This window comes from Schistocerca nitens, chromosome 1 (genome assembly GCF_023898315.1).
Source record: "Schistocerca nitens isolate TAMUIC-IGC-003100 chromosome 1, iqSchNite1.1, whole genome shotgun sequence".
NCBI lineage: Eukaryota > Metazoa > Arthropoda > Insecta > Orthoptera > Acrididae > Schistocerca > Schistocerca nitens.
In genome coordinates, this window is record NC_064614.1 from 184,315,789 (window position 1) to 184,387,877 (window position 72,089).

A 72,089-nucleotide genomic window follows, 5' to 3' on the forward strand; every position below is an offset into this window, starting at 1 on the left:
TTTCTGCTACTTCTCATTACTTTTGTCTTCCTTCCATTTATTCTCAGTCTATATTCTGCAATCATTAGACAGTTCATTCCATTCAACACACCATGTAGTTCCTCCTCACATTCACTCAGGACAGCAATGTTATCAGCAAATCTTATCATTAATATCTCTTCAGCCTGAATTTTACTCTCACTCTCGAACTTTCCTTTTATTTTCTTCTTCGATGTACAGATTGAATAGTAGGAACGAAAGTCTAAATTCCTGTGTTACACCATTTCTTATCCGAGTACTAAGCTCCTGGTCTTCATCTCTTATTGCCCTTTCTTGTTTCTTGTGCATATTGTATATACCCGTTTTCCTCAGAATTTCGAACTTCATGTACCATTTGACATTGTCGAACGCTTTTTCCACATCGACAAATCCTATGAACGTGTCTTGATTTTTCTTTATTCTTGCTTCCATTATCAACTGCAACATCAGAACTGCCTCTCTGGTGACTTTACGTTCCCTAAAGCCCAACTAATTGTCATCTAACAGATCCTATAATTTCTTTTCCATCCTCCCGTAGATTATTTTCGTTAGCAGTTTGGATGTATGAGCTGTTGAGCTGATTGTGCGGTATTACTCGCACTTGTCGTCTCTTGCTATCTTCGGAACTGTGAGGATGATATTTTTCTGCAAGTGTCATGGTATATCGCCAGTTTCATATATTATACATACCAACACACCAACGTGACAAGTCGTTTTCTTGCCAATTTCCCCAATGATTTCAGAAATTGCGGTTGAATGCATCCATCCCATCTGCCTTACTTGATCTTAAGTCCTCCAAAGCTCTTTTAAATTTTGATTCTTATAGTGGATCCCCTATCTCTTCTTGTCGAACTTACCGGTAACAAATCTTGCATCTCACATCTGAATTATTTCAATGTCTCTTCAGTTCGACCTAGTGGGGATCTCAAACACTCGAGCATTACTCAAGAATTGAACTCACTAGTGTTCTACACCCTTTCTGGTTTAAAGAGGAGCTACGCATTCCTAAAATTCTCCCAATGAACTCATGTCGACCATTGGCCTTCGCTACTACCATCCTTAAGTTTTTGTTCCATCCCACATCGGTTGCTAACGATACGCGTGGCCATTTAATCGACGTGGCTGTGTCAAGCAGCACACCACTAATACTTCGCGTGAAAATTTCTGGATCGTTTTCCCATTCATCTGTACTAACTTGCATTATCCTACACACATCAAAAAAGTTTTGCATCTCTCTGGTTCCCAGAACTCCTGAAGATAGACGTTGACTGTGGATATTGTATCACAGACACAGTCCCTTTGACTGTTCAGAGATGTCACAAAATCCGCCCAAAGATGTAAACAACCATGCATGAGCAGCGCCTATTGGTCGGAAGGTGTCCGACAGCCGATCAGTTCCATTCATTCCACCAGGACGGAGGTATACGGCTCGTGTTGTCTGTAGTTCAACCGCGCCTAGACGGTCGTGTGCACATTGTTACTTTGTGCCAGGAAGGGCTCTCAACAAGGGAAGTATCCAGGTGTCATGTTGTTCGGACATGGAGGAGATACAGAGAGGCAGGAACCTTCGATGACATGCCTCGCTCAGGCCGCCCATGGGCTAGTACTGCAGTGGATGACCGCTTCCTACGGATTATGGCTCGGAGGAACCCTCACAGCAACGCCACCATGTTAAATAATGCTTTTCGTTCAGACACAGGACATCGTGTTACGACTCAAACTGTGCGCAATAGGCTGCGTGATGGACAACTTCACTCCCGACTTCCATGACGAGGTCCATCTTTGCAACCACGACACCATGCAGCGCGGTACAGATGGGCACAACAACATGCCGCATGGACCACTCAGGATTGGCATCACGTACTCTTGTTGCACATGCCATCAACCAGACAATCGTGTTTGGGGCAACCCAGTCAGGCTGAACGCCTTAGACACACTGTCCAGCGAGTGCAGCAAGGTGGAGGCTCCCTGCTGTTTTGGGGTGGCATTACGTGAGGCCGACGTAAACCGCCGGTGGTCATGGAAGGTGCCGTAACGGCTGTACGATACGTGAATGCCATCCGCCGACCGATACTGCAACAATATCGGCAGCATATTGGTAAGGCATTCCTCTTCATGAACGACAATTCGCGTCCCCATCGTGCACGTCTCGTGAATGACTTCCTTCAGGATAACGACATCGTTCGACTTGATGGCCAGCATGTTCTCCAGACATGAACCCTACCGAAAATGCCTGGGATAGATTGAAAAGGGCTGTTTATCAACGACGTGACCCACCAACCACTCTGAGGGATCTACGTCGAATCGCCTTTGAGGAGTGGGACAATCTGGACCAACGTGCCTTGATGAACTTGTGGTCAGTATGCCACGACGAATACAGTCATGCCGAGAGGACGTGCTACTGGGTATTAGAGGTACTGGTATGTACAGCAATCTGGACCGCCACCTCTGAAGGTCTCACTGTTTGGTGGTACAACATGCAATGTGTGGTTTTCGTGAGAATAGAACGGGCGGAAATGATGTTTATGTTAATCTCTATTGCAATTTTCTGTACAGGTTCCGTAACTCTCGGAAGCGAGGTGATGAAAAAATTTTTGATGTGTGTACATATGGAGAAAGCTGCCATTCATCACACACCAAACAGAAATTCTGTGTAAGTCGTCCTCCATCCTTCTACGGTCTCTCAACGATTATACTTTCCGCATACTGCAGAATCATCAGAAACAGTCACAGATTCTTGCTCATCCTATCCGAGACATAATTTATGGATAAAGACAGCAAGGGCAGTCTTATCACACTACCCTGGTGCACTCCTGACGATACCTTTGTCTCTGACCAACAATCGCCGTCGAGGACAACGTATTGGTTTTTATTACTTTAGAAGTCTTCGAGCCACTCACATATCTGGGAACCTATTCCGTATGCTTGAACTTTCGTTTACAGTCTGCTGGGACACCGTGTGAAACGCTTCCTAGAAATCTAGGAATATCGACTCTGTCATTTGCTGTTCACCCAAAGGTCGCAGGATATCATGGTAGAAAAAGGGCTAGCTGAATTTCGCAAGATGTAATCTACATCCGTGCTATTTTTTGGGTAGGCGCTTTCCGTCTCAGGGAATTCATCGTTTTCTAATTTAGTATAAATTCAAGAATTGTGCAGCAAATCGATGTTAAAGACATTGGTCTGTAATTTTGCGACTCCAGTCTTTTAACCTTGTTTCGTACAGGAGTCTCCTTTTCTTTTTGCCAGTCGCTTGGGACTTAGCGCTGGGCAAGAGGTTCCCGATAAATGTAAGCTTAGTAAGGGGCCTATACCCTATAGTAGTTAATGTAAAACAGAACTGGGGCTCCAACATGGCGACTTACTTGTTTTCCACTCTTCAAGTTGCTTCTCTATGCCGCGGGCGCTGTTACTATGTCCACCAAACTGGATATGTGGGACAGTCAGACAACGGTATGTCTGTATCATCCTGCTGCTTGAATGATTTCTTAAACGCGTAGTTTTAAGATTCATCTTTCCTTTTGCTTTCCTCTTTTGCCACACCAGGTAAGCCAATGAGTGACAGGACCCGCATAGTGATTTGACGTCGGACCAGAATTTTATCGGATTGTAAGCAAGATCTATCGCAGAGGTATGTCAGTGGAAATTTTACGTCGCGCTCGTCGATCTTTTTATAAGTGCAAGAATTTCTACTAACTTTTGTCTGTCGACATTTCTGTGCTCTGTTTTGTACCGAGAGTGGACCAATCTCTACTTTCTCAGCATTTTCCGATTCTTGTTGTTAAACCACGGAGTGTCTTTTCTGTCCTTCATACATTTTCCAGAGTGCTATTTACAGTCAGCTTGAAGTTTTCCCATAGTTCATCTAAATCCATCATAACAGAGCTAAGGGATGTACATTCATTGTCTAAATAGGATGCTAACAGCTACTTATATGCTCATACTAGCAAAAATACACTCCAAGACTCTTAATGGATTTATTAATTTTAGTAACAATCGGTGACTGCGGTGTTATCATGATCAATAATCCCCATCTCTAGACGGATGCTGTTAGGTCATGAACGTTTGCAACTACAGGGTCTAAAATATTTCCGTTGCATTAAGACTGTGCAAATAGCTGCTGGAGACAGTTTTCGGAAGATGTGTTCAGATCTACTTGACAAAATTGTCTCTCCGCACCACTTGTAATGAATCCATAGATGTCCCAGGCTGTGCGCGGAGGTTAAACTCGCCTCCAGCTAATGACGCGTGATCGGGTGCTTCCACTCTATTGAGCACAGAGCTTCTTTGACTATTTCTACAAGTGTTACTGAGAAATCGAATGGCCGGTAAGTGACTAACTTGAATTCACGTAGACCGGTTACTAGCATCGTGACTCAACTTAGACCGCTACAGACACAATATTTGTGTTGGCTGCAGTGAAAAAACCTCTCCTGCGGCGCCCAAATACGTCTTTTTCATTACGGGTGTAACATGCCTATAACCTTCGGTATACAAACGATTGACCGTGATTCAAATGTACCCCAATTTTAGATAAGGTATCGATTCCGACCAGAAAAATACCTACGTAACTATGTTAATTTTGATTAGCTGGGTTTTCGTTATTAATTATGAAACTGAAATTTACTGAAACTGTATTATTAAATGGAGTATTATGGTCCCCAGTCAGTTTAAAAACAATAGTTATGGAAGTGATTCCGTTGGACTGAAATCAATTTACGTAACAATTACTGAAACGCATTTAGGCGACAGCAGTGATTACATGCATGAGAGCTCAGTTGAATTTGCAAATTATTATAAGATTTCAATAGTTAATTACCATTACACTGAAAGTTTTAGAATCATTTAAAACAATACTATGAAGCACGTGACACGCAAATGGTTGACGAATGTGCCCTCACTGTAATGTGTTCTGTCACTATAATTTTACTAACCATTTCATCCAAACGATCAACACTCATTTCCAGAAAACATAACTGACGACTTCTAATGACATCACAATTAGCATAAAATTAAATAAGGTAATGTCGAAAGACACGATAAACACAAAAAATTAATAAATACATATAACCGAATAAGACTTATTAATTGTACTCGGAACTTCTATTGTTATTTGCCGGAGTAAAAGATTCAGTCACTTAATAAAAGACAATTGAAACTTCTCACATAGACAATGAATACAGCTAAATTACAATATTGACGTAATAGTGTCAATTAGACGGTAAGATTGATCATTTCATTGGAAAGGTAAAATTTAACTTTCTGGTCCAGTCAACATTTTAAAATCAAAGTTTCTTTTCTGTGTGACACTCGGTTGTTAGAGTGACTGGGAAATGATTCTACTATTGATAATAATGAGTCACGAAACTCTTTAATACAGGGTAAGGGTTAAGTTCTACACAAGCACTATACTATTCAGTAAACTGATCCTACGTCACTGCTAAGTACTCTAACCTAAGCAGTGGTGTAGTCTACTTTGATCTGTAGCGGTACTGGCGATACACAATGTTTTGGCGGTAACTATTATTTAGGTAACTGATTTTCTTCCAACTATGGGCAAATTTCAGTTTCACTGGACACGCACTATGTATCTTCCAATTATTCTCTTGAATCTTCTTTTTCAATAAACACTGCACTGTAGCCCTTACAGCTGCCTGTCCCTCACATCCGCAGTGCCATGTCATACATTTTGTCGGCACGCTTATTTGTGAACGTTCTCGCACTCACTATGCGTCCGACATTTTTCACCGTTAACTTCCGACTCCTAACTCACCCTCTCGAGTATTATATATATTGGTATCTTTCATATCACGTCTTCGAAGCCCCTGACATTGGCAGAGTGTCCACTTATAACATTTAGAAAACGGTTATCAATAGATTGCGAGAACATTATTTCAGAAGGATTGACAAGATAACTTTGAAACTGTGTACAGAACGATTGTAATTAACGTTACAGTTTCAAAACGCTGTTAAAAAGAACCGCTGCGAACAATGACGTCTAATTTGAACGGAATATAATCAAAGAAGGGGAAAATGTTGTGGAAAGCCACCAGATGGCGCTGTAAATATCATGACGTGAACAGGTTCGGCTAAAAATGACAGATGAATCGCAACAATACGACTATGGTGGGAGCTGCATATTAAACTAGCTGCAATGTGCGATTTGCATGATCCTGTAAGTTTGGCTTCAACCGTTGTGGCACTGTTAGTTAAATAAACCCATCCACAGGGCAAGGTCATAGCACATTGGATGGGAAAAATGGTATTTAAGTGTCCGAAGGCAAGAATAAAAAAAGCAATAATGTAATCGACTTTTACCTCCCATGGGGTCAAACATCACATTAAAAGCAACAATTAAGTCGTTTTATCTAAATCTGCAGGCTTTCGTGGCCGTTGTCTCTAAAGTTAAAATCTTCTGGGTTGTTAAGCCGGGTCGTATTTCCTTCTAAAATAATCGACGTTTCAACCTCTCTGCTGCGATCTTCTTCAGGAGTGTTACTTTGTCCACTATTGCTAGAACGTCGATTATTTCAGAAGGAAATATGACGTGGCCTAACAACCCAGAATATTTTAACGTTATTAACAATGAAATCAGTTTTTAAATCTCATGAGACCGGCACAACACATGTTCAGTGCGCTGTCCATTGCCACCGTTTTCTGCCTCAAATGAACTCGAGAAACGTGTTTCATAACAAATGCAACACAATGCATGCATGTTTGCTTGATTGAATTCAACGTTTTGGCCTTTAAACCATTTATTAGTATACCAGCGTTTCACATTTTCAGTGGCTTATTTCGCGCTTATATTAACCTGTGATCTTGCAATGTTAATGAAATAAAAATATGTTATCTAGACAGATATATTCCAGAAATTTCATTACTCTACATTAATTACTTTTTGGCGTTGAGATTTCTTTTTTGTCATTGTATTTTACAGCTATGTACTTCAGGTTGCGAGGTGCCGGGGCTAGCAGTGTATTTAACACTAAATTCTTCTAGAATCTTCATATGGAAATGATGCTCTAGCCCCCACCCCCTTTTCTAACTCCGACCCTGCAAGTGGAGTGCCGGCCAAAGTGGCCGTGCGGTTAAAGGCGCTGCAGTCTGGAACTGCAAGACCGCTACGGTCGCCGGTTCGAATCCTGCCTCGGGCGTGGATGTTTGTGATGTCCTTAGGTTGGTTAGGTTTCACTAGTTCTAAGTTCTAGGGGACTAATGACCTCAGCAGTGAGTCCCATAATGCTCAGAGCCATTTGAATCATTTTGCAAGTGGAGTAGAAAAGAGTTTGGCACCTGCAATAATTTAATTTGATAGAAATTAATTAGATAAAGGAAAGTTTCATTAACGTAGTGAGAAACGAAAGGGTTGCTATGCCGATTAACAGAATGAAATTTCTGCCCAAAATAACAATTTGATTTATTATGACTAAACTCAAAATAATAAACAAAACACATGAAACATTTACAATACATCAAATTGGATACTCAAATAAATGCTGTGATGGTGAAGTTCACCGTAAACTAGATTGTGACATTTATGATGAAGTGGTATGTGGAGCCAATTCCTTGCAACTCAAATCTTAAGAGAAACACCCAGCCGACCCAACATAAATTGCTGCTACAGTAGTGAGAACTCAGACAATGAACACGCAAACAGAACAAAGTTAGACAAGACGAACAGGCGCGCTCTGCTGAGCTCTGATTATCACCTAGCAAAATTCCCTAATCTGCCGGTGCTGCGGACATACATTATCAAGCTGTCTTCTTAACTGAAAGGACACGATATGGCGTACCGCAGGCGATGGCTGGTTGCTTTGACGTCCCATCGTGGTGATGATAATGTCGCGAGTATAGCCCGAAAAAAATTATCCTGGTCTGGTTGTTCCAGACTAAAGACTTGCTAGTAATATAAATGCACCTCTGAGGGAGACGAAGAAGGCCCGCCACGTAATCACTGACGCTGCAGTGATTAATTTTAACAAGCTAAGTCACACAGTAACTCCGATACAGTCAACTTTAGCCAAAACTGCTCAAGACAGACAACATAGGCCGCTTGTACGCAGAACGCTCAATTGTCAACTGTACTCGGAAAGTTACGGTTAAGTCGAAACTTCAGCAACTTCGTCCAACATTTACAATTAAATAAAAGTATATTAGACAGCCAACGGAAGGCAGGCTGTCCAGAGCAGCGACAGCTCAGTCTTGTAACCTACTCCGACCGAAAGGCGAGAGCCCACACTCGCAAGAGCATCCGTACAAGCCGAACACAGAACATTACCGCCTCCACGAAAGTGGTCGTGGTTAAACGTTCCAATCAGCGTCTCGAAAACCGGCGGAAAATTCCACTCTATTGCCGACGGACTACTATTCCACCAATGGAGATACTTGGCGCCAATTTCTGCGCCGATTTTGCTGCACCACGGAGCTATCCCCTGAGCAAGCCAATCACAGTTATGATTTTGTAGAAAACGCGGGAATTTGCCCGCCAAGACTGCCTGCGAACACAAGTCATTCCCACGCCTCGCTGGTAGCCTGCTAGGAAGTGTTTTCACTAAGTTTCTGCGAAGTAACGGAATCTCTAGCCCAGCCGCTCCGTCAGGCCCCTTTGGACGTGTCGGCCCCGCTCTTATGACAATGTCGGCGTCTGGAAAGCATCCAATCAACTCCCTCATACCCGTCGGCTTAACCCTTCCGAGATCAGCAGAACTCGCCTGTCACCGGACCACCCGGGTGATGAGAGACGCTGCGTGGGAAGTCCGCGTGTGAAGGAATAGCAACTTTTCACTGCATGCTATTAGAGACGAAAATCGAATTACTCAGAGTAAGATAGAAATATGAGAGGGGCTCATGCCACCTCTTAAGGTTTTATCTAGCTTTGGGTTAGCTCGAAAACTTTCCTGGACGGCAACAAATTCAGCAAAATTCTGACAGTCGAAGTGTATTTGCATTGTACGCCATCTCATTTCACCCTCTGAATATCGACTGGTGAGCGTTCATCAGAAGATCTCAAACCATTGCCTAGCCTAAGAAAACGATAGAAAAAAGATATACACTGCACAAATGCTGTGCTACACGAATAGTGGGTCCATAAATCTGCAGTCGAGACTGTCACAGAATCGACAGAGACTCTGGTTGAGACACTCCGCTTGAATCCCAACCGATTGATACTGGGAGCTCTCCTTCCATCCCTCAATGATACCAGGAGCCTTCCCCATTTCTACTAGGAACACACACGAACTTAGGATGGAATCGTCATTGGTGCCGACATGAGCCACAAATTGAGGGCGAGGGCGTCCTGAACCTTAGATAGTAGCAGGTGAGGGCTCCTCCACACCTCCGATGACCTCCCCCTCCCTCCTCCGCCAGACATACCGAGTGGAAACCTGACATCTTTCCAGCTCTGGACACTACTTCCCTAAGGAACTCCATAACGCTACTAACATTTGTGTCCCCTAGTGCCCGCTCGGGCCTTGCTGACCATTCACCGGGTGAATAGATGAGACCAGGCGGCTAGCTCCCACAATGACCGCCTCGAGCGACGCAACCACGTAGGAACCCATCACTAACCTTGCGTGGATCCCCAATGTCGGGTGTGCTGAAAGGTGCCCAGGTAGCAGAGTCCGTGGGACAAACAAGTGACACTTGAGGTGTCTCATGCGGCTCGCCAGATTTTCTGCAGCCACTGCACCGCGATGCAGCAACCTGTAGACGTCTGACAGCGGCCAAAAGCATCTTCATCTGCTCCAGATCTGGAGCCAGCTCTTGCAACCGCACTCAGTATGCGCACACCCTATCCATCTTGCCCCTAATAACTTAAGACTTGAACTGTAGAAACATTCAGAGAAAGCTTAAATATGTAGCTTAGTGCTCTCCTCGTGTGTCACAACAGGGGACCAGCGCCTGACTGGTGATTTCTCAAAACAAATGGTTCAAATGGCTCTGAGCACTATGGGACTTAACTGCTGTGGTCATCAGTCCCCTAGAAGTTAGAACTACTTAAACCTAACTAACCTAAAGATATCACATACATCCATGCCCGAGGCAGGATTCGAACCTGCGACCGGAGCGGTTGCGCGGTTCCAGACTGTAGGTCCTAGAACCGCTCGGTCACTCAGACCGGCTTTCTCAAAACAAATAACTGTGTCACATACTACGTAAATCTACTAAAACGCGAGACTACACCTCTTAAATATAGAATCACGCAAGGAATTGGAAATTAAGATAGAAATGCACACTCAAAAAGCTACATATGTAACTTGCTACTTTGCTCGAATGCCAGAAATGAAGGCTACCACCTGTTTCGTTTCAGTCGGAGTGTACCTGAAAAACGATATGTAAAACAAACTTACACTCTAAAGTGAAAACATTCATGGGATAGCGATATGCACGTATGTAGATCGAGGTAGTATAGCGTACAAAAACTACTGAAGGGCAGTGCATTGCCTCAGCTGTCAGTCGTATTCAGGTAATTCGTATGAAATGGTTTTCTATATGACTGGAATTAACAGACTTTGAACGCTTAATGGTAGCAGCAGCTAGACTAATGGGACATTTCATTTCGAAAATCATTACGGAATTAGATATTCTGAGATCCACATTGTGAAGACTGTGCCGAGAACAGCTAATGTTGGGCATTACCCCTTACCACGTGCAAGGCAGTGGTCGACGGCCTTCACTTTCGACTGAGAGAAGCAGCGTCTACGTAGAGTTTTCAGCACTAACAGACTAACAATGCTGTGTGAAAAATAACGCAGAAATCAATGTCCGTTATACTGTGAACGTGAGGACAGTGCGGCAAAATTTAGCGTCAATGGGCCACGGCAGCAGACGACCTACGCGAGTAACTTTGCTAACAACACACTGTCGTCTGCAGAGCCTCTCATGGGCTGCTGTCCTCTGTTGGGCCATAGTCGGCTGGAAAACGATGGCCTGGTCAGATGGGTAGCGATTTCAGTTGCTAAGAGCTGGTGGTAGTGTTCGAATGTGGCACAGGGCCCACGAAGCCATGGAAGCAAGATGTCAGCAAGGCATTGCGCAAGCTGGTTGAGGCTCCATAATGGTGTGGACTGTGTGTACATGGAATGGACTGGGCTCACTGATCCAACTGAACCGAACAGTGACCGGAAATGTTTGTGTTCGGGTACATGGAGACTATCTGCAGCGCCGGCCGGAGTGGCCGAGCTGTTGTGGGCGCTGCAGTCTGGAACCGCGCGACCACTACGGTCGCAGGTTCGAATCCTGCCTCGGGCATGGATGTGTGTGATGTCCTTAGGTTAGTTATGTTTAAGTAGTTATAGGTTCTAGGGGACTGATGAGCTCAGAAGTTAATCCCATAGTGCTCAGAGCCATTTGAACCACTATTTGCAGCAATTCATGGACTTCATATTTCCACACAACGATGGAATTATTATGGATGATAGTGCGCCTTGTCACCAGATCACAACTGTTTGAGATTGGTTTGAAGAACATTCTGGACAATTCGAGTGAATGACCTGACCACCCAGATCGCTCAACATGAATTCCATCGATCATTTACAGAAGTCCATCGATCATTTATTGGACACAATCTAGAGGTCAGTACGTGAACAAAATCCTGTACTGGCAACTCTTTCTCAATTATGGACGGCTGTAGAGACAGCATGGCTCAATATATCTGCAGGGGACTTCCAACGACCAGTTGAGACCCTGCTACGCCGAGTTGCTGAATTACGCCAAGTGAGATTCGACAAGATTATAGGAGGAGTTCCATGACTTTTGTCACCTCAATATAGGCCTCAACATTACTCTGTCATAGAAATACAGATCAAGCTGTATAACAGCATGTTGCATCTTAAACCTTCAGAAAACAATAATGTTGTTATTGACATTAGATAACTACATCATATATAGCTCACAGAGATACCCAGAGCGTGTTAGAATCGCGTATGTTGGTTTCAAGCAATTTATTGGAAATCAGCACCTCAATATATACCAGAAAAACCCCTTATTTTTAAGAGGAAGTTCATTGACAATGTTATTACTCAATCTGCTGCGCAAGATGGCCACCGAAACAAACGAAAACTTCTCACTTAATTACTCTTATTGATTGATACCGTGTAGTAGAATTCTGCTTCCACTGTAACTGCTAAATGACCGCGGTATAGCGCAGGAAGGAAGGCACTTGTTTCATTACGTAACTCGTTCCAATGACGCCTGGGGCGACGGTGTGATTCAATGTCCGCCACTGCACAAGCCTCTGCCGAGCCGTTACAAAGGAAAAGGGTCGTTCCACGGCAGATCCGCTCCTGGCGGTGGATTTTTTATACCAGCCAGGTCCCTTTTTAGTTGGGTATAAAAGACGAAATGCCAGACGCCCTTTGCCGGGGCGGCCATAAAATTAACATCTGCAGCAGCAGCCGGTAGCTGTTGCAGAGACGGCAGTGGCCGGACGACCAGACCTCTTGCTCTTCTGGCCTGCGGCAGAAAGATCACGCAGTCGGGAAGTTGAAGAAGTTTCTTTTAATTACAATAAACACAGTAAACTACATGCATTGGGCAAATTAATTCGAACACTCCAGAAGCTACTCTTTACATTCTTAACAGGGAAACCACGACCTCAGCTGTGGCTACTTATATACATAGGGTATCCCAAAAAGGTACCAACATCGGTTAGAATATTATGCGGGAAGTCAAACTGATCGAGAAGGAACCCATACACGGAAACACATGGCTTGGGCATTGAAGTATGAGAACGAGCGCACGGCCGACTAGAGATACCGGCTGGGGCACTGGAAGCCCTTGCTTGTGACGCAGGCAGAGTAGATCTGTTCTTCGTGAGCCTTGTACCTCGTGAAGTGTTGCTCAGCATGCTGAACATCGTACTGACGTATGGATTAAGTACTAGCAGCTGCAATCTTCTGTTAATAAAGAAAATTTTGTGAATTTGCAGTTCTTTGAACAGTAAGTACTTGATAAATGCTAATACACACATCAAAAAAAAGTTTTGCATCTCCTCGGTACCCAGAACTCCTGTAGAGAGACGTTCACTGTGGATATTGCATCACAGAGACAGTCCCTTTGACTGTTCAGAGATCTCACTAAATCCGCGAATGATGCATGAGCAGAGCCTATTGGACGGAGGGGGTCCGACAGCCGATCAGTTCCAGTCATTTAACCAGGAAGGAGGTACACGGCTCATGTTGTCTGTAGTTCAGTAACGAATAGACGGCTAGTAGCGCGGTTCGATCACGTCCGCATTGTTACTTTGTGCAAGGAAGGGCTCTCAACAAGGAAAGTATCCATGTGTCATGTTGTTCGGACATCGAGCAGATACAGAGAGACAAGCACTGTCGATGACATGCCTCGCATACCACAAGGGATACTAATGCAGTGGATGACCGATATCTACGGATTATGGCTCGGAGGAACCCTGACAGCAATGCCATCATGTTGAATAATGCTTTTCGTGCAGCCACAAGACGTCGTTTTAAGACTCAAACTGTGCGCAATCGGCTACATGATGCGTAATCACTCACGACGTCCATGGCGAGGTCCATCTTAGCAACCACGACACCATACAGCGCGGTACAGATGAGCCCAACAACATGCCGAATGGACCATTCGAGATTGGCAACACGTTCTCTTCGTCGATGACAGCCGCGTATGCATTCAACCAGACAATCGCCGGAGTCGTGTTTGGAGGCAACCCGGTCAGGCTGAACGCCTTAGACACACTGTCCAGCGAGTGAAGCAAGGTGACCGTTCCCTGCTGTTTTGGGGTGGCATTATGTGCGGCCGACATACGCCACTGGTGGTCATGGAAACGCGCCGTAACGGCTGTACGATACGTGAATGCCACCCTCCGACCGACAGTACAACCAGAGCGGCAGCATATTGGCGAGGCATCCTTCAGGGACGACAATTCGTGCCCCCATCGTCCACATCATGACTTCCTTCAGTATAACGACATCGTTCGACTAGAGTGGCCAGCATGTTCTCCAGACATGAACCCTATCGGACATGCCTGGGATAGATTGAAAAGGGCTGTTTATGGACGACGAGACCCACCAACCACTCAGAGGGATCTACACTGAATCGCCGTTGAGGAGTGGGATAATCTGGTGCAATAGTGCCTTGATAAACATGTAGATAGTATGCCACGACGAATACAGGCATTCATCACTGCAAGAGGACGTGGTACATTTTATTATAGGTACCGGTGTGTACAGCAATCTGGACCACCACCTCTGAAAAACTCGCTGTATGGTGGTACAACATGCAATGTATTGTTTTTATCACCATTAAAAAAGGGCTAAAATGATGTTTATGTTGATCTCTATTCCAATTTTCTGAACAGGTTCCGGAACTCTCGGAACCGAGGTTATGCAAAACTTTTTTGATGTGTGTATAAACACTCTTTGGACTACTTTGAAAGCAGTGAACACTTGTGATTGATTGAGTGGTTAAGCAGATAGCTGCACTCTAAATTAACTAAATGTGTACAAATACATTTTGAAATATGTATATCTACATTGTAGAGGTACGCTGAATTTCTGTTTTCAGGTACCGGTACTAGAAATACCAAGGTGCTTTACTGTGGCTGGCTGTAAAAGTAATTATAGATCCTCGAAACGAAGCTGATAGCACATTTTCTATACCAAGCGATGGGGAACTAAAGAAAAAGGAAAGTTCCCACCGACTTCTCAAAGCTAAAGAAATCAGTAATACGCACAAAACATTTTACTGAAGCGTGCATAATCAAGACAGAAAAGTTTGTAGTTGATGGTGAGATATAGACACTTTAAAGAAGTTATCCCGAAGTGAAACCAAACGCAGTGCCTTCATTTTTTCCAAATTTACCAGAATACTGGACAACAGCGGGACACTCATGAGACTCATGTAGGTGCTTACGTGACACAGAACGTGTCAATCTTGAGAAACCTGTGGCAAGAAGTTTGGAAGATTACAGGCAATATGAAGGACAAATCACTATTAAAAATTTGCGAGACATATGCACTTACTTTCGAAGTGCAACCCATATGAGCAAGAAACACTGGCGATGTATCGAGTGTGAAGAGAAAATAGTGCGGTGTTTTATTGACGTCAGTAATGCATGACCGACTATTTTAGTTTCTCTAACTGTCACTACTGGTTTTAGTTTCCTACTTTCTGTCAAGAGATACAAAATTCCACAGAATATCGTGCCCACTGAATATAATTCAGTAAAAACCAAGCATGTATTTGATAGAGTATTGAAATTCGTTGAGTAACAGTGTCTGAAGGAGACAATTCAAACAAGTTTTTGGCAGTTGACAATACAGTGAAAGTGCTAGAAAATAAATTTTCCGGCGATAAATGTTCATAGCTGCAGCTCATAATTGAGCAAATTCAGTTCCTAACAAAAAGTTACAAAAGTTGTAGAAATTGTGGGAATACATCATTACTGGCAACTTCTCTTTACGTTCGTTCACTGTCAGCAAACACAGCTGAGTACAACAGTGGTTACCTATATTTGCCACATCCAATCACTGTCACAAAGCCAACAGGTAAGTTCAGTGTAAATAGTATTTATGTAGACGGCAGTGTAGAGTGCTCGAAAATTAAGAAAACATTTTTTGAAGATCATGCACTTGTGGCAAATATGCTCCTCGAAGAAATTTACATCGAGTCTCGTTTGATCTTTAAATCAGGTGAAATTTATGGTGCCAGTAGACGAACACTAATGATGATTTTCAAAAATTAAAGATGTTGTGACTATCACATCAATTAATAATTTAACTGCTTAACAGCTAAGAAATATGTTATTATAAATAATTACTGACGTAGAAAATGTTGGTTTACCGTGTTAGCTTCAGTTTCAGATAATAATGCAGTAAATCGAGAAGCTTATGAGTTACTTACCTCTAGTGGTATTTTGCAGCATTGTATTCAACATCCTGATAACAGTACTAGAGAGTTGATCCCATTTTTTGACACAGTACATGTATTGAATTGTTTCCCTAATAACTGGATTACTAAACCTGACAGAATCTTGAAGATTTCGGTTTTTGAAAATTGTGAAGTTTTAGTTACTGCAGACTTTCAGTATTTAGAATTGATTTACAAGAAGGAAAAAAGTTTCGTTGACATACAGTCATATATTGTCAGGTAAGGCCTTACTTTCTTCGAGTATTCGGAAACAAGATGTTAACCTTGGACTCAAGATTTTTGATGATAGAAATATTGCTGCTTTAAAAGCCTTAGTTTCGCGAGAGACACATTTCGCAGGCTCTGAACATATTTCATCTTGATTAAAATTCTTCTGGGTATTATGCTGCGTTATTGCTAAAAACTAACAATAATAATAAACTAAAACCGACGTTTCGGGCGAATTACAACGGCCTTCCTCAAGGCACGACTGGTTTTGCATGGGCATAGGTACTTCTATTTATTACAGACTATCGATAACGTCGGTTTTAGATTATCATTGTTGTTAGTTCTTAGCAATGACGCGGCATAATACCCAGAAGAATTTTAATTACTATGACACCGGCGGCGGAAGTCTACGTTCTTATACTTCATCTTTCATACAAATAATTTGTAGTTGATGGCACACTTTTAATGTGAAAGTGCATATGAAGGTGAAAGGTTTAATGATCAATATAGGCAGCCTATTAGGGTAAACAGATTTTTGCAGTTAGGATCGATACAGTAAGAAAATGTATAAAGACATAGTCATGGCTCACAGGAAGTGCGAACAACCTGTACATTAGCAACAAAGAAGGACAACCACCTACATATACACAACCTGTACATTAGCAACAAAGAGGACAACCACCTACATATATAGGACATGCTGGTGGCAGCAGCAATATAGACATAATTATTGTTAATCTTGTAACTTTAAATACAGAAATAGATTTGCGTGTGTATCTGAATGTAAAACAAGTGATCATAACGCATTCATAATTGACACAAATAGTAGTGCACATCGTATACACCATCATCAAACAAACGTATGTAAGCAGGGCAAATTCAGAGGAGATTCAAAACTATATAAGTGGTAAACTACTGAGAAACGTAGATGAAAGTGTAGGCCTAAGGATATATAGACGTCAGAAAATATTACAAACTGCCCAACGAAACTACATACCGACTTTCACTAAACAGTGTAAGACAGGACATGAGACGCAGGAGAATACGCTACCAGAAGGCAATTACCACTCGGGACAGACAGATTCGACTACAAGAATTCAGTGACACAAAAACTACCTTCTGAACCGTACTAATCACGACTATACAAGAACATTGGGAACACTGCGTCACAACACATCTACAACAGAAGCGTGGGGAATACCATACAAACTTATAAATGAGAAAATTAAGTCCACTCTTGTCCTGGCTACGCTAAGAAAGGATGACGGAACTATGACACTGGGGTGGAGACAAACAGTTCAATATCCGCTCGTCTAACTCCTTCCTGATGACAATCCACGAACAGATACATAAGCACAAACACACCCTAGAGAGACAACGTATAGGGATCACACTAAAAAAACCGTCACCTTCCCGTCATCACGAGATGAGGTCGCACTAGCAATTGCTAGCTTGAAAAGCAAGGAAGCGCTAGGACCAGACCATATCCACCAGGATAGGTGCTAGGTCTCAGCGCAGATTACCCCGTATTTAAGAAATCTAATACATGACGCCCTGTGGCTGGGATAGGTGCCTCTACTTTGGAAAACAGCCAACACACTAATTGTTTAAAAAGCTGCAGATAGGTATCCATCAGAACCAAAATCGTGCCGACCAATTTGTTTGCTAAATTCGATGGCTAAGGTCCAATCTCACAGGAAACTCAACGACATTAGTCAGCACCAGTTTGGCTTTAGACCGGGGTAATCTATTGACGACGCCATTAATCGGGTTTCCCAAATTTTAGAATAGACATTACAGAAGTAGGAAGTTGCGATTCTTATTGACATTGTTGCCGCCTTTGATAACCTTTGGTGGCCAACAATTTTTGCAAGATTTCGAGAACTATAATTATCAGGATTCTTCTACAATAGTCTTCGATACAACTGCAGGAACAGACTGGCTGAGTGGCAAGTGGGTAACCACAAGGCTGTAAAACTGTTTACGAAAGGACTTCCACAAGGCTCTACCTGTGGACCCATATTTTGAGATCTAACAATTGAACCGCTCTTGAATTTAATCGAGGGATCGTTACCTGTGCTGACGACCTGTTAATTGTGATATCAGCCAAGAGCAATGTTCGAAAATAAGGCCAGTGGTATGCTACACACACAATAAGCCGCGGCGGGCGCCAGTACTATCTCTGACATGAGTACGATCGATTTCCTAGTACAGAGATTTGTTTTGGGGCTTGGGCCGACTTGGGATATAAACGAGTGCCGACCGCGACTAAGAGAGAGGACACAACGCTTTGAGAACGGAAGGCGGCGGTGCGCGAATCGGCGATTGGCTGGCGGGCAGAAGCGAAGACGGCGTGCCTGAGGCCGGGCGGTGGTTATCACGTGGTTATACTGGAGGCGGCGGGAGTTGGCCGGTGCTGTGGACTCTCCGGCAACCTTGTGAGCTGTGGATGTGCCCGCTTCCTTGGAGGGACACGCTGTTAAGGTCGTGAGAAGTGATGGTCTGACATTTTCGCAAAATCGCCCCAGCACCAAGACACCCAGTTACGTATCAAATTACTAAGAGCGCTTAGTAACTGTGATTGTGATCGCTCTTGGTACAGTAAGAGGTTGCCGAACGCGTGATGTTGTGTGTGTTCGAATTCATTTGATGCCTCTTACTAAGCTTGTGCTCTGTTTCCCCATAATATTGATGTATTTGCAGAATGTTAGTTCAATAGCTATTATTAGCAAGTGTTTAATTTGCTTACAATATCGGTTAATCAATGTCAATATGTCCTCTGCGGGCAATCTGTGTTTTTATTTCTAAAAGTTACCGTCTTTAGCTTTGCAGGCCCACTTAACGTCGCCAGTATGTATGTCATTAAAATCTAATGAGTGTCGGTTCTCGTGAGCCAGTTCATTTCCCACTCCTAGCGTTTGTTTATCGGGTACTGTTTCACTTAAAGAAAGGACTTGCGAGTGAGATTAGTTGTTGCTGAGCCTTGATTTTATAGTTTTCATTTCCTGGTCAGTCTCTAATGTTAAAGTTAAGAAAAATTGTTTTGCATCCTGTTGTCGGGTTTGGTCTGTGTTTCAGTGAGCTGAGGCAGCGGGCGACCGAAATGCAGAGCTTCCCTTTAGATTACAAGTTTTGCTTACGGGCGGTGGACTTCGCCGGAGCTCGTGTGTTCCTCTTCGGTAGCGTTTTCTGGGTTCACATTTCGGTGGCCTACTTGACGTGGGGTTGCAAACGGAGCCAAGCCTTGGTTCGAGGTTAAATATTACTTCCCTCAGTCGGTTCCACCGTTCGTGGTTAAACTTCGCCCATACAAGCTTGGGCCTTACTTCTGTTGTTACACATGTATGATTGTTCAAAGTTGTAACTTTCTATGCCCTAAAAGCCCAACTTACAAGCCAATGGGCATTTGAATAATTTCGTGGTTCGCTCTGTAAGGTTCTCTAGACTAGTAATTTGCAAAATTTTCCAAGTTACCTTTTTATATTTGTGGACGCTGGACTTGTAGTCGGCCAACAATTCCATACGATCATTTCCATTTCACTAAGTCCCCTTCCCCAGGTAGTGTAGATGAAACGATATGTATATCTACTCTTTCCTGTGTCCTCTTATTCTCTTATTACATTGTAACATAAATTTATAATTTTCTACTTCCAAATTCCTGTATTTTTCTTTGAAAAAAAGCCAACCGCGGTGACCACGCGGTTCTAGGCGCTGCAGTCCGGAACCGCGCGCTGCTACGGTCGCAGTTTCGAATCCTGCCTCGGGCATGGATGTGTGTGATGTCCTTAGGTTAGTTAGGTTTAAGTAGTTGTAAGTTCTAGGGGACTAATGGCCTCGGATGTTAAGTCCCATACTGCTCAGAGCCATTTGAACCATTTTTTCTTTAAAAAATAAGTGTATTTGCTGTAAGTAAATAAAATATAACACCGTAGTGCAGACGAACTCCAAGCAGCCCCACCTCTACGTGGTGCTCCATGGGCAACAGTGCCTGTGGTCTCAACTACAAAGCAGCAATTTTGCTGCTCAGTGGTGGCCATGGGTACTGTCTAAGAGGTCGGTATGGAGCACTATGGTCTGCATAAGGTAATAAGAAGGTAGGCCCAAGCAGTCATAATGCAGCTTCAAAGAAAAAATGCAGTTAGGTTATTCTTAAGAAAAATATCTTTATGGTTAAAAAAATTGAAGTCAGAGTGTTCATAACTCCTATACTTTGAACTCTCAAACTTTTCAGGCACTAATCAATATTCTTGATGAGTTTTTACAACTGATGCCATATATATTTGAACATTATTAGTCAGATTATATATTACTGAGCAAGTTTCAGAACGACGGTTAGGAAGGTAGATTTAGTAGTTACCGTCAAATGACTAGGGAACATATTATGTAAGTTACATTCAGATACTTGAGAGTGAAAAGAAATTAATATTCTTTGAACAAAAATATACCTCTGCGTACCTTACTGCCTTGCTCTGGAATATTCAACAAATTTCTGAATGACGGCAAATGTTTTGCAATGTTACAGGAGAATTTTGAAGTCTCACAGATAGCAGAAAATTTCCTGCAACTGCTGATGTACATTTCTCGTTATGTTGTAAGATAAGGACTTAATCTTTAAAAAAGTTGTGAGATTTGTACCTCTTGGGTGCTATCTGACAAGGAAGTTGAAATATCCATCCCAAATTACTTCATAACAAAATAAAACCGTGAAAAGGTGACAATTCGCACCGAAACTACTGTTACACTGACTAGCTGTAGTTGGTTCATGCAGGAAACAATATTTGATTTGTTTTCAGGTAGTTCCATTGGTGATTCACGTCAACTTTGTGTCTTCCACAAAATATGTTGCTTAGAGCTAAAGAGCTGCGATCTTACTGATGCTGACTTAGATGATGTTTGCAAATTTCAAAGAACTTTGAAGGACCTACTGCAAAATATTTACTTCAGATCCTGTAAAGTATTGACAAACAATCTCCCAAAAATATCAGTGATTCTGTAAACATTAAATAAATGTGGCAGGCAGACAAAGAAACTGAGGACAACATAGAATATTTTTTATACATTTTTTTAAATTTGTTAACTCACTGTATCAGAAGAGAAGTGTCTACTGTTAACTACAATGTGGCAAACTAAATACAATTTTCCAACATAGTCAGTATACTTTCCATCACAACACATTGACACGAATTCCATATAAAAGAATGGAAGACCTGGTAGATACTGACCTCTGGGAAGATTAGATTCCGGAGAAATATAGGAACACGCGAGGCAGTACTTACCCTGCTACTTACATTAGAAGATAAACATACGCTTATAGCCTTTGTAGACTTGGAGAGAACATTTGACCAGTGTTCACTGGAATACTCTCTTTGCGATTCTGAGGGTAGCAGGGGTAAAATAAAGGGTGCGAAAGGCTTTTTGAAACCTGTACAGAAACCATACGGCAGTTACAAGAATCGAGGGGTGTGTGGAAGGGAAGCAGTAGTTAAGAAGGGCGTAAGACAGAGTTGTAGCAAATCCCCGATATTATTCAAACTTTACAATGTGCAAGCAGTAGAGGAAACAAAATAAAAATTTGGAGTAGGAATTAAAATTGTGTGTGAGACAGCAAAGGACTTATAAGAGTAGTTGATATGATGGATAGTGTCTAGAAAGGTGGATACAAGATGAACATAGAGAAAAGCAAAACGATGATAATGTAATGTTGTCGAATTAAGTCAGATGATGCTGAGGGATTTAAACTAGGAAACGAGACACTTAAATTAGTAGATGTATTTTACTATTTGGGCATAAAAATAACTGATGATGTCCGAAGTGGAGAGGATGTGAAACGTAGACTGACAATAACAGGAAAAGCCTAAATAAAGAAAAGTGTGAGGTCGACTGCATGATTGCTAAAAGGAATCCGTTAAACGTCGGTTTCATGAGAATTGAATCAAATCTAAATGCCGTAAATTCAAGTAAACAACTAGTAACTACAGTTCGACCAACGTAAACTGGAAAGACCACATGGAAAATATTGTGGGGAAGATCAACCAATGACTGCGTTTTACTGGTAGAACTTTTAGGAGATGCAGCATATCCACTAAAGAGACTGCCTACACTACGCTTGTTCGTCCCTTTGTGCAGTACTGCTGCGCGGTGTGGGATCTTTACCAGAGATAGTTCAAAGAAGGGTTGCATGTTTTGTATTACCGAGAAATAGGGGAGGCAGTGTCACGCACATAATACAGGATTTGGAACGGACATTATTACAACAAAGACAGTTCTCGCTGCGACGAAATCTTTTAACGAAATTTCAATCACTAACTTTCTCCTTGGAATGCGAAAATATTTTGCTGACGTTGACCTACATTGGGCGAAACAATCATCATAATAAAATGTGGGAAAGCAGAGTTCGCACGGAAAGATACAGGTTTTCGATTTTTCCGCGCTCTGTTGAAGAGTGGTATAATAGACAGTTATTGCAAAGGTGGTTCGATGAGCCCTCTGCCAGCCCTTAAGTGTGATTTGCAGAGTATCCATTTAGATGTAGACGTAAATGAGAAATTAGTTAACATCTAGTTTAGATTTAAGTGTCAGAAGTCTATCTGAAAGTATTTGTATGGAGTGTAGCCAGTGACACATGGACGATAGACAGTTTAGATAAGAAGAGAATATAAGCTTTTTAAATCAAGTACTAAAGAAGACAACTGAAGATTAGATGGGTACATCATGTAGCTAACTGAAAGGTACTGAACAAAACTGGGGAGCGAGGAAATCTGTGGTGCAGTCTAACTACTAGAGAGAATCGATTGGTAGGACACATTCTGAGACACCAAGGGACTACCAGTTTTGTGCTGGATGGAGAGTGTGGGTAAGAATCGTAGAGGGAGACCAAGAAATAAATTACAGTAAGCAGATTTAGAAAGATATAGGTGGCATTAGTTACTCAGAGATGAAAAAGTGGGCACAGGATGGAGTAGCATGTAGAGCTGCATCAAACAATTCTTCGAAGTAAACAGTACCACAAAACACACACACACACACACACACACACACACACACACACACACACACACAGAGACAAACAAATAAAACCATTTATATCATTCCGGAATGCATGCTGTCGCTGTCTGTTGGTTAAGTGGCATATAACACTTCCTTTGATTAGGAGTAATACTTAAAAACCGACCAATAAGCTAAAACCCCATAAATATATTTACAAGTACTGGAATATCAACAGTTTATGAATTATTTAGTTATATTAATTACACCTGTGGCATATGGTTATTAAAATATTTTAAATCTGTGTAATTTGCTGCATCCATATTTCCATCACCCCCTTCCAGCCTCTTTTTCCTGTTATATGTAGGTCAGCTACATACTGGTCCCCCTTCCCTTTCAAATCGTTAATTCATTTTTAATTTTATTCGTAATCAAAAGACATTGTATATTCCTTCCTACTACAAGTTGCTAACGTAAACAATGTTTTCCCTTCAGATTGTATATATTTGAATAATTTTATGTATTTGCATATATTTTATCCAACTTTCCACTCCTCTCACTTCCTCCTTAACCCCCCTCCCCATCCCAGTAACATGCTCTGAAGGTAATCCCATACTTGTAAAAATATTCACGAGTTTTCAGGTTATTGGTAAATTTTTAAATATTATTCCTAATCAAAAGACGTGTTATGTCAAATAACCAATGCATAATTTTCATGTCATATTGATAAAAAGTGGTTATGTACTTGGAAATGGGCTATGTACCAAAATATGCTTATGATATTTTTACGTATTAGTCCTTGAATGTCATGTAGATAAAAAGATGAATTTATTCTGTTATCTATGATTTTTAATGTATCCTAAGCCTGACGGTGTAATTTGCAATACTAGCCCCTTATTTTATGAATTACTCAACGATATTAATTACAACTGCGGTTTATGGTTGTTATGACATTTTAAATTTTTTGTATAACTTGTAACATCACCCTTTTCCCCATCCTCTTCCTGTCCTCACGTTCCCATTACGGTTAGGTCAGCCCCCAACTACCCACCATCCCTTGCTTAATTTCCTACTCACCTGTCTCTCACCCCTGTCTCCTGACCATATTGCACTGCCGCCTCATCTAGCCCATTCCGGCCTTAGTGTGCCCTCGCCACCTTCCCCTACGTTTGTGTATCGCCAGTCCATCCTAATATGATTAGAATTTTGTTATGATGATGTTTTGCTTGTTGTGACATGGTCCATGTATGGCCTTAATGGGTTGACAGTTACTTGCTTTGTTTGAATAACAATTTAAAAAGTTATATTGTGGTCCTTTATAATGATGGCCTTTACAATACTGTCTCTATATGGAATATTTGGACATTGAGACTATTGTGCTGTACGTTCTTTGTATATGTCCCATGATAGGTTTTATTCATGACTTATTCTATGTTGTTACATTTTTTAATGACAGTATAAGACTTGTAAAAAGTAAGTGTAGTGTGGTGAGGAATATTTATGATATTTTGTATATTGTATACGCTATGTCCATACCAGGTCAGGATTCGATCTTCGAGATGAACGCCATCTGGAATGAAGTTCAAGTAGAATGACTTTCGAGTCTGCTGCCTCTAGTCTGCCATGCGAAATCTCAGAATAGCCTCTTTTGGAAATCAGTTGACTGCAACTGTACACGAGAGCGGGCATCTTTCTTGTGCTGCTGACAGTATGATCTTTGCTAAGCATATTGTAAGTATTTATGCTATGTGTACTTTCATTTCTGATGTTACATTGGCCCTGTAGGATTTATGTTTATGCTTTTCTAATTTTCTCTTTGTGTTAATTATGGCTGTAATTACATGATGGTGTTTACTCTAAATGCGTCTTTAATAAAGTATTTAGCGATCAAAACGTTTCCAGGGAATTATTAAATCCGAAGTCCGAATGGTTGTATACTTAAAAAACGGATGAATTCGTCAGCTCTATGCTTCACTCTCAAAGTGACGGTGTTTCCTAAATATACAGATGCTATTACAAGACACATATTGTTTTCTTTGAATCTGGAAAATTAGCTGCTTCCTTTACTTTTATAATAATTGAACTGAATGTTATTGTGTTGACAATGAAACTTCAGATTCACTAGCACTTACCAGGATGAATAATTATCACTGTAACAGCTGTACGATTTGCTTGTTTGGTCATTTGTTTGTTGAGTTCGTGAGCGTGAGCTTGCACGAACTACTGCTGAATCCTGGCCGACTCACACATCGCACAACACGAAAGGACAAGACTTCACTATTTCAGTGTTATATTTTGCCAATATAAGTAATCATTAAAGCTGAAAACCAACACCTTTTCAAAAAGCTCCATGTAAAATGTGTTGAAATTGCATACACCTTAGCATTCAAATTATCATAATGTTGAATGCATACAATATAAGAAGTACAGTTCTGCTTTTCAGAATACGTCTTCTCAACAACAATCAGTGTTGGGCAAACGATTTACGCAACACCTCGTCTGTCATTCTTAACATGTTACATCAAAATTTCATCGTAAAATGGGAGATGTTCTTAAGGAAGACAATGTCTGAGTTTTTTCAATTCCTTCGTTGTGTTGGACTTAATTGAAATCTTTCCTGATGGATAATCTACTTTGTATGACATAGTCAATGCGTGACATTGGAGTCCCAGATGACAGGCGGGTTATTTGTTTTCTGATCCTCGTAGAATGTATTGCTAGCACTCAGACAGTTTTGGTTACAAATGCACTGCTGCCTTGGGATTTTATACACCTGCGAGACGTAGCCCTCAGATGCTTTACGGGCTATTGCGGAATGTAAACATGCTAAAACTGGCTTTTCTGGCCAAGATAAGTCTGATAGTATCATGCATAGGCTTCAATTTGAGGAAGAAATTTCTGAGAATATATATTTGGAACACAGCTTTGTATGGTAGTGGAACTTGTGTAAGTAGGCTGTTTAGGTTTTTTTATTGGTAACGCCACCTCTGTATGAAAATCACTGGCTGTGCTGTGTGCAGTCTGTGGCTGCTTTGCATTGTTGTAATACTCGCCATTGTAGTGTTAGGCAGCTGGCTGTGAACAGCGCGTAGCGTTGCGCAGTTGGAGGTGAGCCGCCAGCAGTGGTGGATGTGGGGAGAGAGATGGCGGAGTTTTGAAATTTGTCATGAACTGCTATATTTATATATGATGATATCAAGGTAAATACATTGTTTGTTCTCTATTAATATCTTTCATTTGCTAACTATCCCTATCAGTAGTTAGTGCCTTCCATAGTTTGAATCTTTTATTTAGCTGGCAGTAGTGGCGCTTGCTGTATTGCAGTAGTGGGAGAAACGAAGATTATTGTGAGGTAAGTGATTTAGTGATTTGTGAAAGGTATAGTTTAATGTTAGTCAGGGCTATTCTTTTGTAGAGATTTTTGAAAGTCAGATTGCGTTGCGCTAAAAAAAAATATTGTGTTTCAGTTTAAGGACAGTCGTGTATAATTCTTCTAAGGGGACGTTTCATATGTCGACCCTTAGCCGAGGATACCTCACTGGAATCTTCTGATTTTTTCTTGTAGTCTGTGTAATTAGTGTAGCTTTTGTTTATTGCTAGCGCGTAATTGTAGAGAAAATCTCCTTTGTAGTTGCAGTCTTTCATTGTTGTACAGTAAAACAGTTGTGGCATGCATGTAGATTTGCGCCAAGTATTTCGCACCTGCAATTAACTAGATATTATTTTCAGTGTTATGTTAATGTGTTCTCTTATTTTTGCTCTTCAAATTGTGTTTTTCTGTGTTGTCGTGTGAAATACTGTGACAATAATGGCGTGTGAAAAACGTAATACTAGGCTCCAAAGTAAACTGAGAAATGACAGTAAAGACGAAAGCAGTGTGTTAGCGCCACCGAGTAATGAATTAACTAATGTTCAAAGTAGTAATTTGGTAATTGTGCATAGGGAAATGAAGCGGGCGACAGACAATGGTGTAGACAGTGAAACAATTAGAGAACAGGGAAGCATTATCGATCGATCGGTCGGCGACAGCTCGCCTCAGGAATCCGAAATGACAGGAAACAATCTCGCAAATGCTGTGGATTCAGGATTTGGGTCCTCACCGTTTTCTCAAATAAGTCAAGACACATTTTCTGCTTGTCAAAATGTGAATGTTGCCGGTGCAACTTCACTGCCGAAAAGCACTGAGGACGTGTTTCAGACACCAGTGCATTGTTATTACAGTTAATGCAACAAATGGGACAAAGGCTACAAAAGTTAGACACAACGCTTGAACAAAATCAGAAACAAATGGAACAAAATCAGAGTCAAACACAGCAAAAGCTACAAAAGTTAGACACAATGGAACAACACCAGAGACAAACACAGCAACAGTTAGACACAATGGAACAAAACCTTCAAAAGTTAGACACAGTGGAACAAAATCTTAAAAAGTTAGACCCATTGGAACAAACTCTTGAACAAACACGTGAAGATTTAACTATTGAGTTACATAACATTGAATCGAAATGTCAAAAAGTCTGTAATGACGTAAAAACTCAAATTTGTGAGCATTTTCAACCTATTTTTTCGCGGCATGAAAATGCATTACAGAATCACGAAGCAGCCATAAAAGAACTGCAAACTATTGTTCATGAAAATCACGACACCTTGCAAGCTAAAATTGACTCAGTTGCATCTACCGATACGGTTATGCAACTTGCAAAAACTCAGGAAAACTTAAAGGACACAGTAGATACGATTTCAACACAAATGGACACTCTGAAACTTGGTTCAGAAAAACATACAGAGGAAATAATTTCACTATCGGATAAAGTAGCCGAACTTTCAGATCAGTTCACTAACTTATCTACAAAGGTAGATGATGATCTGAATGACACAACACCTGTAGCCTTCACTGACACTGAAGAGTATGAACAAATTAGAAAATTCAAACAAAATCAGAATCAAATTAATACGCAACACAAAAGAGAAATCCGGGAAGTACAAGATCAGCTGACTCAGGTAATACAAGAATTACGTATTTCAGAGGCCACTCGCGCTCCAATACGGGAAGAGGGACTTAGAAATACGGAACAACCACAAAATAATAACACAGGACATTTCGGAAATTATGAAAGAAATTGGCAAGGCGCATTGGATTTTGAGATGGAACCGCCGACACGACGTAACAATGACCGATATGCTACTCGCCGACACGATGATTTTGACTATAAGCTGTTCATTACTACACGTAAATTCAAAACGTTTAAGAATTCTGCCAACGACATTCATCCACAAGCGTGGCTCCATCAATTCTCTCATTGTTTTCCTCCCAACTGGTCGTTAGAACACAGAATTTATGTGTGGCTATTTAGAGAATGAACCAGCTGTAAGAATGCGATCGGTCATTCACGATTGTCACAGGGAAGGAGAATTTTACCATGCCTTCCTCTCAGCATATTGGTCTCAAGCTACACAAGACCGAGTAAAACATAGCATCACGATGGTGAAACACTTCGAACAATCTGAATTTTCCAGTCTTGTCAAATATTTTGAAGACATGTTGCATAAGAATCAGTATCTTTCAAGCCCATACAGCCCCTCAGAACTCATCCGCATTTGCTTACTCAAATTACCTGAACATTTACGACATATTATTTTAGCAGGACGTTGCAAAGACGACACTGAAGTTTTTCAGGGACTGTTACAAGAACTGGAAATTGACACTGACAATCGCGGAACGCAGGAGCACAACAATTACAGATCACATCCGTCGCAATTCCGCGATGAAAGAAATAATAACTGGACGCGACAAGGCTATTCTTACAACGCAAATCGTGACCAAAACAGACACCACCCATATGACAACCACTGGTAGAGTAATAACAGTTACAGAGAAAGCTCGCATTTCCGTAGTAATGAATATGACAGAGATTACCATAGAAACAGACAATATGGGTACCAAAACAATTATTATCAAGGGAGACAGAATAACTTCAGACGCAACAGTTCGGCGCACAGCTACGATTCAGGGAGAAATTCTCCACCACGTGACGGACAAGGAAGAAACTACGGAACCTACCGACATGACGACAGACGATATATTCGTAACGACAGACCTGAATTGCATCAGAACTGACGGGATTTAAACAGGGCAGGGCCCTCTCGGCAAGGCGAATTTGTAGAAGTTAGGTCTCCAAATCCCAGTAACGACGCGCGCCAACAAAGAGACAATGACTCGCACAGCAGGCAGCCGCGTGCGCCCGCTGGCTCAGGGAAAAATAACATAGACGCTAACCTTGAGAAAAATTCCAGTATTCTTTACCGACGTATACCACTTGTTAATTGCGTTAAAGTTGAAACTCTGCGTACTAGGAAGAGCAAAGGTTTACACCACATTTCACACATAAAACCGTTTATTGAGAGATAATGTGTTTTTTTAACTTGAGATTTTAATGCAACATTTTGGTTTACTTGAAAATACATTCTGGTTTTAAAGTACTTTCTGTGAGATACCAGACGACACAGTGGTTAGTTTATGTGACATCTACACAATTATATCACGACGCTACTAATGAGTGACAATTTACAATGTTGCTTTTGCGGTGTATCTGTTTTATATCTGCACAGTTTTCTGAATTCTTCTGGAAAGAAAAACATGTTTTAGTAGTAACTTTTGTGGTATAGCTACAATGAGACAGCCTTTTCTGTAGCACAACAATACGTTACAGCACAGTACTTTCTTCATCACAGCAATAAGTGTAATAACTAAGATATCTATTCGCAAAGCATTTCATTTTTGATTATCGTGAGGTAAGTACATTGACTTCTGCAGAACTTAGCTTTCAGAGGACGATAACTACGACACTTCCACAGAGATTATCTTACAACAAGACGCACAGTTTAGCGCTACAGTACACGCATTTGAGTGATTAATTTTGTACTTAAAACATTTATTTTTAAAGATATTTGAAGTACAATGATACAAAGGTATTTCGTGATACATTTCATTCCATTGCTGTAATCTGTAACACTTGAGGGTATTATTCATTAATCCTCAGGGGGGTACACGCTTACTTTGTGTACCATGTGTTTGGCAAGCACAAGGAGCCCTAGCTAATATGGTATTTGCTTATACAACTTTACACATCGGTACCATATTTCTCTAACACATAAATTACACAGCTACCTGATCATTTAACAGAGAAAGAAACATCTTTTTTACTACGTCAGTGACATGTTTACGTAATTACACAGTTGGATAACTTCACACTTATGAAATTGTATTTTGTCTGTACTTTGTGAAATGCTCATATTTTTCTGGAACCATTGTGATACTATGAGAGCTTTGAATGATGTATTTGGTAAGGGAGAATGATTTTAAAGTACATTTGAGGTAGATGACACTCTTGAAATGAGCAGAGAATTTTTTTTTAGGTTTTGACATTATTGCAAAAAGCTACGACGTTTTTGAGATTTGACTGAGGTGTTATGATGTTATTTTTACGACGAAGATGTGTATTATGCTGTTGAGGTATGTTTATGATAAATAAGCTGATGCTATATAAGGAATGTGATTATGTGTTTATATGTATATGAATAATGAATAGAAGTTAGGGACTCTGGTTTGTGAAAAAGGATGTTGGAAACCAAGAATCGTACTTTAAGAGTTATGAAATGTATGTAAATGCGTGAGTGTATTACAATGCCGACAAAAAGTTTTTGGATGCTGTTATATTTATAGGATTTTGTTTCTACACATTCGTAACGCAAATTCTCGACCTCTGAAATTTTTTTTATATGAGACTGTCACTGTAGCGCAAACTGCTGTCGTAAATATTTCGGTAAGGAAGCTAAGTGACTCAGGTGGCGCCCAGGTGTGCCAGCCACCTGGAGAAAAAGCCATTAGGTGAAAAAAAAAAGGGAGGCCATTATCCTCGCTATTGACGTTCCTTTGTAGAAAGCATCGCAAAAACGACACGGTCGAACTTGAAAACATATGATATTTACTGAAATGCCTAATGAAATGACGAGAAATATTTTATGTCTATACACCTGATTATGACTACGGTCTCTCTAGTTGAGAGATTTTTCTACTAACTTATGAAATGCCATATGGCTAATGAATGATGTTTCATGCTGTCCTTTGTACATATTTTCTCATTTTCTTTAATATCTAGTTTCTAGCTGCACTGCAGCATTGGTTAAAATAAAATTTAATATATGTACTAATATAGTTATTTTATGCCTACAGATCGAGTCAATAAGAAATTTATGATCTACTTCCAAGAAAACGAGGGCACATAAATAGGCATTTCCCTTCACAGGAATTGCATAAATAATTTCCTTACGATTTAGTAACTTGTCTGCTAGTGTAAGTTCTCGTGATGCATCACTCTAGTGTTAAGATGTGACATAGGTATTAGACATGGCCATTTTTATTTTACTACTTTTTCTGCTTCAGCTATGTCATGTTTAGGTATAAGATATTTCATTTTCTGCTTCTGCTTGCCAGGCATAGTGCTATTAAATTTCACTTTGCATTACTCTGTTAATCTAGTTATGCTACTGATTTATTTTTCTTGTTTGCTGCTCATTGCCTTATCTTAGTTGTAATTTATGCTGCTTGCTTCATTGGTGTTTGTGTTAATTGTTTTGTGCTGCTGCATTGCCTCGTCCCTTAGTTTAGCATCTGAGCTCAGTAGATTTAAGTTAGCTAAAGAGGGGGTAGACTATATAAGAGACTGCGTTGCGATGAATTGGAAGAAATGCATTGAGAAGTTATACAAAAAAAGTACAGAAAGCAGGTATAGATAGGACTTTTTGGAAATAATGAAGAATGAAGGGAGATCTCCAAGAAGTAAAGAAAGTTTTGTTTGCAAAATACTGCAGTAAAACAAACCCTGTCCTTTCCTTGTGTTATCCCACTATGTTTTTGAGTACCCTTGGGTATTTATGTTTTTCCTGTATTTAAATGTTTATCTGATAAGACTTATGTTGTAGAATTTTTCTAATACTAAGCTACATTCACTATGATGAGGAATACTGTTATCCTCAAATATAATTTGCATTAACAATAAGTTATTTACTTTGTAAAGATGTTTAAACATTATTTGTTCTGTTTTGTTTTAATGCTCATGTGTGAAGTTGATATTCCAAAAGTTATTCTGATCTTTCATGTATGTACTTATGTCATAATTCCTGTGACACTGATGTATATGTTATTTCTATTCTTTTGTAAAGCCCATATTGCTACAAATGTTATCTGTATTATTTTGTTTTTAATGATGTATTTTGTACCTTTGTAATTGTATTCTCATGTTATAAAATTGTAATTGACACCAGTTTATCAAACTAAGTAACTTGTAAGCATTCATTTCACTGCACACATTTCTGTTGGTCATAGTATATGGACAATATGTGAGAAGTAGGGACTGTTAGTGTTTGGACGTGTGTTAATAATTCAGCAAGGGACTGGATAACAGCATTGCTGGTTCTTAGGACAATTCCAAAAAACTTTGTGAGTGCACAAGTGGTGGTTATGGACTTGCTATATTCTCTGCAAGACTCTTCGATGGTGATTTAGCACCTGCACAGTCGCACCAGATGGCTGCTGGCCGTCTCTACAAGGACTACAGTGGGTCTACACCTCTGGTGATCCACCAATACCATTATTTCTACAAGGACTGCAGTGGGTCTGCACCTCTGGTGGCGTACCAATACCGTAATTTCTACCAGGACTACAGTGGGTCTACTCTGTGATGACCTACCTACCAATGTTCTTCAAAACGTCGACTGACTCTGCTGTGGGTTTGGGTTCACTCTGTTGTGGCCCATTACCTGTCAGCATGTCAAGAGTCAGCACTGTCTTTCCATTGGAAGGACAACGCTACTTCTTCAAGACTGCATGGAAATCCACTACTTCCGTGTGCATTTTCCTTTACTGCTCAGACTTTGAGAAAAACACTGATATTTTACTGTGATTAACGATTAGGACTGTCTTTATGGACTGTGAGAAAGTTTAGCTTTTGACCAACATTGTATCAATAAGTGTGTGCATTTGATTTCTTTGTTCTTGTAATTATGAAAAATTTTTTCAAATCTGTATTGGCCACTGCCCAAACCAATTTGTAAAATTTTTTTGTGGGGAGCATGGGGGCTATGTAAGTAGGCTGCTTAGGTTTTTTTTATTGGTAACGCCACCTCTGTATGAAAATCACTGGCTGTGCTGTGTGCAGTCTGTGGCTGCTTTGCATTGTTGTAATACTCGCCATTGTAGTGTTAGGCAGCTGGCTGTGAACAGCGCGTAGCGTTGCGCAGTTGGAGGTGAGCCGCCAGCAGTGGTGGATGTGGGGAGAGAGATGGCGGAGTTTTGAAATTTGTCATGAACTGCTATATTTATATATGATGATATCAAGGTAAATACATTGTTTGTTCTCTATTAATATCTTTCATTTGCTAACTATCCCTATCAGTAGTTAGTGCCTTCCATAGTTTGAATCTTTTATTTAGCTGGCAGTAGTGGCGCTTGCTGTATTGCAGTAGTGGGAGAAACGGAGATTATTGTGAGGTAAGTGATTTAGTGATTTGTGAAAGGTATAGTTTAATGTTAGTCAGGGCTATTCTTTTGTAGAGATTTTTGAAAGTCAGATTGCGTTGCGCTAAAAAAAATATTGTGTTTCAGTTTAAGGACAGTCGTGTATAATTCTTCTAAGGGGACGTTTCATACTTGGACTGTGGGAGAATCAGAGTAGAACAGAACAGAAGCGTCTAAGTTGTGTTGCTAAAGAAGAATGTTGGAAATTTGATGGACAGGTAAGGTAAGGAATGAGGAGGTTCCCTAAAGGATGCACGAGGGAAAATATGTGGAAAACACTGACAAGAAGAAGGGAAAGGATGATAGGACACCTGTCAAGACATCAGGGAATAACTTCCATGGTACTAGAGGGATCTCTAGAGGGTAAAAACTGTAGGGGAAAAAGTAAATTAGAACACATTGAGTAAGCACATCAGGGAATAACTTCCATGGTACTAGAGGGATCTCTAGAGGGTAAAAACTGTAGGGGAAAAAGTAAATTAGAACACATTGAGTAAGCAATTGAGGTCATAGTGAGGCGTGGCGCCTTATATCGCTCCTGTCTAGAGCCTGTGTGTCGAGAGAATGACTCATGCATGCACAGTGACAGATGGTCTGAAGCGGGTTCAGTCGAGTACGTAGTTCTAATTTTCATCCGGCAGAGTACAGTAGCGGACAGAGACATTCAAGAAACAGGTCAAAAGAATGTTTTTGTTAAATGTTCTGTTTATTTCTTTAAGGCTTTTTTGTTTATTTATGTTTGTACAGTTTTGTGTACCCTTTTAGTAGTGTGAATGATGCGTAATGTAGTCTAAAGTAAATATGTAGATCACTGTTCTACTGATGAATGCTGTACCCACTAGTGTGAGAAATCTTTAAGACAAAATGGTTCAAATGGTTCTTAGCACTATGGGACTTAACTGCTGAGATCATCAGTCCCCTATAACTTAGAACTACTTAAACCTAACTAACCTAAGGACATCGCACACATCCATGCCCGAGGCACGATTCGAAACTGCGACCGTAGCGGTCGCGCGGTTCCAGAGTGTAGGGCCTAGAACCGCTCGGCTACTCCGACCGGCAATCTTTAAGACAGTGTGAATGCAGACGACGGGTATTTTTGTATCATAATATCTTAAGTAAGTTTATGGTAAAAGGAAAGTTTATTCGGGTGCCAATGAAAATAATTAATAACGTAAAGAACAAACAAAATATCAGAATGCCAAACATTTATTTCGGAAAAAAATACAGTTTTAAAGTGTGTTTTTGTTGATTGGTTAGTCATGAAACGCACTGACTAACGCAGGAGAATAATGTTTTTCTATTGGTCTTAAACAAAACAGAACTGAGTATTCTTCGCGCATCTTTTCTTTTGGAGATATAGAATGCTTACAGCCGTCCAAAGAGTTGGAGCCCTGCCTTTCAATGGTACGGTCGTGTGTAGTATGAGCTCCGAACAAAGTCATAGTTTGCCGGACTTAGTTATGCTACATGCTTCAAAAGTGCTATAAAGTCAAGTCATATTTATTCCGGTGTGGCTTTTTTTTTTTGTTTTTTTTTTTTTTTTTTGGAAAGTACGGATTTTTAAGTAATTTTGTGTGTGAGAAAAGACAGTAACACCGCGTGGCTTATTGAACAGATCGGTGACTAAAAACTGGAGTGCATTAGACACCGACAAACTTAATAGGATGGCGAGCATTTTCATTTAGCTACAATCCGAGCATAGCAGCTGTTCAGATTTCGAGAAATACATTATAATAAACTTGCTAACGAGAATGACAGGGGATTGTGGTTACAATGGCTCTGAGCACTATGCGACTTAAATTCTGAGGTCATCAGTCGCCTAGAACTTAGAACTAATTAAACCTAACTAACCTAAGGACATCACACACATCCATGCCCGAGGCCGGATTCGAACCTGCGACCGTAGCGGTCTCTCGGTTCCATACTGTAGCGCCTAGAACCGCACGGCCACTCTGGCCGGCTAGGCGATTGTGCATGACTGTGTTAAGATTAGCACGGGCTTGGCTGTGAACGTGCAGATTATTAAGATTTGCTATAATTTCCACCTTTCATTCAAAATTAAGACAATTTCCCGATCCTGGGAATAGTTACGTTGTATGCAACCTGTTGAGAGTTGCGATATGGTAGGTTTCTGCTATGCTTTCCTACCGGCAATCGGCTGCAGTGAGTTCACAGGTAGTTGCAGGTAAATGGACGACAGGAACCGCTGCAGTACGTTGTGGATGCTACTCTGAGATGAAAATATTGGTACAGGTCCACGTCAGACCAGTCGGCAAGGGTTTCGAAAAACATGATCGTGTGAAACCCAGCTGGCACTATTCGTCCACGAGACTCAGAGGGCCATAGACAGAGGTTCCCAGGACGATGCCGTGTTTCTCGACTTCCGCAAGGCGTTTGATACAGTTCCCCACAGTCGTTTAATGAACAAAGTAAGAGCATATTGACCATCAGACCCATTGTGTGATTGGATTGAAGAGTTCCTAGATAACAGAACGCAGCATGTCATTCTCAATGGAGAGAAGTCTTCCGAAGTGAGAGTGATTTCAGGTGTGCCGCAGGGGAGTGTCGTAGGAGCGTTGCTATTCACGATATACATAAATGACCTTGTGGAAACATCGGAAGTTCACTGAGGCTTTATGCAGATGATGCTGTAGTATATCCAGAGGTTGTAACAATGGAAAATTGTACTGAAATGCACGAGGATCTGCAGCGAATTGACGCATGGTGTAGGGAGTCGCAATTGCATCTAAATGTAGACAAGTGTAATTTGCTGCGAATACATAAAAAGAAAAATCCCTTATCATTTAGCTACAATATAGCAGTTCAGCAATTGGAAGCAGTTAATAAGCAGTTAATCCCATAAATTATCTGGGAGCAGGCATTAGGAGTGATTTAAAATGGAATGACCATATAAAATTAATCGTCGATAAAACACATGTCAGACTGAGATTCATTGGAAGAATCCTAAGGAAATGCAGTCCGAAAACAAAGGAAGTAGGTTACAGTACACTTTTGGTTCATTGCTTAAATACTGCTCACCGGTGTGGGATCCGCACCAGATAGGGCTGATAGAAGAGATAGAAAAGATCCATCGGAGAGCAGCGCGCTTCGTTACAGGATCATTTAGTAATCGCGAAAGCGGTACGAAGATGACAGATAAACTCCAGTGGAAGACTCTGCAAGAGAGACGCTCAGTAGCTCGGTACGGGATTTTGTTGAAGTTTCGAGAAGATACCTTCACCGAGAAGTCAAGCAGTATATTGCTCCGTCGTACGTATATCTCGCGAAGAGACCATGAGGATAAAATCAGAGGGATTAGAGCCCACACAGAGGCATACCGACAACCTTTCTTTTCACGAACAATACGAGACTGAAATAGAAGGGAGAACCGATAGAGGTACTCAAAGTACCCTCCGCCACACAGCGTCAGGTGGCTTGCGGAGTATGACCAGTATGTCGGAAAAAAAATAAAAACATGTGGCTGATATGGCTGCATTTTTGATTCCATGACGGCCAAGAAACATTTCCCCCACACTCAATCCCCGTCCACCATCGCAAGACCTCTGTTATAACACTTGCAGAGCCACCAGAATATAGCACTACGTAGGTACTACAAACAGCTTAAGGCAAGGAAAACTATAGTGTTATATTTCCTGATGAGATGCAACTCCGTTGTAAGACTTAATCACATTGGCGTCATCTTGGATAAAATATTCAGGTAATTCAGTATTTTGCTCTCTGCTGAGAACGTATCCACAACACTGCACTTTGTTATATGTACACCAGCCCAGTAGCTACTACTGCACTCAAAATACGTATGTAGTGTATGACAAAAATCTGCGTGGCATATTGAGCAGATCGGTGACTAAAAACCGGAGTGCGTTAGACACCGATAAAAGTAACAGCATGGTGAGTGTTTTCATTTGAGAACGATCTGCGCATAGCAGCTGTTCAGGTTTCGGGAAATACGTTACCATAAACTCGCTAACGTGAATGCAATGCTTTGTGCATGACTGTGTTCAGCTTAGCACGGGCTTGGCAGTGAACTTGTAAATTATCAAGGTTAAGAGTAGAGAGAAGTTTTGCTAGAATTTGCACCTTTCATTCAAAATTAAGAGCATTTCCCGATCCTTGGAATAGTTACGTTGTATGCAGCCTGGTGCGAGTTGCAGTATGGTAGGTTTGTGCTCTGCTTTCCTACCGGCGATCTGCTGCAGCGAGTTCACAGGTAGCTGCAGGTAATGGACGAAAGGAACAGCAGTACATTGTGGATGCTACTCTGAGATGAAAAGATTGGCACAGGAGACGAATGTGCGGCGGGCCACGTCAAACCAGTCAGAAGAGCGGTAATTCTGAAAAAAAAAATAAAAACAAGTGGCTGATAGGGCTGCATTTTTGATTCCACGACCGCCAAGAAACAGTTCCTCCGTACCCAAACCCCGTTCACCACCGCAAGACCACTGTTGTAACACTTTCCACCCCAGGCAAATGGCGGGATGGTTCCTTTGAAAGGGCACGGCCGACTTCCTTCCCCTTCCTTTCCTAGTGCGATGAGACCGATGACCTCGCTCTCTGGTCTCCTCCCCCCAAAAACAACCAACCAACCAACCATAACACTTGCAGAGCCACCAGAGTATAACCCTACGTAGGTACTGAAAATAGCTTAACCCAGGGAAACTTTTTTTTTTCTTTTTGTCATCAGTCTACTGACTGGTTTGATGCGGCCCGCCACGAATTCTTTTCCTGTTCTAACCTCTTCATCTCACGGTAGCACTTGCAACCTACGTCCTCAATTATTTGCTTGACGTATTCCAATCTCTGTCTTCCTCTACAGTTTTTGCCCTCTACAGCTCCCTCTAGTACCATGGAAGTTATTCCCTCATGTCTTAGCAGATGTATTATCATCCTGTCCCTTCTTCATATCAGTTTTTTCCACATATTCCTTTCCTCGCCGATTCTGCGTAAAACCCCCTCATTCCTTACCTTATCAGTCCACCTAATTTTCAACATTCGTCTATAGCACCACATCTCAAATGCTTCGATTCTCTTCTGTTCCGGTTTTCCCACAGTCCATGTTTCACTACCATACAATGCTGTACTCCAGACGTACATCCTCAGAAATTTCATCCTCAAATTAAAGCCGGTATTTGATATTAGTAGACTTCTCTTGGCCAGAAATGCCTTTTTTGCCATAGCGAGTCTGCTTTTGATGTCCTCCTTGCTCTGTCCGTCATTGGTTATTTTACTGCCTAGGTAGCAGAATTACTTAACTTCATTGACTTCGTGACCATCAATCCTGATGTTAAGTTTCTCGCTGTTCTCATTTCTACTACTTCTCAATACCTTCGCCTTTCTCCGATTTACTCTCAAACCATACTGTGTACTCATTAGACTGTTCATTCCTTCAGCAGATCATTTAATTCTTCTTCACTTTCACTCAGGATAGCAATGTCATTAGCGAATCGTATCATTGATATCCTTTCACCTTGTATTCTAATTCCACTCCTGAACCTTTCTTTTATTTCCGTCATTGCTTCCTCGATGTACAGATTGGAGAGTAGGGGCGAAAGGCTACAGCCTTGTCTTACACCCTCCTTCATACGAGCACTTCGTTCTTGATCGTCCACACTTATTATTCCCTCTTGGTTGTTGTACATATTGTATATGACCCGTCTCTCCCTATAGCTTACCCCTACTTTTTTCAGAATCTCGAAAAGCTTGCACCATTTTTATTGTCGAACGCTTTTTCCAGGTCGACAAATCCTATGAATGTGTCTTGATTTTTCTTTACCCTTGCTTCCATTATTAGCCGAAATGTCAGAATTGCCTCTCTCGTCCCTTTACTTTTCCTAAAGCCAAACTGTTCGTCACCTAGCGCATTCTCAATTTTCTTTTCCATTCTTCTGTATATTATTCTTGTAAGCAGCTTCGATGCGTGAGCTGCTAAGCTGATTGTGCGATAATTCTCGCACTTGTCAGCTCTTGCCGTCTTCGGAATTGTGTGGATGATGCTTTTCCGAAAGTCAGATGGTATGTCGCCAGACTCATATATTCTACACACCAACGTGAATAGTCGTTTTGTTGCCACTTCCCCCAATTATTTTAGAAATTATGATGGAATGTTATCTATACCCTCTGCCTTATTTGACCGTAAGCCCTCCAAAGCTCTTTTAAATTCCGATTCTAATACTGGATCCCCTATCTCTTCTAAATCGACTCTTGTTTCTTCTTCTAGCAATTCCGCCAAATCTTCACCCTCATAGAGGCTTTCAATGTATTCTTTCCACCTATCTGCTCTCTCCTCTGCATTTAACAGTGGAATTCCCGTTGCACTCTTAATGTTACCACCGTTGCTTTTAATGTCACCAAAGGTTGTTTTGACTTTCCTGTATGCTGAGTCTGTCCTTCCGACAATCATATCTTTTTCGATGTCTTCACATTTTTCCTGCAGCCATTTCGTCTTAGCTTCCCTGCACTTCCTATTTATTTCATTCCTCAGCGACTTGTATTTCTGTATTCCTGATTTTCCCGGAACATGTTTGTACTTCCTCCTTTCATCAATCAACTCAAGTATTTCTTCTGTTACCCATGGTTTCTTCGCAGCTACCTTCTTTGTACCTATGTTTTCCTTCCCAACTTCTGTGATGGCCCTTTTTAGAGATGTCCATTCCTATTCAACTGTACTGCCTACTGCGCTATTCCTTATTGCTGTATCTATAGCGTTAGAGAACTTCAAACGTATCTCGTCATTCCTTAGTACTTCCGTATCCCACTTCTTTGCGTATTGATTCTTCCTGACTAATGTCTTGAACTTCAGCCTACTCTTCATCACTACTACATTGTGATCTGAGTCTATATCTGCTCCTGGGTACGCCTTACAATCCAGTATCTGATTTCGGAATCTCTGTCTGACCATGATGTAATCTAATTGAAATCTTCCCGTATCTCCCGGCCTTTTCCAAGTATACTTCCTCCTCTTGTGGTTCTTGAACAGGGTATTCGTTATTACTAGCTGAAACTTGTTACAGAACTCAATTAGTCTTTCTTCTCTTTCATTCCTTGTCCCAAGCCCATATTCTCCTGTAGCCTTTTCTTCTACTCCTTCCCCCACAACTGCATTCCAGTCGCCCATGACTATTAGATTTTCGTCCCCCTTTACATACTGCATTAATATCTGAGTACTACAGAGTTAATAACTTAAGACCGAACCCTACTAAAACTCAAGTTTGTGCTTTCCACCTACGCAATCGAGAGGCCTACAGAAAACTTACAGTGTGTTGGGAAGATCAAGAGCTTGAACATTGTTTCTACCCCAAATATCTGGGTGTCACCTTAGATCGAACGTTGACCTACAGAAAACACTGCACTAACACTAAGCAGAAAGTTGCTGCTCGTAACAACATCCTGCGGAAGCTCACTGGCAGCGTTTGGGGTGCAGATCCCAAACTACTAAGAACATCAGCCTTGGCCTTGTGCTATTCCGCAGCTGAATACGCATGTCCTGTATGGTACAAGTCATCTCATGCAAAGCAGGTTGATGTGGCACTGAACGAAACCTGCAGGACAGTAACGGGATGCCTCAAAGCTACACCTATTGATAAACTCCATAAACTAGCAGGTATTGCTCCTCCAGACATAAGGCGTGAAGTCGCAGCCAAACTTGAGAGACATAAAGCAGATCATAACACCGATCACCTGCTACATGGATACCAGCCACCAATTAGTAGACTCAAATCTAGGAGGAGCTTTATGAGAACTACTACACCCCTCACCGGTCGGACTGGAGCAGCCAGACTATCTCAGTGGACAGCAAAATCTGACAGCAATGATTGGATGACTCCTTCTGAGACCCTTCCTCCTGGTGGAAATCAAGTCTGGACAGTGTGGAAGTCTCTAAATCGGCTCAGGAGTGGCGTCGGACGAACTAAGGACAACCTGTTTAAATGGGGCTTCATGAAGGAATCTTCCACCTTGTGTGACTGCGGAGAAGAACAGACAACCAAACATTTAATTAACTGTCCTAGATGTCCTGTATCATGTTCCACACAAGAGCTTGTTGATGTTTCAGACAATGCTGCTGCCGTTGCACAATTTTGGGCTAATACCGTTTAGTTTGTTCTTTTATGATTTGACCTGATTTGTTATATTGTATATATTGTAAATATTGTTGTAATGTTTTTGACTCGAAATAATAATAATAATACTGCATTACCCTTTCAATATCCTCATACACTTTCTCTATCTGTTCATCTTCAGCTTGCGACGTCGGCATGTATACCTGAACTATCGTTGTCGGTGTTGGTCTGCTGTCGATTCTGATTAGAACAACCCGGTCACTGAACTGTTCACAGTAACACACTCTCTGCCCAACCTTCCTATTCATAATGAATCCAACACCTGTTATACCATTTTCTGCTGCTGTTGATATTACCCGATACTCATCTGACCAGAAATCCTTCTCTTCCTTCCACTTCACTTCACTGACCCCTACTATATCTAGATTCCGCCTTTGCATTTCCCTTTTCAGATTTTCTAGTTTCCCTACCACGTTCAAAGACCGAGCGAGGTGGCGCAGTGGTTAGCACACTGGACTCGCATTCGGGAGGACGACGGTTCAATCCCGTCTCCGGCCATCCTGATTTAGGTTTTCCGTGATTTCCCTAAATCGCTTCAGGCAAATGCCGGGATGGTTCCTCTGAAAGGGCACGGCCGATTTCCTTCCCCATCCTTCCCTCACCCGAGCTTGCGCTCCGTCTCTAATGACCTCGTTGTCGACGGGACGTTATACACTAATATCCTCCTCCTCCTACCACGTTCAAGCTTCTGACATTCCACGCCCCGACTCGTAGAACGTTATCCTTTCGTTGATTATTCAATCTTTTTCTCATGGTAACCTCCCCTTTGGCAGTCCCTTCCCGGAGATCCGAATGGGGGACTATTCCGGAATCTTTTGCCAATGGTGACACTTCTTCAATTACAGGCCACATGTCCTGTGGACACACGTTACGTGTCCTCAATGCAGTGGTTTCCATTGCCTTCTGCATCCTCATGTCGTTGATCATTGCTGATTCTTCCGCCTTTAGGGACAATTTCCCACCCCTAGGACAAGAGAGTGCCCTGAACCTCTATCCGCTCCTATGCCCTCTTTGACAAGGCCGTTGGCAGAATGAGGCTGACTTCTTATACCGGAAGTCTTCGGCCGCCAATGCTGATTATTTATCAAAATTTAGGCAGTGGCGGGGATCGAACCCGGGACCGAAGACGTTTTTGATTATGAATCAAAGACGCTACCCCTAGACCACGGGTCTAGAGCCACGAGAGTATAACCCTACGTAGGTACTGAAAATAGCTTAAGGCAAGGGAAACTACAGCGTTGTATTTCCTGATGAGATGCAGCTCCGTTGTAAGACTTAATGACGGTGGCGTCATCTTGGATTATATATTCAGGTAATTCAGTATTTTAAACTCTGCTGAGAACGTATCCAAAACATGGTTCAAATGGCTCTGAGCAGTATGGGACGTCATCAGCCCCCTAGAACTTAGAACTACTTAAACCTACATAACCTAAGGACATCACACACATCCATGGCCGTGGCAGACTGTAGCGCCTAGAACCGCTCGGCCACCACGGCGGGCAGAACGTACCCATATTCCTGTTTGTTATGTGTACACTGGCCCAGTAGTTCCTACTGCACTCAAAATCCGTGAGTAGTACATGTGAGCGCTTACCGGATGGGCCTGCCTAGAAAGCCCCTGAGGTCGTTAGCAGTCTTAACAGTAGCGGCAGTGCAGCCGCTGTCGCCTTGTTACAGGATGGACGGCGCGTTACGAGTGCCTTCCGGCAGCTGAGACGGGCGACCACGGCGGAAAGATGCGTCGCATCGGGCGAGGCGGGTCCCCCGGCGGCGGCACAAGTCAGGAGGCGGCGGCCAGGAAATGGGATGTGGCCGCGACAGATTGCCCGCCGGCCGCCCTTCCGATGGCCGCCGCCCCCACCCGCGCGGCAATTTCCGCCCTCGGCGCTCCGGACAATGGGCTGCCCCGCCACGTCCTAACACCTGCTGGCGGGGCCCGCGGTCAGGGCGCAGTGGCGGCTGTCACACCGCGGCCACACGAGGCAGCGTCTTCATTCCGGGCACAGGCCGACGGAGGATCACCTCGACATGGAACTTGCCGACAGAAATACCACGGTGTTTGCAGCGTTAGGGATTGTTGTCACAGAGAAAACAAAACGTAGGCCTACTGCTGTTGTGTGGAATATCTACATATTCGTTTCGATTTGGAACTAATTCCAAACAGCTCTGATTGATGACCATTTTTTTACTGTCGATTTCGATGTTCTGACGCCTTCCTCAGCAGGCAGATAATGGGGCAAACAATATACCTTCATTATCATGGAAGGCTGTCACGCATATTGACAAGGTCAATCAACATCCCTGCTGAATATTTATCACTAGTACATGAATGAGTATTCTCTGTTCTTTTCGGCACATCAGAAGGAACAGAAACCACGCATTCATATTATTGATTGCATTCGATGAGCAATGTATTCACAGCCTTCAGTGTGGATACACATTTACGTTCGACCTCCTGCGAGAACCCAAAATTAACGAGCATGGTGGACATGGACGGGAAGTGCGGCTACGTGGCGCTCGATTTTAGTGTGAACACCACATATACAGCAGGGTGATTCGCGAAGATATGCAAATATTTTAATATGTTATTCTACAACTAAAGATAAAAGTTCATATAGACATAGGTCCGCAAATGTTTAGTTGCGGAGATACGGCTAGTAAAATATTTTGCCTCAAATTTAGCATATTCGCTAATATGAAGCTATCGCAAATTTTACGAGGTTAAATCACGATTCCCATTTATTTTGTTGTTATTGGTCTGATGAATCTACACTACTGGCCATTAAAACTGCTACACCACGAAGATGACGTACTACAGACGCGAAATTTAACCGACAGGATGAAGATGCTGTGAAATGCAATTGATTAGCTTTTCAGGGCATTCACACAAGGTTGGCGCCGGTGGCGACACCTACAACGTGCTGACATGAGGAAAGTTTCCACCGATTTCTCATACACAAACAGCAGTTGACCGGCGTTGCCTGGTGAAACGTTGTTGTGATACCTCGGGAAAGGAGGAGAAATGCGTACCATCACGAATGAGATTTTCACTCTGCAGCGGAGTGTGCGCTGATATGAAACTTCCTGGCAGATTAAAACTGTGTGCCCGACCGAGACTCGAACTCGGGACCTTTGCCTTTCGCGGGCAAGTGCTCTACCAACTGAGCTACCGAAGCACGACTCACGCCCGGTACTCACAGCTTTACTTCTGCCAGTACCTCGTCTCCTACCTTCCGAACTTTACAGAAGCTCTCCTGCGAACCTTGCACTTGCCCGCGAAAGGCAAAGGTCCCGAGTTCGAGTCTCGGTCGGGCACACAGTTTTAATCTGCCAGGAAGTTTCGTACCATCACGCTTCTGACTTTGATAAATGTCGGATTGCAGCCTATCGCGAGTGCGGTTTATCGTATCGCGACATTACTGCTCGCGTTGGTCGAGATCCAATGAATGTTAGCAGAATATGGAATCGGTGGGTTCAGGAGGCCTCGTAGCACTAGCAGTCGAGATGACAGGCATCCGCATGGCTGTAACAGATCGTGCAGCCGCGTCTCGATCCCTGAGGCAACAGATGGGGACGTTGGAAGACAACAACCATCTGCACGAAAAGTTCGACGACGTTTGCAGCAGCATGGACTATCAGCTCGGAGACCACGGCTGCGGTTACCCTTGCCCCGACAAAAAATGGTTCAAATGGCTCTGAGCAGTATGGGACTTAACATCTGTGGTCATCAGTCCCGTAGAACTTAGAACTACTTAAACCTAACTAACCTAAGGACATCACACACATCCATGTCCGAGGCAGGATTCGAACCTGCGACCGTAGCAGTCGCTTGCCCCTACATCACAGACAGGAGCGCCTCCGCTGGTGTACTCAACGACGAACCTGCGTGCACGAATGGCAAAACGTAATTTTTTCGGGTGAATCCAGGTTCTGTTTACAGCATCGTGATGGACGCATCCGTGTTTGGCGACATCGCGGTGAAAGCACATTGCAAGCGTGTATTCGTCATCGCCATACTGGCGTATCACACGGCGTGATGATATGGGGTGCAACTGGTTACACGTCTCAGTCACCTGTTGTTCGCATTGACGGCACTTTGAACAGTGGACGTTACATTTCAGATGTGTTACGACCCGTGGCTCTACGCTTCATTCGATCCCTGAGAAACCCTACATTTCAGCAGGATAATGCACGACCACATGTTGCAAGTCCTGTATGCGCCTTTCTGGATACAGATTCCAGATCTCTCACCAATTGAAAACGGCTGGTCAATGGTGGCCGAGCAACTGGCTCGTCACAATAGGCCAGTCACTACTCTTGATGAACTGTGGTATCGTGTTGAAGCTGCATGGGCAGCTGTACCTGTACACGCCATCCAAGCTCTGTTTGACTCAATGCCCAGGCGTATCAAGGCCGTTATTAAGGCCAGAGGTGGTTGTTCTGGGCACTGATTTCTCAGGATCTATGCACCCAAACTGCAAGAAAATGTAATCACATGTCAGCTCTAGTAAAATATGTTTGTCCAGTGAATACCCGTTTATCATCTGCATTTCTTCTTGGCGTAGCAATTTTAATGGCCAATAGTGTAATAAAACATGTCCCAAACGTGTATCTGCAGTAGTTTTACAGGACATCCATCGAAGCAAAAATTATTATAAAAGTAAATGTGTTTGCATTCCATGAAGAATGTAGAAACGTTTATTTCATTGTTGGAAAACATTAGTGAGTTGTTTCAGTCGTTCCTAATCTTGAAACGAGTTAGTTTTCTCTATTGCTCAGTGAAAGAACATAATAACTACAGTGTATTTAAGTGAAGCCACATAGTAAGTTTTGTAATTTGTAGATTATTTATGGAATACGGATACCTTTGAAATTTATGACAGAAGAATATGCCGATATGATGTTTATTTGTGGCAAATGTAGTGGTTATATTGTAACTTATGAGGACAAAGTAAATAAAAGAGAGCCATTACTTGCTTGCATTATGAATGCAATAGACGAAATTAAGAACAACCCTGTGAAACTGAAACAAGCAACAAAATCTGTCCATACATGTACAGCTAAATGCATTGAACGCGGTGGAGAAATTTTTGAACATTTATTATAGATTTATTGTGAAATCATATGGACAATGTAAAACTTCCTTAACACTGAGCTTTGTTTTTTCTGGTTTAACATGAATTCATGCGTCCTGTGGTATTAATAAAAGCAGATTATCTGACACATTCTTGCAGTTTCAATTAACTTTTATTACCATCATTTTTCCAAAATTAAATTCTCTACAACTTATTGGGAAAACTTTGTGCAATTGTCTGAAATTTACAAAACAACTTTTTTTCAATAGCTTTACTTGTAGAATAACATATTAAAATTTTTGCGTATCTTCTTGAATCATCCTGTATAAAATCAAGGCGAGACCAGCCAGTATTCTCTTTAGTGTAGATGCAAACCGTCGGAAAGAAGAGACACCACGTATATATGTTCAGGCGTAACCACAAGCGCCAGAACGAAGACGAAGAACACAAGCCCAGAGAAGGCGGTGAAATGACGTCGGCCAATGGTGAGAAGAATAGGACCGCACTACGACAGGAGCGCCCTCTAGGCAAAGTGAATATAAGCGCCACCCCTGCCCCTTGCTCTCCCCTCCTTTTCCATCCTCTCCAGCCTCTCGCTCGGCAGGTCCCACCTGGCAGTTTTATTCTTCATTGTGTGTGCTCCAAGTGGGTTTAATGTGTGTTGTTCTGGAGTGTTTTTAATACTGTGAACAACTTTTAACCTGCGCATGTGCCTTTAGTGTCTTCTTTATGTTTTAAGAATCTACATCTACATCTACATCTACATCCATACTCCGCAAGCCACCTGACGGTGTGTGGCGGTGGGTAACTCCGCAAGCCACCTGACTGTGTGTGGCGGAAGGTACCTTGAGTACCTCTATCGGTTCTCCCTTCTATTCCAGTCTGGTATTGTTCGTGGAAAGAAGGATAGTCGGTATGCCTCTGTGTGGGCTCTAATCTCTCTGATTTTATCCTCATGGTCTCTTCGCGAGATATACGTAGGAGGGAGCAATATACTGCTTGACTCTTCGGTGAAGGTATGTTCTCGAAACTTTGACAAAAGCCCGTACCGAGCTACTGAGCGTCTCTCCTGCACAGTCTTCCACTGGAGTTTATCTATCATCTCCGTAACGCTTTCGCGATTACTAAATGATCCTGTAACGAAGCACGCTGCTCTCCGTTGGATCTTCTCTATATCTTCTATCAACCCTATCTGGTACGGATCCCACACTGCTGAGCAGTATTCAAGCAGTGGGCGAACAAGCGTACTGTAACCTACTTCCTTTGTTTTCGAATTGCATTTCCTTAGGATTCTTCCAATGAATCTCAGTCTGGCATCTGCTTTACCGACGATCAACATTATATGATCATTCCATTTTAAATCACTCCTAATGCGTACTCCCAGATAATTTATGGTATTAACTGCTTCCAGTTGCTAACCTGCTATTTTGTAGCTAAATGATAAAGGATCTATCTTTCTGTGTATTCGCAGCACATTACACTTGTCTACATTGAGATTCAATTGCCATTCCCTGCACCATACATCAATTCGCAGCAGATCCTCCTGCATTTCAGTACAATTTTCCAGTGTTACAACCTCTCGATACACCACAGCATCATCTGCAAAAAGCCTCAGTGAACTTCCGATGTCATCCACCAGGTCATTTATGTATAGTGTGAATGGCAACGGTCCTATGACGCTCCCCTGCGGCACACCTGAAATCACTCTTACTTCGGAAGACTTCTCTCCATTGAGAATGACATGCTGCGTCCTGTTATCTAGGAACTCCTCAATCCAATCACACAATTGGTCTGATAGTCCATATGCTCTTACTTTGTTCATTAAACGACTGTGGGGAACTGTATCGAACGCCTTGCGGAAGTCAAGAAGCACGGCATCTACTTGTGAACCCGTGTCTATGGCCCTCTGAGTCTCGTGGACGAATAGCGCGAGCTGGGTTTCACATGACCGTCTTTTTCGAAACCCATGCTGATTCCTACAGAGTAGATTTCTAGTCTCCAGAAAAGTCATTATACTCGAACACAATACGTGTTCCAAAATTCTACAACTGATCGACGTTAGAGATATAGGTCTATAGTTCTGCACATCTGTTCGACGTCCCTTCTTGAAAACGGGGATGACCTGTGCCCTTTTCCAATCCTTTGGAACGCTACGCTCTTCTAGAGACCTACGGTACACCGCTGCAAGAAGGGGGGCAAGTTCCTTCGCGTACTATGTGTAAATTCGAACTGGTATCCCAGCAGGTCCAGACGCCTTTCCTCTTTTGAGCGATTTTAATTGTTTCTCTATCCCTCTGTCGTCTATTTCGATATCTACCATTTCGTCATCTGTGCGACAATCTAGAGAAGGAACTACAGTGCAGTCTTCCTCTGTGAAACAACTTTGGAAAAACACATTTAGTATTTCGTCCTTTAGTCTGTCATCCTCTGTTTCAGTACGATTTTGGTCACAGAGTGTCTGGACATTTTGTTTTGATCCCCCTACCGCTTTGACATAAGACCAAAATTTCTTAGGATTTTCTGCCAAGTCAGTACATAGAACTTTAATTTCGAATTCATTGAACGCCTCTCGCGTAGCCCTCCTCACACTACATTTCGCTTCGCGTAATTTTTGTTTGTCTGCAAGGCTTTGGCTATGTTTATGTTTGCTGTGAAGTTCCCTTTGCTTCCGCAGCAGTTTTCTAAGTCGGTTGTGGTACCACGGTGGCTCTTTTCCATCTCTTACGATCTTGCTTGGCACTTACTCATCTAACGTATAATGTACCATGGTTTTGAACTTTGTGCACTGATCCTCAACACTGTCTGTACTTGAGACAAAACTTTTGTGTTGAGCCAACAGGTACTCTGAAATCTGCTTTTTGTCACTTTTTCTAAACAGAAAAATCTTCCTACCCTTTTTAATATTTCTCTTTACGGCTGAAATCATCGATGCCGTAACCGCGTTATGATCGCTGATTCGCTGTTCTGCGTTAACTTTTTCGAATAGTTCGGGTCTGTTTGTCACCAGAAGGTCTAATATGTTATCGCCACGAGTCGGTTCTCTGTTTAACTGCTCAAGGTAGTTTTCAGATAAAGCACTTAAAAAAATTTCACTGGATTCTTTGTCCCTGCCACCCGTTATGAACGTTTGAGTCTCCCAGTCTATATCCGGCAAATTAAAATCTCCACCCAGAACTATAACATGGTGGGGAAATCTACTCGAAATATTTTCCAAATTATCCTTCAGGTGCTCAGCCACAACAGCTGCTGAGCCAGGGGGCCTATACAGACATCCAATTACCATGTCTGTGCCTGCTTTAACCGTGACCTTCACCCGAATCATTTCACATTTCGGATCTCCGTCAATTTCCTTCGATACTATTGCACTTCTTATCGCTATAAACACGCCTCCCCCTTCACTGTCCAGCCTGTCTCTGCGGTATACATTCCAATCTGAGTTTAGGATTTCATTACTGTTTACGTCTGGTTTCAGTCAACTTTCTGTCCAGAATCACCAACTGTGTTATTAAACTTTATGTCGACTTTTTGAATTGTGCCCCGCCCCCCCCCCCCCTTAAACGTCTCGATGTCAGTGTATTTTTACCTCCAATATCTCCCCTTACTCTGTTTTATGTCCCCCTTTTTTATCGCCTTATATGTAACATTTTATTCTCGTATTAGTTGTGATGTCACTCGGCTGAAGGGCGGATTGTGCCGCTGACAGCCCTCCCCTGCTCATATGGGGCAGGGGAATGCAATCATAGTAAAGAATGACAGAAAAAAAACCAGCCCTGTCCACTCAAATTGGCTCAGTATACGGACATCACTGGAACGTATTCACAGAGCATAGTACAGCCTAGCAGAGATTGCTACAAGAACAGCTAGTAGTGATCCTTATCAGTTGCTTGTCTGGCCTTTGCCCATGTCACTCATCGTTTGCAACTACTACTTGTAACTCTCGAAGTAAAGTGTTGTCAGTCTGCTTCATAGAAATAAAACTGCTAATGTTATTTGCTTGAATTGTTGTATAGCGTTCCGAGAACGCAGCATCCCTTAGGCACCCTATACTAAACGAGTGAGTAAGACCCAACAACTGGCGACAAGGCTTTCCAACCGAACTCTGTATCTACGGCCAGGGAAATTTGTGTGTTTTTTGTGCTGGCGCCTTCATTCTCTCTTGTCTTTACTTTGCAGGGGCGCTCAATTGCTTTAACAGTTTCTTGTCGTTTTTGCTAATCAGTGTTTTCAGGTGGGCATTGCATAAACTTTCTTTGTATATATTTTTATCTATTTGTTACATTTGTGCCTTCCCGTATGGCACGCATCCCCCCCCCCCCACCTGTCCCACCGCCTCCTCAGGCGCCACCGCCCCAAGTGGTAGATGCCACACAGCTAATGCAGGTGTTTCAACTTCAGACACAGCAAATATCAGCCCTATTCAACACGGTGCATCAGCTACTGGCCAACGCTGCACGCCCGACGGAACAAGCACCGCGGACTACAGCTGCTACCACCTTTTCGACAGTTGAGTGAAGAAGACGAGGAATGGCTGGAGTGGCTGCACCGGTTCAGTGCCCATATAGTAGCTCACAATGTCCCAGAAACTTCCATATCTATTATGAACGGTAGGAAGTGCAGTGTTCAGATTAATTCAAAAACTCTTTCCTAACGCCTCTCCGAGTGAACTTGCGTTTGACAGTGTTATTGCTTCGCTGAATAACTACTATGACCAGCAAGTGAATGTGGTAGCAGCTAGGTATCAATTCTTCAATTTGCAAAAACGGTGAAAACAAACTTATTACGAGTGGGTAACAGATTTGCAGGCTATGACAAGGAAGTGCAAATTCAAATGTGCTTCCATTGCTTTATACTCAGATGTTATGTTGCGCTCATGTACAGTGCACCAGATGTCAAACTCATAGAACAAACTTTGAAACAATCAGATCCACCATTTCAGCAGGTAGTGCGACTGCTAGATCAGTGCGATTCCGGGGCCCTGCCGGCTCATACATTTGAGCAGCCAGCTATTTGTTGGATTGTGTCCCTTAACTGCGGTCGCCCCATTCCGCACCGGCGGCATGTGCTGGTTACGCCAAGTAAACAACCTTCCATGCCGCGTAAGCAGTTCGCTAAACAGGCGAAGAGAATTAAGTCTTGCCCTCACTGTTATACATGGCATAACCACCAAGACTGCCCCTCCCGACAAGCTCATTCTTGCGTTTGTAGTTGTAAAGGTCATGTTCAATCCGTATGTTTGCAATGAAACAAAGATCAGAATTTGGCCCACTCACAAAAATCTAATCACAAGGCCCATGTCATTAATGCAGTATATTCCAGTTCTGCAACTAGCAATCGTGCAGTTTCGTCAGTGATACGTCAGTCAAACAAACTTTTTGTTCGTTTACTTATTTGTGGGAAGCACGTGAAATTTCAATTGGACACAGGTGCCTCTGTCACATGCTAAATCGTCACACATATGAGCTGTGAGGCTTCCCCTCACCCGACTAAAACTAGCATGCAAATGACAGCTGATAATGGACAAGACATCCCGTTCTCGGAAAGTGTACTTTGCCTGCTATGTATCGCTCGCATACATGAACAGTGACTTTTACTGTGCTACAATCACGCGAGTGTGACAATATATTTGGTCTTGATTCTTTTGACTTGTTTGGATTTAACATTCAGCACAATGCGTTGTTAGTGTCTGCATTCAATGCAAAAGACAGTGTAGCTCGCTTGCTAAAAGAATTCCTGGAATACTTTTCTGAAGGTTTAGGCAAAGCTAACAATTTTGATGCACATATTACTCTGAAATAAAATGCTCAGCCGAAATTTTGCCGGGCCAGAACTGTTCCCATTGCATTACAGGACAAAGTCGCTGCTGAACTTAAAGAATGGCAAGCCAGCGAAGTTATTGCTAGTCAGTGGGAAAGTCCACTGGTTTTTCTCCCCATACCTTCAGGTAACACTCGCCTCTGTGTTGACTTTAAGTCCACAGTCAACCTACAAAATGTCATTGACACTTATCCATTGCCATGCCCAGAGGATATCATGGACAGACTAGGCACTGGACGCTACTTTTCAAAAATTGTTTTGCGCTACGCACATCTTCAAATACTGCTCCGTGAAGAATCTCGAAAAGTGTGTGTAGAGAATACTCACTTGGACTTGTTTACATATTTGGGTTTGCCTTTTGGCAGTGCATCCGCACTCGTCATTTTCCAACGGTATTTGGAACAGCTGACGGCACAAGTACCAAACTGTTGAAACTGTTTGGACGACATTGTATTAATAGGTCGTACACCTGAAGAACATATTGCAAATTTAAGTGTTTTGTTATTGCTTATGGCACCAAATTTCACCACTATTTCTATGGCAGAAAAATCTCTTTAGTAATGGATCACAAGCCTTTGCAGTCCTTGTTTCATCCTACGATACTGGTTAGTGTACGAACCGCCCACAAATTGCAAAGATTGGCGTTGTAGTTGTCTCAATACCAGTACGAGATAATGTATCGTCCGACAGCTAAACATGGTAATGCGGACGCACTTTCACGTCTTCCGCTTGGCCCTGGTACAGACTTCGATGCTTCTGCTGCACCTTGTTGTCACATCGATGCTCAGGATTTTGAATTTCTTCAGTCTTTTCCGCTGAACTATAAGAAAATTGCACAGGCCACGGAAGCTGATCCAGATCTGAACATTACTAACATATCTTTTCACGTCTTGGTCTCACTCATTGCATAGCATACAAAACTCTGTAGCGCGCCGATACTTTGCCCGTCGACATAGCCTCTCTGTACAGAAAAGGTGTGATTCTTGTTCAAAATGACAGTGGCCTGTCACGTGTGTTGATCCCCAAAGCTTTGCCAAACGACGTAAGGCAGTTACTTCACCACTGGGGGATCGTTCGTACGAAACAGTTTGCGCGTCGAACCTGTACTTGGCAGGGATGGACGCACAAATAGAACAAATGACGTCAGTGTCACGCATGTGTGGAAAATCAGTCCGCTCCGAAACAAAATTTCGCTGCTTGGCCTTTGTCGCAATCGTCATGGCAACGTGTGCACATAGACTTTGTGGGATCTATTTGGACCACCCGTTGGTTGACTTATGTAGCAAGTTTCCTTTTGTGTGCAGAGCGACGATTGGCCATCTGCTGCTTGAATGTTCTGACAAAACGTTCCGCTTCGCCGTTTGATTGCTGACAGCTTCACGTAGCACAATTCAGATGTTGTCATCGATTATTTTACTAGAAGGTTTACCTGAAGTAATAGTGTCAGACAACGGACCTCAGTTCACGTCAAATGAATTTGCAACAATCTGTGAACGCAATGGTATACAGCATCTAACTAGTTCACCGTTCCACAGTCAAACGGTGAAGCGGAACGTTTTGTCAGAGCATTCAAGCAGCAGATGGCCAATCGTCGCTCTGCACACACCCAGGATCAAGTATTGCAACTGTTTCTCGTCTCGTATCGTTCGCACCGACGAGATGGACAATCACCAGCGGAATTGCTTCACGGCCGCCGCCTTTGCGCACTGCTCCACCTGCTACATCCTCCTCAGCATCCGGCGCCGGAGGATGGCCGAGAGTATCGCTTTGCGCCGCATGATATCGTCTTTTACAGGGCTTTTAGCGGCAGCAGACGGTGAGCGCGAGGCGAGATCGCTTGGCGCTTGCATAAATGTTCTTTCAGGTGCCTATGGCTTGCAGCTTCGCCATCAAAATCAAGTTCGCCCCTGTCATCTACACAATGATTTTTCAGTCTCTCTTCCCCCATATTCACAGGTCCAGAGGACAGCACTGCCACCTCAGCGGCCAGAGGGTGTCATCACGACAACACAGGACGACCCCGTGGATACGGAGCCTTCGCCTCCTCCGCCTCCTCTCGTCCTACCGATGGAGGTGGACCCGCCCACACCGCAGCAATCGCAGCCTTCTTCATCTGGTTCCTGGCAGCAGAAGGTGGACGCGTACTCTTCTGGTCGTTTTCCGATCGACGTTTACGACACAGCGTAGGCCGGATGGCGGGGTACTGCCGGAAGCTTGATGTCCCCTGCAGCCACAGCTCCCAGCCCGACGTTGCGCCCACACTCCTGCATCCCCCGCCATGGTCCCACTCCCTACACAACGACGGTACGTCGCTTTGCAGGGATGGCGGGGGGGGGGGGGGGAGGGAGGAATTTTCTGGCGTAACCACAAGCGCCGGAACAAAGATGTAGAACGCAATACCAGAGAAGGCGGTGAAACTACGCCGGCCAACGGAGGGCGGAATAGGACCGCACTACGACAGAAGCGCCCTCAAGCTGAAGTGAATATAAGCAACACTCCTGCCAGCCTCGGCCGCTCAGATCGGCTGAGTATATGGACATTAGTGGAACATATTTTCAGAGCATAGCACAGCATAGCAGAGTGTGCTACAAGAACAGCTAGTTGTGATCTTTATCAGATGCTTGTCTGGACTTTGTCTATAGCGACAAACATAAGCAGGAGACGCAGGTTAAAATCCCAATCTTGCACAAATTTTCAATTTCCCTCAATGATTTAAATCAATGCTCACTAACAGCCAATGTCTCTAATTGCTTTGCGTCTTAACCCAATAATATGTCTTCTAAATCTATCGTAATAAATGACCACCAAATACAGCTGTTCGGAATTAATTTCAGAATAAAGAGAATAAACAGTTATTCTTTGCAAGAAAGAATATCATCACGCGCCCCATGTCTTCAGAAGAATGGATGACGAAACAGCGCCGGCCGGTGTGGCCGTGCGGTTCTAAGCGCGTCAGTTTGGAACCGCGTGACCGCTACGGTCGCAGGTTCGAATCCTGCCTCGGGCATGGATGTGTGTGATGTCCTTAGGTTAGTTAGGTTTAAGTAGTTCTAAGTTCTAGGGGACTGATGACCTCAGTAGTTAAGTCCCATAGTGCTCAGAGCCATTTGAACCATTTTGACGAAACAGCAAGTAACGTATGTCATTTTAGCTACAATGGTTGTTCTTGGCAATCACCATGACAGTGAAATAAAACGAAAACTTGATAACTAAACCCATCTACTGCCTAATAATACCGTTTTTACTTCGCCCATATACTTTTTGATGTCACAGTTTCAATATCAATGGTGCAATTGTTATCTGAGAATCTTCGTCGTAAGGTCAACACTTCAGAAGCATGTATCTTGTGAATTTTGTTGATTTATTTTGTTTATAACAATGAAATAACTTAAACGATTGCATTCTGATCGAGACGAGATCATCGTAACCAACCGACCGCCGCTTCACCCTCTTGCAATGGCGTCATTTTGATGCAGTATGGAGAAGCATGGTGTCAGAACATCCCTCTCCCAGCTGTTTCCGGCTTTCTAGACATTAGTATCGCTATTTCTAACTCGCTCACAGCTCCTCAGTTTTCAACACGAGGCTGAGTGCAGCCTATTCCAATCTTCTCATTAAGGAAAAATCTCTGGCAGAGCCGAAAATCGAACCCACATCCTCCACATAGCAGCCATACAACCTGACTTATGACGTAGACTAATAATGACACCATGGCATCGCAATGAAATTGCTTACGTAACTAATGAACACCTAATCACGAAGTTGTGACTTAAAAATGAACATTGACCCATTAAGAATTTTGTGAAAAGTCAGTAGACAAGTTTAATATAACGTTTACCAGAAGGTAGTGTAGTTTGCTATGAACTGCCGTTATTTCTTGCCTTTTTTTGTAAGGTGCAAATATAATTAAAAATGAGTAGACTGGTAATACAGATTGCTCATAAAATCTCAGAAATGGTTTTTGGTAATACCACAAGGAACAGTAGTGACTGGTCATAATTACGGAAGGGTGTAAGACAATGTTGTTGTCTTCGTACATCCATAGACATTGCCTGTAACTACACTCCTGGAAATTGAAATAAGAACACCGTGAATTCATTGTCCCAGGAAGGGGAAACTTTATTGACACATTCCTGGGGTCAGATACATCACATGATCACACTGACAGAACCACAGGCACATAGATACAGGCAACAGAGCATGCACAATGTCGGCACTAGTACAGTGTATATCCACCCTTCGCAGCAATGCAGGCTGCTATTCTCCCATGGAGACGATCGTAGAGATGCTGGATGTAGTCCTGTGGAACGGCTTGCCATGCCATTTCCACCTGGCGCCTCAGTTGGACCAGCGTTCGTGCTGGCCGTGCAGACCGCGTGAGACGACGCTTCATCCAGTCCCAAACATGCTCAATGGGGGACAGATCCGGAGATCTTGCTGGCCAGGGTAGTTGACTTACACCTTCTAGAGCACGTTGGGTGGCACGGGATACATGCGGACGTGCATTGTCCTGTTGGAACAGCAAGTTCCCTTGCCGGTCTAGGAATGGTAGAACGATGGGTTCGATGACGGTTTGGATGTACCGTGCACTATTCAGTGTCCCCTCGACGATCACCAGTGGTGTACGGCCAGTGTAGGAGATCGCTCCCCACACCATGATGCCGGGTGTTGGCCCTGTGTGCCTCGGTCGTATGCAGTCCTGATTGTGGCGCTCACCTGCACGGCGCCAAACACGCATACGACCATCATTGGCACCAAGGCAGAAGCGACTCTCATCGCTGAAGACGACACGTCTCCATTCGTCCCTCCATTCACGCCTGTCGCGACACCACTGGAGGCGGGCTGCACGATGTTGGGGCGTGAGCGGAAGACGGCCTAACGGTGTGCGGGACCGTAGCCCAGCTTCATGGAGACGGTTGCGAATGGTCCTCGCCGATACCCCAGGAGCAACAGTGTCCCTAATTTGCTGGGAAGTGGCGGTGCGATCCCCTACGGCACTGCGTAGGATCCTACGGTCTTGGCGTGCATCCGTGGGTCGCTGCGGTCCGGTCCCAGGTCGACGGGCACGTGCACCTTCCGCCGACCACTGGCGACAACATCGATGTACTGTGGAGACCTCACGCCCCACGTGTTGAGCAATTCGGCGGTACGTCCACCCGGCCTCCCGCATGCCCACTATACGCCCTCGCTCAAAGTCCGTCAACTGCACATACGGTTCACGTCCACGCTGTCGCGGCATGCTACCAGTGTTAAAGACTGCGATGGAGGTCCGTATGCCACGGCAAACTGGCTGACACTGACGGCGGCGGTGCACAAATGCTGCGCAGCTAGCGCCATTCGACGGCCAACACCGCGGTTCCTGGTGTGTCCGCTGTGCCGTGCGTGTGATCATTGCTTGTACAGCCCTCTCGCAGTGCCCGGAGCAAGTATGATGGGTCTGACACACCGGTGTCAATGTGTTCTTTTTTCCATTTCCAGGAGTGTATAACGAATTAATGAAGGAAGCGATTGACAGCAAAACGTGAAGTCGCGGACGGTCTGCTCATACAGCAGAACACTGATGATCAGAATAACTTCCGAAAACATGAACACCCAAATCGTAATATGCAAAAATCTCATAGTAGACCTAGGAACTCAAGTAGTGATGATCATAGATGACTTCGCAAACTAAATCATGATGGATGGATCAGCAGTAGAACACAGATTTCTGTTTTTTCTTTTTTTTCAATATCCAGTGACTTGAACTCGGATAGCAATCAACTAGCCTGCATCTTGCTAGGTTCTAATGGTGCCACTTGTTGACTATTTAGGTACGTGTTCATGAAATGGTACTTAGGCAGTGAGATCATAGCAAATTAAGTCCACAGATATTATTGAAAACAGTCCAATAGGATAGCCGTTCTTTTACACAGGTGGTTTCCCAAGCATGAGAAGAGGTAGTCATACTTCGAAAGCCAAATCAGAGTGGGCAGCTGGGCATTTGAATTTCGCTCTCCCTAGCTGTACCCTATCTCAAACCACTCTGTCGCCTAGTATGAGATGGTTTATTTGTAGTCCTAGAGGAAAACTTGAAATAAAACTTATTTAACACTAAAAAGCATGCTAAAAAGAGGCTTCCTTGTGACTTTTACCTAAGTAAGTATACTCCACATAGTATTCATTTTTGTGTATATTGGCGGTGGGTGATAATAAATACTTTAAAAAAACACTTCTCGGGGCTGCCACGGGATAACACTGTGCAAATATGACAAAGGCATACGAAAATAGAAGTCTACGTTGTGACTGTTACCGAGGTGACGACTGGGGTACGTCGTTAGCACTGCTGTAGAGAATGACTCTGAAAAGTAAGGCACAATTTCAAATAAACCTCTCGGGATTGCCATCGATTGTGCAAGTTCCACAATATTTCGTCGAAACAACTTTCACACATTTTGAGATGGTGGATATGTTTTGTCCACTGCTACAAGACGCTACTGCAGATAACAACACAGCAACAACCACTACCTGTAGATATCGAACAGTTATCCCGAAGTTCGACTGGAATACTCTCCTTCAAGTTCTGAACGTGGCAGCGGTAAAATACAGGGAGCGAAAGGCTATTTACAATTTGTACAGAAACCAGATGGCAGTTATAAGAGTCGAGGGACACGAAAGGGAAGCGGTGGTTGGGAAGGGAGTGAGACAGGGTTGTAGCTTCTCCCTGATGTTATTCAATCTGTATATTGAGCAAGCAGTGAAGGAAACAAAAGAAAAATTCGGAGTAGGTATTAAAATCCATGGAGAAGAAATAAATACTTTGAGGTTCGCCGATGACATTGTAATTCTGTCAGAGACAGCAAAGGACTTGGAAGAGCAGTTTAACGGAATGGATAGTATCTTGAAAGGTGGATATAAGATGAACATCAACAAAAGCAAAACGAGGATAATGGAATGTAGTCGAATTAAGTCGTGTGATGCTGAGGGAATTAGATTAGGAAATGAGACACTTAAAGTAGTAAAGGAGTTTTGCTATTTGGGGAGCAAAATAATTGATGATGGTCGAAGTAGAGAGGATATAAAATGTAGCCTGGCAATGGCAAGGAAAGCGTTCCTGAAAAAGAAAAATTTGTTGACATCGAGTATAGATTTAAGTGTCAGGAAGTCGTTTCTGAAAGTATTTATATGGAGTGTAGCCCTGTATGGAAGTGAAACATGGACGATAAATAGTTTGGACAAGTAGAGAACAGAAGCTTTTGAAATGTGGTGCTATAGAAGAATGAAGAAGATTAGATGGGTAGATCACATAACTAATGAGGAGATATTGATTAGGATTGGGGAGAAGAGAAATTTGTGGCACAACTTGACTAGAAGAAGGGATCCGTTGGTAGGACATGTTCTGAGGCATCAAGGGATGACCAATTTTGTATTGGAGGGCAGCGTGGAGGGTAAAAATCGCAGAGGGAGACCAAGAAATGAATACACTAAGCAGATTCAGAAGGATGTATGTTGCAGTAGTTACTGGGAGATGAAGAGGCTTGCACAGGATACAGTAGCATGGAGAACTGCATCAAACCAGTCTCACGACTGAAGACCACAACAACAACATCTTGAAGAAGTATTGTTGGACATTCACAGTGTTATCCGATGGCAATCGCGAGAGGTGTGCTTACAACAGATCTACCTGGAAAGTCTGAAAAGTCACTCAAGGCATAATTTACTCGACGTTGTTCGTGGTCCGTGATCTTCCGCGAGATGCACTGATGGAGAAAGGAGTGGCAATGACACATGTACGAAGAATAGCTTGGTAATGCCAGACTGAAATTTTTGTTGCCCCAAAAAGTATTTTTTTTTTACATTTGGCTATAGTTTTGGTATTAAAAATATTCTCCTCTCGTTGATCTGTAGATGAAAATCTTGCGTATCAAGAGGTCGTGAAACATAAAACTAAGTTTTCCTTCAGAACAATCTGCTTAACAACATGCAATGCCAAGGTGTATTAGGCAATCAATCATTTCCTTTTGCTGATATTCAGAAACCTGTGAAACGTAACTGTTACCAACTGCAGTGTCGACTAATTATGTGAAATTGTAACGCTCAGTCCGTCACAGCCTGGAATACGCCACCAGGAGAGGTGACACAGTGGACACTGAAGCCGAATTCGGGAGCAGCAAGATTGAAATCCTCGTCCTCGCATTCTGTACTTGAATTAATGACATTTTTCTTTTTAATTTTTTTCAGACGAACGCCAGCCTGGCACATTTATGGTTCAAAATGGTTCAAATGGCTCTGAGCACTATGGGACTTAACATGTATGGTCATCAGTCCCCCAGAACTTGGAACTACTTAAACTTAACTAACCTAAGGACAGCACACAACAGCCAGTCATCACGAGGCATGGAAAATCGCTGACCCCGCCGTGAATCGAACCCGGGAACCCGGGCGTGGGAAGCGAGAACGCTACCGCACGACCACAAGCTGCGGACTAGCACATTTAAACAGGATATTTATGCTTCTACGTTTTCCATATGTTGTGTTCGGCCCCTCCACTGACAAATCGTTAAACATCTATATTACTTTCCTTTTACGGACAAAGGGTTCTAGATGAAGCCACTCTGCTGGCTTTTCTTTTATTTTCAGCAGTCAGCTGACTGGTTTAATAGGGTCTCCCACGAATTTCTTTAGTGTGCCAAACTCTTCACCAAAGAGTAGTATGTACACCGAAGGTCCTCAATTATTTATATATTCCAGTCTAGGTCATCCCTACAGTTATCACGTTCTGCAGTTCTCTCTAGTATGATAGAAGATATTCCCTGATATATTAATACACGTCCTCAATGTTTGGTGACCATTTTTCCAGAAGCAGTCTCACAACTAAAGGAAATTCATATTGAAACACCCATTTGACTGAAATATTTAATTGACTCCAAGCAATTTGATATACAGCAATACAAGTGATTGTTAATAAGCGACTAGTGCAACCTTACCTTTCTTTCACTCTTAATTCAAATCTGCGTGCCTTGAAGAAGTGACGAAACAGTAGAAGCATTGTGAACAGAGCAAGAAGCATTCGGGTCACTAGGCAAATAGTCAGCCACCATCAATAGAGCCAATTTACAGAAGAGCTCCTGACGGAGAGGTGAGAGTCAATAACCCAGCAGCCGTCGGTCATACTTTTGTACACGTATTGCCTCTCCTGGATGTCCAGATTTGTCTGAACGTACACAGAAAGATGTCTCACACGCCAACTCCTGGAAAAAACTGACTGAGAGTGAAGCGGGAAGTTCCACTTTTTAGCTGAAGGTGCTATTGCGTTCGAATGAGAAAGTTGGCTGTTTCCCCAGAAAGCACGGGATGCCAGAGATAAATATTTCGAAGACGTATTGGGTCCTCCAGGCTTGGGCCTTTGAAAACATGAGACACCGTTGAGCATATTGACTCTGCAATAACCAAATGCTGACACAATGTAAGAACTGTCAACACTGGCTAATGTAAATAAACTACAAGGTAGAGAGAGAAATAGGACGGTAAGCACGAAGGTCGTCTTGTCGGTCACTGAGAGAGCCAGAGACAGAGAGAGTGAAGCGACTTTTTTCTGTGAAAGACGGCAAGATGATCGTTATAGGTTAACCAGCTATAGGGAAGGGACACACACTTCCTAGGGAGCATTTTTATTGGTTGGTGCTCGGAAAATGTGGAGGTCAGTCATTATTAACTTCGTAAGAGACCTAAAACGCGGCAATGTGAAGTTTCCTTATTCCTAACATTCGACCAGTAGACATTCGATCTTGCGCAGTCTCCACCGCCAGACTTCTACACTGAGAGCCGACGTCGACTACACTGGCCTACGGCACCACCTGAGTCGATGTATTAGGGACTCAGAAAAATTACGAGCTCGTCTGTACTTAGCCATCGCCGAAGATTATTGGTTGCGCCAATGACCGATTGTGCAAACACTTCAGCCTCACCTGCGATACTACGGTGGTATGATTCCGCAACCGTGACACAATATGTATGGAGAATAAAGCAATTTTGGAGTAATTTGGTCACTACAAGCTTAACTCTGAAGATTGTTCTTTAGTGTCAATGGACAATCCGGTTTAAACTCCGACCATAGGTGTAACGTTTTCCTTCTAAACTACTACCTGTTCCCATTTAACGTCAAGACAATCAGTGGGCACTCAGTTATTACCATTAATTCACTTTCACGATTGTTTGCATCTTTCTCCGAAATCCCTATATCAGACATGCCGAGGCCTTATTATATTAATGTTGCCACTGTTTGTCATTTGATTTGTCAATAATTTTATTGGAGTAAATCTAAATAATTGCGATTTTTGCCTCATTAAGTAGTCATAGGTTTTCCGGGTAATTATTTTAGAGGCCACGTTAACATTATTTTGACACCTGCTAGGCTTACCTTGCAGTTTTAAGACCAAGCCACGCTGCACTATCGTCCGGTCTTTTCTTCATGTCAGTTTTATCCCTATGTTCTTTCTTCACCGGTTCTACAGACAACATCCTAATTTCTCATCCTACCCGTTCACCTAATTTTCAGCAATATTCTACAAGAGTACATCTCAAACGCTTCGAGTCTCTTCTTCTCAGCTTCCCCCTGAGTCCACGTTTCACTACCATTTGATGCTGTGCTCCAGACGTACATTCTCAGAAAATTCTGCCTCAAATTATTGTCATTGTTTCATACTGATAGATTTCTTTTGGCCAGGAATGCAGGCTTCGCCTATATAGGCTACTTTTTATGTTCTCGTTGCTTCATTCATCATACATAATTTTGATTTCAAGGTAGCAGGAATCCTTCCCTTCGTCTACTTTTTAGTCACCAGTTTTTGTATTAATTTTATCACTAATTCCTGATACTCCTCCTTACTTATGTCTTTCTTCGGTTTACTCATATACCATGCTCCATACTCAGTAGACTGTTCATTTAGTACATTATGACTTGATATTTTATCTCGCTTACGCTGACGATAGAAATTTCGTCAGCGAATTTTGTTGTTAAATATCCCTTCACCTTGAACTTTAACCCCACTGCTGCACCTACATTTCATTTTCGTTACAGATTTTTCTGTGTACAGATAGAACAGCAGGGGAGAAATTCTGTCCATGTCTTTTACCGTTTTTAATGAGGACACGTTGCTATTGGTATTTCACTGTTCACGTTCCTGCTTGGTTCCATCCTTCATACGTCTCTGCATTATTCTCGTCTACGTCTTGGATGCATGATCCGCTAAGCCGATAATTCTCACACTTATCTACCCATACTATCTTCGAGAAGTCGCTGGTGTTATTTTTCCGAAAGTCTCAGACTGAGGGATTCTACAAAGAAAACTGAACAGTCATCTGATTGCCTCTTTCTTCATCACCTTTAGAAAATTTTAAGGAATGTTATCTATGTCTTCCGTCTTATTTGAATGCAAGTCTTCCAGAGCTCTGTTACTAAATGCTGTACTCCCTACGTCTCCCATATCGACTCTCGTTTTTTCTTCTATCACTTCATCCAACAGCTACACTCCATCGTAGCGGCATTCAGCATTTTCCACCAGTCTACCCTCTCCTCTGCGTTAAACCGTGGGGTACCTCTTGCACTTTTGATTTTGGTAACTTTGGCTTTAATCTCACCGAAGGTGAACGGGCTTATACTGTTGTATTCTTCTCTTTCGCCGAACATTTTTTATTCCTTCTTTCAACGATCAACTGAAGTATGTCTTCTGCTCCTCAAGGTTTCTCCACGCCTACTGATATGGTGAGGCAGCGAGTGAGGGGAGTGGTTAGGTGTTGATACAAATAAGCAATTAACAACATAACAACAAAAATTTTATTCAAAAAACTTTCAAAAATTTCTAAAAACTTTTCCTTTGTATAATTTTTTTCTTTGTTATAAACAGTCTTTATAAAACCATTAAAAGATCTCTTTAACCGAAACATTAATCATTCTACCACAGATCATTGTCCTAAATCCATCTGACGTTACTACACACAAATAATCCATAGCAGAGATGGACTCGTGTGTCCTTTAAACAAAATGGGTATTTAACAGCACCAAAGTCCTTATACAAAATGTGCGCTTACTTCAACAACATAGAAGTAAAATTTATCAAAACGTGACGTATGTCATCTTGTAGGAAGACAAGATTTTTCATAAACTGAATCAAAGTACAAAATACTTACATGGCGTTCAGTCGTCTAGAACGACATTAGAATTATATTAATACCTTCAGCAGCTGACGGCTGTTGATATATATATCAACGGGGACAGGTGAAAATGTGTGCCCCGTCCGTGACTCGAACGCGGGATCTCCTGCTTACATGGCAGATGCTCTATCCATATTTTTTTTATTTTTTTTATTTTTTATTTGCGTCGAGGCCCAAACCCCTCCCACCTCTTTTTTCATGTTCCCTGTTGGGTCATAGCACTAAGTGTGCAGAAATCTTAACACAAAATTCCCATTCTCCGATGTAAGAAAGACAAAGATACCTCTTCTCTGAGTAGAAACTGAACACTGATAAAAACTTAACAATTCTTCTTGAATCGCACAAATACTTTGGAAGTCGAACGCGAGTAATCCTGAACAAAACGTTTTGAAAAAAACAAAAAACAAAACTTTTCGTGTAACATAGAAGTTCCGGAAGCAAGGTAATAGTAAATAATAATAAGAAACCAAGTGACTTTTAAGTTTCTTCTGTTCGTTCTCGTTCAAGGTGTTGTAGTGGTTCCACATATTTAACCAACACCCATTCTTTCAAAAAGATCTTCAGCATGTTGCCGTAGTGCTTCTTGTGGTTGCGATACGTGCTGATTTTTGCATATTCACAGTTCATGTAAACGCGGAATTCTATCTCGTTGTCCGACCCAAATTTGTGGATGACATAACTAACATATTTTCCCAGTCACCTGCTAATGGCGTTGGTTTTTAATTTCGGAAAGTATGTCATGTCTGGTCTTAGGAGGAGCGATGGCGTCATATATTCCGTAGAGAATCTCGTGAGAAAGGCGATTTGTTGCCTAATCCAATTCCAGTTATGCACATTGCCATCACAGGTGAATCTGTGGATGAGTGTATCCACCAGACTGCATTTTCCACAAAGGTGTGTCTGGTTTAAACCGATCCCATATAGTCTCTCGTTGGTGCTGATGACATTGTTAACTGTTTTGTACCATGCGGAAATGGCGTCTGTAGATAGCCCGGCATAGTTGATGTTCCGCCATACAGCTTTCCAGTCACAATTTGGGAATTTCGTTTCAATTTTGTTTCTGCCTTCATTTAACTTCCTTTCAAGTATGATGTCGCGCGCTGTGATACATGTGTTGCTTCTGATTTCGTCACTAAGATAACTTGCTTCGAGGAAAAAGTTACTCACATACTGCAGACGGGCATAAATCCTTCGCACATCAATCGGTGCTTGCAGGCTATTGGGTGTCACAGCCTCAAAGAGCTTTGCGGTTATACATTGTGGAAGTTCTCTGAGAATATGGAAAGTCCGTTTGAGGAACAGAGCAGACACTTTATTGCGAATATCCACCAAACCGAGACCCCCGTTCCTGACATCCAGTATAACGGTAGTCGCACCAACCCTGAATATGTCTCCTCGCCATAAATAATTGGTAAGAGTGGACATGATCCCTTTCGCTACTAGTTTAGGAATTGGAAATACCTGAGCAGTGAAATACGCTTTAGACAAAACACAAAAGTTGATGAATCTGACTTTTTGCACCAGGTCCATAGTTCGATGGATCTTCTCCATTACAGCACCATGAACTTTCCTCCTAGTTTCCGTCCAGTTAAAAGCAGCCATCCTCATCGGACATGCCATTAAGGCTATTCCCAAAGTTTTATATTTGTTGTCTTGTATTGCCCATGCCAGTCGGAGGTGATCTAGGCCCCGTAGATTCAATATTTTACTTTTGTTTTCATTTGTTGTCACTCCCGACGCTAGACAATACCTTTGGATTTCTCTTTCCAGTGTAACTGTCTCCTCCTTATTCCTTATTACAACGCCCCAGCATAAGCTCGTATGACAGTTTTCTCACCACTCAATGTTATGCCTGTTAATCTTGCGTGGACAGTGCGGAGGAAGGGCTCTAAAGATACTGAAAATAAAAACATAGATAAGGTACTGCCCTGTGGAACCCCTCGCCTTATCTGTATGCGTTTAGAAGTTTGGCCATTGATTTCTATTTTCGCATTTATACCTGTTGCAATATTTCTTAGCATGTTGACAATCTGAGGGTGGAAAGCCATTCTTGATAGCGTCGCAAAGAGGTATCTATGACTAACGCGGTCAAAAGCTTTGTTGAAATCTATAAAGATTAAAGCACATTTTATACTTGTCACTGAGGTAATTGCAATGACGTCTCTGTATGCAGATAGATTTTCGAATATCGTTCTGGTCGGAGAACAAGATTGATGATGACTCAATATTTTGTTGGAAAAGGCAGAGAGTCTTTTGTTGATAATACGCGAATTTATTTTGTAATCAGAATTTAGTAGCAAAAGAGGCCGAAAATTGTTTAAGTTGGTTTTGCCTTTACTCTTAGGAATCAGTACTATTTTACTTTCCTTAAACTCTGCAGGAACCATTTTTCCGTTCAGGACATCATTTGCCATGGAAGTGATCTTGTCCCCAATTATGGGCCAGTAGTGGGCATAAAACTCCACAGGGAGGCCATCAAGTCCCGGAGATTTTTTGAGAGGTGAGTTACGCACAGCCTCATGCACTTCATCTTTAGTAATAGGTGACAGGATGTCAGCGTTGTCTGTTCCCGACAATTGTGGACCTAAAATAGTGAGAAAGTCCTCGAGAGCTGCATCTTCCACTGTGGTAGGGGCATATAAGGTTTCATAGTACCTGTGGACTTCGTCCAGTATTTCTTTCTGGCATGTGAGCCTCGTACCAGTATGCATCTGGACTTCATCAATAAAAGTTTGACGTCTGTTTTTAGCATCCCGCACCAAGTAATACAGAGAAGCTGTTTCATCTGCTACGACTGATGTGGCTTTCGATTTAATTTTTAGTCCCTCCATCTGTTGCCGTTTAATGCTTAATATTTTTTGATATCATTCAGACGAATTACGTCATCATGGGCCTGTTGATATAAGTCTCTTAAAACTTTATAGTAAAAAAAGGAAACAAAAGAAAAATTTGGTGTAGGTATTAAAATTCATGGAGAAGAAGTAAAAACTTTGAGGTTCGCCGATGACATAGTAATTCTGTCAGAGACAGCAAAGGACTTGGAAGAGCAGTTGAACGGAATGGATGGTGTCTTAAAGGGAGGATATAAGATGAACATCAACAAAAGCAAAACGAGGATAATGGAATGTAGTCGAATTAAGTCGGGTGATGTTGAGGGTATTAGATTAGGAAATGAGACACTTAAAGTAGTAAAGGAGTTTTGCTATTTAGGGAGTAAAATAACTGATGATGGTCGAAGTAGAGAGGATATAAAATGTAGACTGGCAATGGCAAGGAAATCGTTTCTGAAGAAGAGAAATTTGTTAACATCGAGTATAGATTTAAGTGTCAGGAAGTCGTTTCTGAAAGTATTTGTATGGAGTGTAGCCATGTATGGAAGTGAAACATGGACGATAACCAGTTTGGACAAGAAGAGAATAGAAGCTTTCGAAATGTGGTGCTACAGAAGAATGCTGAAGATAAGGTGGGTAGATCACGTAACTAATGAGGAGGTATTGAATAGGATTGGGGAGAAGAGAAGTTTGTGGCACAACTTGACTAGAAGAAGGGATCGGTTGGTAGGACATGTTTTGAGGCATCAAGGGATCACAAATTTAGCATTGGAGGGCAGCGTGGAGGGTAAAAATCGTAGAGGGAGACCAAGAGATGAATACACTAAGCAGCTTCAGAAGGATGTAGGTTGCAGTAGGTACTGGGAGATGAAGAAGCTTGCACAGGATAGAGTAGCATGGAGAGCTGCATCAAACCAGTCTCAGGACTGAAGACCACAACAACAACAGTAAAACTCCATTGTATTCCTCAACTCCCTGTGCCTCGCTGCACTAAACTGCATGACAACTTTCCGCAGCCTTGGTTTAGCCTAATCCACCAGTCAATGACTGTTGGGTGCTTGTCTACTATGCGGAGGCACATAGTCCACGCTACTCTTATTTCCTGTTCCAGTTCTTCGTCAGTTGAAACAGAGATATTTAAATTCCATTAGCCTCTGGATCGACGGGTTGGCTGTACACTTAAATTAAAGCATGTTAAAAGTGTACTGTGATCGCTAAAATACACGGGAATAGTTTCCACGTTTAATAAATAATTGTGCAAATTTGGTGACACGTAAATTCTATCTAGTCTGCTGCGGAAGTGGCTGGTTATATACGTGAACCCGACTGACGTCGGGTGCTGAAGTTCCCACGCATCCTTAAGGTGTAGATCACTCACAAACTTTTTGAACTGTGGCGAGTAGTTGAAATTGGGTTGTTGATCTTTCTGGTTTAAAACACAGTTAAAATCTCCACCTAGTATAAGAGAACACGGATTTTTCCTCAATAAATAAATCAGTTCATCTTCGCACGATCCAATTTGTGGGAATTTCCTGATGGGGCGTAAAGGTTAAGCACTGTCACATCGAAAATTTTTATGCCTATGGCTCTTCTTGATTCTAGACGTTCGATTTCAGTCACCGAAATGCCTTCCCTTATAAGAATGGCTGTACCGATATTGGCTTCCGTAGAAACATTAACAATTTCAAAAAAGCCAGGGATCCGAAATTCCGTTATCGCAACTTCCTGTAGCAACGCGATATCTGTATCAGACTGGTACAAGAATTCTTTTAGTGCAGCAAATTTCAAGGGCGACTGTATTTTATTAATGTTAATAGTAGTAATGCTATAAGCTTGCATCACAGACATACCAGAAGAAGCTATTTGGGATGAGAATCGGTATGATTATATCAGCAACGTGCTTCTCTACAAGTCACGATCTTTACAAGCTGTGTGCCAATTACATGTACTAACTTCCTAGAAAAAATTTCACTGCTTTTAAACAAAGTGCTTGAGAAGGAAAGTATCCTGAAATCCTGACAATGCATTGCTATAAATCACTGTGGCCCTTCTCTTTCTCCTCTTCAGTGTTGGACCTGATGACTTCATATTTAATATTCTTTTTCTTGATGTCTTTCTTCTCTGGTGTGGCTTTCGCTTGATGACGCGTGACAGCAAGACCCGGTTTCGGTCGCAGCCGCCGGCCGTGGCCGTCTGGCGCAACGGCCGTGGCTTGCGAGTCGTCAATATTTGGTTCCGGCGTGGTGTCTGTTGTGTTGTCTTGCTGGCGAGGCGGTTGTGCTTGTTTACTTCCTCCTTCGGCGCGGCGTTGCGCTTCGGAGTCAGCAGGTTGTTTACTTGGTACTTCCTCGTACTGTTCGCACTGTATGGGCTGTGCACTTGATGCGGTTATTGCAGCTGTGGCCTCAGACTCAGGGTCACATTTCCGTGAAAGGTCACTACCAGCTGCGCCACTATCTGTTCGTGGCGGTATAAGTCATTGTGCGGAAGTGGGAGCCACATCCACCAGCATTTCACCTCCTTTTTCCATTTCCAACAGATCTTCAGGGCTGGGCTTCGGCTTCCTGGCAACGGGTGTTTTACAGAAAGAGTCCTCATCAACATTTTTTTGTGTCCTCTAGAGGACGCTTTTTAGTGGGAATCTCGCTGTCACGGTGTGGGGCGGCTGGTGAAATTTATTGTTATATAAATGTTGTAGAATGTAGAAACAGATGCATTTCCCGGCCGATGCACCATATGTGGGGCGGCGGGTGGAATAGTTGTTGTTATTTAAAATGTAGAATGTAAATGCATTTCCCTGCTGTTTAACCATATGTGGGGCGGCGGGTAGAATTATTGTTTATATAAATGTTCCTATTATTTATGCTGTCTTTTGCCGTTCTCAACACTGGCTCTCTAACTACAATATTGGCAACCAGAAAGTGATTAGCAAAACGTGAAGCCTGTAATTAGAATTCCTAGTGCCCACTTCATCTGAGAAATACACTTATAGCTACAGCTTATAGCTCTGAGGAATTAGGAGATTGTCTGGGATTTATAATCAAAAATGATCGTGAAAAAAAAACGTTTGCTATATTCTGAAAGTCACAGATGAAAAAAAAAAAAAAAGAATCTACACAATCTGACTAACAGAGCAGTTCAGAGTCTAATGCGCTGATGCAACTATAACTGTCCAAATTAAATGTTCAAGTGAATGCTCGCCATAATTTGATGATTAGGTTCATCAAACGCCACGCTAAATAATGGTAGAATGTTTGTCCCGCGACGGCACGTGAAAATACGACGTACGCAAACTGAAGATAGATAATTCAAGTTATCCCAGAATTAACACTTCTCTCGAAAATGATTTCATGGTTACGCATATCCAGAGTAACTTAATACGGCATCCGAGGCTGTTTATAGCAATGATACCGACGCGACGCGACTCGCGGCACAGATGGTGTGCTATTCAGCGTCTGGAGAGAACTGGGGCCTTGCTTCCTCACGCAGCGTTCTTATATATAAAGCCGCGGTGCGGACGTCTAAGGGAACGCCTGATCAAATCGGCTCTCCCGACTAGCCGCTGGGCTAGAAATGACCCACTTTAAGTTACCGAATAAATCATAGATTCTTTTGCTGATGGCTGATGAAGCTTTCAATTTAAATGTGCATTCACCACACAGGTAAGTAATCATAATAAAAGTTTGACGTGGCTAAGTTAAATATTTTGGGCGAGAGAATTAATTTAATTACACTACACGCAGTAGACGAGCTCTGAACTTGCCCTTTGGAGATACGCTATCGCTGTAGTTTTATAGTCATTCAGTTGAAATTTCTCACATCTTTATGATTATAGCGGATCTCTCTTCTACTTAAATCTAAACATCCTAGCTTTATTGATTAGCCTACTTAATCTATCTTGCTTCCTTAATTTTTAAGACAAAGACCAGAAAATATCGAATTTCAACTAAAATTTAAATTTGTGAAATCCAAAGTACTGGTTCTATTAAATTATTATGAAAAAGGAATCTAAATATAAATTTTAAAGTCTCTAGCTCTTTTCTGTTGCGCCAATGATTTTTACAGAAAAATGTCCAAATTTCGTAAATGGCTAAGGTTATCGAACTGATATTCAACACATATTAATTTAGTATTACTCCTGACATGCTAGAACCGTTTCAGGTTATTTACTTGATTTTAAAAGTATTGCGCAATAATTATGACGTCAGAGCTAGTTACAGCGGACTAGGCTGGCACACAATGGAAAGACTGATGTGAATTTTATACAGCGTGAGTTGGCTGCTTCCCTACATCACCCTCTACTTAATTTTTTTTTTGAATGTTAATGAACGAAAAAAAAATTAATTACAAA